Source organism: Hyaena hyaena, unplaced genomic scaffold (assembly GCF_003009895.1).
Source record: "Hyaena hyaena isolate Hyena2069 unplaced genomic scaffold, ASM300989v1 scaffold_1160, whole genome shotgun sequence".
NCBI classification, from domain to species: domain Eukaryota; kingdom Metazoa; phylum Chordata; class Mammalia; order Carnivora; family Hyaenidae; genus Hyaena; species Hyaena hyaena.
In genome coordinates this window covers 193,709-265,797 of record NW_024081793.1, presented here as the reverse complement: position 1 = coordinate 265,797, position 72,089 = coordinate 193,709, and the positions used below count along the sequence as shown (strand labels likewise).

The 72,089-nt window shown below is 40.7% G+C and overlaps 2 long non-coding RNA genes across 3 annotated transcripts; both read left to right on the top strand.

Moving 5' to 3' along the window:
* The first annotated feature begins 29,869 nt into the window (after window positions 1–29,869).
* LOC120224344 lies at window positions 29,870–39,713 on the top strand. The gene is made up of 4 exons (XR_005526544.1): window positions 29,870–29,928; window positions 30,047–30,130; window positions 32,735–32,879; window positions 39,370–39,713. It is a non-coding gene; the product is annotated as an uncharacterized LOC120224344 (long non-coding RNA).
* Window positions 39,714–44,296: 4,583 nt separating this feature from the next.
* Window positions 44,297–58,762, top strand: LOC120224338. Of its 2 annotated transcripts, none has more exons than XR_005526533.1 (4): window positions 44,297–44,470; window positions 46,978–47,141; window positions 55,180–55,303; window positions 58,380–58,762. It is a non-coding gene; the product is annotated as an uncharacterized LOC120224338 (long non-coding RNA). The 2 variants fall into 2 exon arrangements; XR_005526532.1 differs by lacking the exon at window positions 44,297–44,470 and adding an exon at window positions 45,616–45,700.
* Window positions 58,763–72,089: the final 13,327 nt, after the last annotated feature.

The following is a 72,089-nucleotide window of genomic DNA, read 5'->3' as shown; positions in this document are numbered from 1 at the left end:
CCCTGGGCAGCTCTTCCTGCCCATGAGTAGTGTCCCCATGCTTCAATAAAATCACCTTTTTGCACCAAAGACTCCTTCAAGAATTCTTTCTTGGGGCGCCTGGGTGGCTTAGTCGGTTAAGCGTCCGACTTTCGCTTAGGTCATGATCTCACGGTTTGTGGGTTCGAGCCCCACGTCGGGCTCTGTGTTGACTGCCAGCTCAGAGCCTGGGGCCTGTTTCAGTCTGTGACTCCCTCTCTCTCTGACCCTCCCCTGTTCACTCTGTCTCTCTCTCTCTCTCCTAGAAATAAATAAAACATTAAAAAAAAAAAAAAGAATTCTTTCTTGACCATCAGCTCCAGACCCCATGAACCCCACTGTCACCCCCCAAAAACCTCATCAGCAACTATAGAAAGTTCTTACCACCCTCCAGGCCAGTGGGACAGAGAGGGGATGGTGTTACTGGGGCCTCCGTGCTGATGGCAGGTGCCAACACATGTGCATTGGGAAGTTGCAGCTGGCCTCCACGAGTGCTCTTCTAGAACATGATGTGAAGGAAATCAAACTCATCGGTCAACCAAGTAGTATACCACATTTTGTACCCAAATAGTTCAGCTGAGGCAGCTGGAGCTGTAGTAGCCCAGCCTGACGGGAGCTGGGGACTTGCAGGAAGGCAATGACTAGTGGAAACCAAAGCCACCGATGAGACATGAAAGAGACCTTATGAGGCAGAGAGAAATGAGAATACAGTAAAACCTTGGTTTGCAAGCATAATTTGTTCTGGAACCATGTTTGCAATCCAGAGCACTTGTAGATGAGAGTGAATGTCCCCATAAGAGATAACGGAAACTCAGATGATTTGTTCCAGAACCCGAAAATTCTCACATAAAAACGATTACAGTACTGTAATATAAAATAATAAAGAAAATCCAAAACAAAGAAAAATAAACACATTAACCTGCACTTAAACCATCATAGCTGGTGTGAGGGAGACAAGAGAGAAGAGGCTTGTCGTATAGGATGATTTTCACTATCACTAATGCTATCACTTCTATCTGTTGGCTCCGCGGGATCCTTTTCTGCATGGGGGCCATTGTATTCCCTTGCAAGGATGCTGACTATGGTATAGTATTAATAAACTCTTGCCATATATGTATTTAATGTAACTGGCAATAAGGCAGCAGAGAAAGGGTCTATATTTGCAGCCATGGAGTTAGACTGAAGTAAAGCATTCCTAAGCTTCCTCTTTAAAATTTTTTAATGTTTATTTTTGAGAAAGAGAGAGTGAGACGGAGAGCAAAGAGAAAGGGAGACACAGAATCTGAAGTAGGCTCCAGGCTCTAAGGTGTCCACACAGAGCCAGATGTGGGGCTCAAACAGATGAACTTCGAGATCTTGACCTGAGCCAAAGTTGGATGCTTAACCGACTAAGCCACTCAGGCACCCCTCCTAAGCTTACTCTTGTATGGAAAAGCAAAGGGCTATCCATAGATACTTAGAAGTGACCAAAAAAAAAAAAAAGCCAGTGCCCGCTGTGTGCACCTTGCAATGTTCTGAAAAATCACTAGTTTCCACCACACACTGCAGCCTGAGACCAAGCATCTGAGCATGGGAGATGACCACCCATAATCCCACAGAGAGAGAGAGAGAGAGAGAGAATGAGAGAAGAACCACTGGCTCAGTTGTGATCATGTGATGTTCAGCATCACGGACTGCTCATATTGCAAGACATCGCTTGTTTATCAAGCTAATTTATTAGAAATGTTTGCTCATCCTGCAGAACCCCTCACAGAACAAGTTACTTGCAATCCAAGGCTATACTGTATTCTGATATCTCCTCCCTTCTGATCTTAAGACCTCCCATTTGTGCCTTCTGTTTTAGAACCTCCCTCTAAGCAAGTTGGCCCAGAAGTCTGGGAAATGCTGATAAAGTCTGGTTCAGCGCCAGTGGTCCAGGGCATGGAACACAGGTGAGAACAAAGAGGCGGATGGCCAGAGGGCCTCTCCCATCAGAACATGCAATCCCGGGCAAACACTATTGTGAGGTTCTACAAAGAGAATAGGATGCATCAGCAGGAGAAGACAAGCATTAAATTATGGCATTATAGACAATACATCATTTAATTTATCTTGGAGGTCAACCAAAACAATTCCTGAGAGATTGCTTAAAACCTAAAAAAGAGAAAAGAATTTTCATAAAGGAGACCCATTTCACCACTAAGTGGCTAAAACTAGCCATTTGCAATCCCTCATCACGTGAACTTTTCTTGGGCAGGGAGGAGGGTGGGTGGGCAGGAAGATCCACATAGTCCCTCGTGTGAAGTTTACTTGCCAGTATCAACAACGAGTTCATAATTTTCTGAGATGGCCTGAGGACTCCCAGTGGCTTAGCTGGTGTTTCCTGCAGGTGCCAGTGCACCTGCTTTGGGATACTGAAAACCATACCTCCGTTTATAAAACATGATTTCAAAGAAATAAAACTTTTATAAAACAAGTTTGTCAGAATCTATACCCAAATAGTTTTCTCCTTTAATTCCTTTGGCAAATATAAACATTTTAAAAAAACTTTTAACGTTTATTTATTTTTGAGAGACACAGCATGAGCAGGGGAGGGGCAGAGAGAGAGAGGGAGACACAGAATCCAAAGCAGGCTTCAGGCTCTGAGCTGTTAGCACAGAGCCCGACGCGGGGCTTGAACTCACGAGCTGTGAGATCATGACCTGAGCTGAAGTCAGATGCTTCACTGACTGAGCCACCCAGGAGCCCCAACATTTTTTTAAAAAATCAAACTAAAAACCTTCCTAATATTGCACATGAATGATAGAATAGTCTTAGATGTACATAAAATTCTACTTTGGATGAGAATATGAGTTTATTTTTTTAAGAAATGGTTAATCATTGAAGTCAGTGTTGTTTTGCTTTGTGTTGGCCAGGAACTTCTTAACCAGTATTCTTCACCAGGAACAGCCTAATAGACAAGAAAGAGTTTGCGTGACAGACTGCAGCTAATGAGGCACCTGGTAACTTGATGTCAGACTTTTTAAGCCCTTAAAGAAGGGAATTACTGTCTTCACACCCAAATGATTCTTTGAGTTGGTGTTGCCCCAGCTCTGATGGTGGTTTCAAACTGGAAACCTACAATCTCCTAGAAAGTACAAAGTAGTGTTTGAAGGGTAAAAGGGAATAAAAAGTAGAGGTGGGTAAGGGGAGAGGAAGTCTATGCCCTCCACTCCTACCTCAATTACAGCTGCTTCACTAATAGGAGTATGAACATTGCAGTTGAATTCCTAAACCATTCATCCCATTTTATACTAGTCCCTCATTCTGAACTATGAGAAGTCACTAGTTTCTGATTAAAGTCCTCAAGCCAATCACATGGTCTCAAAGTCCCTTGTACTGATTGACTCAGGGACTCAGGCACAAACCAATCACGGATGCTGTTGCCCTGTAGGCATGTGAATCTGGTGGCTCACTGAGACCAAAGAGAAGGAAATTAATTCCATGTTAGGCGAGAAATTCTTTCTCCCACCAGGTGTGAACAAGGAAGAATTGTAGCCTGTAGATTGTAATCATCTCATGACTACTGAGGAATTGCCATTGGGATAAAATAACACTGGAATTGTTAGGGAAGAGAGAATGAAAGAACTTGAGTCCTTGATGAAATTATTAAACAACTGAATCAACCAACCCTAAAACTCATTCTTAACATCGGCAGTCTTCACACATAAGGTGATGATTTCCCTGTCCTTCAAATCTGTCCATTGAGTTGGATTTTCAGTCACCTGCAGCAGAAACCATAACTGATAGTGCTCTACCTTTAAAAAGATTGAAAAATACTGCTCTGGAGAAACTTTAAAAAAAAAACCCATACTTTATTTATTTAATTTTTTTCAGTTTATTTTATTTATTTTTAAGAGAGAGAGCATAAGCAGAGAAGGGGCAGAGGGAGAGGGAGACACAGAATCTGAAGCAGGCTGTGTCCAAGCTGTTAGCATAGAGTGCAACGCGGACCTCGAACTCATGAACCATGAGATCATGACCTGAGCCAAAGTCACACACTTAACCAACTAAGTCACTCAGGTACCCCTATTTAATTTTTTTTTTGATAGAGAGAAAGAGCATGTGCAATAGCAGGGGAGGGGCATAGGGAAAGAGAGAAAGAATCTTAAGCAGGCTCTGCACTCAGTGTGGAGCCCAACGCGGGGCTCCATCCTTTGAGCCTGGGATCATGATATGAGCTGAAATCAAGAGTCAGATGCTTAGCTGACTAAGCCACCCACATATCCCCCAAATCCCATACTTTAGAATGTTTTGTTTTCCATATTCCATCCCCTATGGTCTTTCCTGCCTTGTGACACCTCACCCCTTCCCTTCAGCCTCACATTGCCCTCATTCTGTCCCAAGCTCCCCAGGATCTTGCTGGAGGGCCTTCCCTCTACCTCTGTCTTCAATTGACATTTACTTACCCTGCACTGCACTTGCCAAGTCAGTTGACTGGAATCATTGATGAATTTGTTCGTGGCCAGTGATGGCAATGGAAACTTTACCTTGGGACCAACGAGCCTTGACGTATAACAGAAGATTTATAAATATTTTCAGGCTCAATAAAAGAATTAGTGACATAAATATGTGATAACATCTATAGAGTACTTATGATTGATGAGAGAACTTTTAAAATATTACATCATAACCCCAACAAATGAATCTATAATAGAGTCTCAGACCCAGCGGCCAGCCACTGGCCATTTATGAGAAAAAGGCACCTTCTCAGAGCTATTTCAATCACAGCATTTATTTAACCATGGACTGCACTTAGCACTAAACCAACCTAGGTGGCAAAAGTATTGGTTAAAAAAAAAGGCTTGACTGCCGGGGACAGGTGTTGGGGAACCCACCCTTAATATTAGCATGAACACCATCCAACATTCGAAGAACTGCTCACGCGTCTCTGCTGGGACCTGGCAGCCGGCCCTTCCAACCCCCTTCCTATTCTGTGCTGCCTCATGTTTACACAGCGAAAATGAAACTGTTGCCAGTGTTAATACAGCATAATTTATAAGCTGAGAAGAGAACTCAGCATGCATTCCCTTTTCAAGTGAAACAGACTGTTATTTTCGGAACCAACTGAAGGGTGGAGACATTTCTTGGAAACCAAAGGAACTGCTGATTCCCCAGATCCTTTCTGCTTCTCAGGACCCACCTCTCATGAGGCGGGCAGGACCAACTCAGAGAAAAGACCAAGGCTGGCAAACCTGGCCCCTGGATTATGGAAGGGAGATTCATCTGCTGAGACCATGCCTTCTAGGCTCCCAAAAGTCACTTATATCCCTAGTCCAGGAAGAGGAGCCAGGGATTCGAGATCAGAAACACTGCTTATTAGAGAAGGTCCATTGCACAGAATCTGTTTCTCACCCGTTAGTAGCTATGATTTCAGGGGTACTGCAAAGCCAGTTCTTAGTGAAAGTGAGACATAGGGCATGAAATCCTAATCTCCAAATATATGCATTTGGATCCATAATAGAAGCATGTGGCCATATCATACCTGTCTTCCTTTGCTTCTAACACAGCAACTGAGATCTAACAGTGCCCGTGTGTGCGCGTGCGCGTGTGTGCATACACACACACACACACACACACACACTTCTAAATTCCAGGACCAATCCTAAGGAAAGCAGGAGGTGAGATCACCTGGGGTACCTGCTAATCAGTGTCAAATCTACCTTGCTGGTCCCAAAATTGGGGTTCTAGATTTCCTATAAGTCTCCCTCCCACCCCCGAGTGGTTTTATCCTTTCATCCAGTCTCCTAATTACTGAGCTTATTATACTTCTCAAAGGCATCTGCCCTCCCAGGCCTTCCCTTTCGGCCCTCTGTGACTCTTCTTTTGCCTGATTAATGGCTTCTCTAGACTGTGGACTTCAAGTGGACTTTGTATAGTGATATCTATCTCTCTGCCGTACCTTGAAATTTTAGACTTCCTGCTAAGCTCACATTTCTATTTGCCTATCCTTGCAGTTATGTGCTGCCATGTTTAAGATGCTCAGCTTTGGCCTAGCCCCATGTCATCTATCTGGATGACAACTAAAAACTGGTTATAATAGAGAACTGAGCCCTAGATCCCCTTTGGGACCTGATGCCCAGGATCAGAATGGGTCACATATGCTGATTATCCTGCTAATCCCTACCATTAGGATAAAGAGTCAGGGTATTCAATGTAGTACAGAGAGAATGCTCAGAAATTAAAATGGAGGGTCCCTAATGTCTGGGAACAGCATGGTAATGACCCACATCACATTCCACTGTGATGGCTTCAAACTTCACAGCTGGACACATATCACCTATATGATAAACTTGGCCGTGGACACTAAGAATCAAATCGGGGCTAGAAAAGCATGATCTCAGGACCCCATGGCAGGTTCTCAGTGCTATTTTGAGATCCTTAGTGTCTGGGCAACTGCCTTACCTACTGTTTCTTTGTTTTTGTGTGTGTGTGTTTTTCCTCCAAGCTTCCATTGCTAAACTACACACATCTTTAGAGTAAAATATCTTGTCTCCTATAGTCCTATTAAAGTTTAAAAATCCTGGAGATCCAAGCTGCCAATCCATTGCCAGTCCATCAATACCTTATTGGAAACCACTCATTCAATAATTATTTACTGCTAATGCCTGGATGAGAAAGAATGGACCCTAGAACAGATAAATTTTTATTGAAGAAGGGAAATAGTCATGAAGAAATAAATTTCTCTGACTTTTCTGTTGATGAAGAGGATAAGGCAGAAGGATACATAGAATGAAGATCTGGGGGTGCACCTCTGGGATTCACCCAGTGGTAGCATTGGCAGGGACTAAAATAATCCCAAATAGATAAAGGGAGATTTGGAGGCTGACCTCCCAACATTTGGGGAGCATTTGACCCCCATATTCTCTCTATTTCCCAAATAACCAGCTCTTCCCAACCTTCTTCCTACTACGAGATCTGTCAACCAAACCACCATAAGCATGAACACATCTACTATATTCATCTTAAAATGAACCCGAGAAGCCTACACACGTGGCAGTTAGTTAGAGAAACCTGTGTAAAACTGGTTTGATTTCCCAGGACACCAGGTGGAATTTTGGCACCTTTTCGCCACTATGGGCTTTCCAGGAAGAGACACAGAGACAGAAAGATTGCCAATGTCAGTTTGAAGCACATGGGAATAAAATCACTTTAGGTACCTCATGGCTTGGTGAAGCCAACCTTATTGGACTAAGTAAATTTAAAAAAAAAACAAAACAAAACAGAAAGATATCTAGGTTCCTGATGTTTGCAAATACTCTCTCCATCCTTCCCTGTTTCTCGATCTCCTTCACTGTTTTCCAGAATCTGCCCCTCTGTAAGCAGGGGCTACCTGAGAGCTCATGGGAAGGTAAGGTTCCTTCGTTTGTCTGCCAGCCGCATGGCTTTCATGGTAGCACTGCTTATGTGTCACTGCATGACCTCAGTGTCCCACAGACTCACTCTTTTGTCTGTTTGAAAGCCATGTAGTGGCAATAGTCCACGGGCCCTTGTCTGAAATCCTGGCTACCTAGCCAGGGGTCCTCAGGTAATGTTTCTAGTACATGGCAGGGGATATAAAAATAAAAGGAGCATTTTTAAATTTTAATTTAATATTTATTAAACAATTTTTAATGTTTACTTAATTTTGAGAGAGAGAGAGAGCGTGAGCAGGGGAGAGGCAGAGAGAGAGAGGGAGACACAGAGCCCAACATGGGACTCGAACCCACGAACTGTGAGTTCATGACCTGAGCCGAAGTAAGACGCTCAACTGACCGAGCCACCCAGGCACCCCTTTAATTTTATTTTTTAATGTTCCAGCTGACAGGCTTCAGCAAGACTTTCTCATCAGCTAAGCGAAGCAGATTTGAACAGAACATTTTTTTTTTATTCCCCCCAGAACAACTCAAACATACCTGACAGATAAAACTTTAAAATGCCAGGCTTCATCTTAAAAATATTACAGGTCAATTCTCTTCTATTATTATTAATTAAACTGTGGGGGCAAAGATCAGATAACATTAGGGCGCCTAGGTGGCTCAGTAAGTTGAGCGTCCCACTTTGGCTCTGTCTCCCTTTCTCTCTGCCCCTCCCCTGCTCATGCTCTGTCTCTCTCTTGCAAAATAAATAAACATTTTAAAAAAAAAAAGAAAAAAGATATCAGAGTAACATTGTCCATTACCTTATAATGGGCAAGTCGTGCTTTAGCTGAATGTATATTTTTCCTTCCAAAAAACCAAACTTAATTTTTTATCCTCTTCTTAGATGTTTTTTAAAGATGTTTATTTAGCCTTTATAAACTTAAGTGAGCATTTTAATAGAATGATATTTCTAAATCTTAAAAATCATAAAATATTAAAAAAAACCTTATGTACAAAAACAAAGCATCCTTACATGATAACAGGATTCTGCCATGTCCAGAATCATTACCAATCACAACACTTCAAAACAAGTAACTAGGAACCACCCTGCATTCCTCCTGGGTTGACTTTGACACATTAACTAAGTGCCCTCAAATAGATTATGAGGTCCTGGGAAGTAATCAACAAATCAGAGACGATCTCTGTTTGGGTGTCTTATACTCTAGACACCCAAGTGTTCAGTTCCTTCGCATATAAACAAGAGATGTCCTATCTCTCAAAAGATTTACGAGATTTAATTAGTGGACGTTCAAAAATACATTTAGAATAAGCTAACTGTGTATGTCCGGGCAGGAACAAAGGAATCCATGTCTTTCATTCAGAAAGTCGGAACGGCAGAAAGAAAAGCTTCTCAATGTGTGACTCATTTATTGGAATTAGTAATGTCTTATCATTCTTGCTCTTTGCGAACATCTCAGGAGGTATTTGGTTGTCAAACAGTTCTAGATATTGTCAACTCACCAGTTTTCCGGTTCCACTAACAGCAGTGTAAACATTTAGGAGTCCATAACAGCATCAGACTCAGAAACAGTCATAATCCTCTCTCTCACCATCTCAGAGACAATGAGCCACATATTTGCAAGACCTTCACTCCAACGTCTTTTTGGCGCCCAAAACAAAAAGGGATGGGAGTCTAAGGGAGACTAAAGAGAAATAAGAAAATGTCATGCCTGTTCCCCTAATGGATCTCCTAAAGGGACAATAAAGCTCTAATGGCATCTATTGAGACATTTGGGAACAATTGAATATGGGCTTTTATTAGATAGTCATATTGCGTTGACTTTAAGTTCCCTGATACTGTACTGTGGTTATGTAGGGGAAGGCAGATACTGAGTTCTCAGGTAGATAGTGAGTATTAACAGATAAAGTGTCATGATGAGTGAAAATAATTTCAAATGGTTCAAGAAAAAAAAGTCAAGATTGATGATACATAGATCGATGTAAAGCAAAGGTGGCAAAATGTTAGCAACTGGTGATTCCAGGTGAAGTTCATGATATGGGGCTGCTCTTCTCACTTTCCTTGAAAATTTCTCCGTAGGTCTGAACTTTCTAAAATAAAAAGTTAGGGGCAGAAAACGCATCTGGGATGGGGGCGAAAGCGTGAGGGATGTAGATAACATTGGTCATGTGTCGATGATAGATTCTGCTAGCTGAGCAGTTAGTTCATGGGAAGTTCATCAAATTAGCCTTTCCACTTCTGTGTGTCTTAGAAGTTTCTATAGTAAGTGTCTTTTATTTTTATTTTTTATAGAGCAGGAATATTCCTTCTTGACCCATCTTTTAGTTTTCCGCCATGCTCTGTTTGGATCAAAGCCCCCTCTCACTTTAAATAGCTTGAAAACCAGCTCCAAGTGCAGCCTATGTTTGTGACAGGACAGTACACTTTTAGAGTGAGGCAAGGCTCAAGTTAACAGCAGCTAATTGAGTCACCTGATGAGCCTCTCTCCGTTCCCCTTATTAATGTCTACCAAACAAATAGTATTTGAGGAGCACTGGCCTCGTATGATGCTAGGCACTGGAAGTGGGGGACAGACGTGTGAGAACAGCACAATTTAAGAGAAAAGTCTTTGTGGAAATAACCCAAGTGTCTTGGGCGAATGGATGGATAAAATGGGGTCTATTTGTACAATGGAATATTGTCCAGCCTTCAAAAGGAAACACATTCTGATGCACGTTACAACGTGGATGAGCCCTGAAAACATGCTGAGTGAAATAAACCAGTCACAAAAGGACAAAATACTGTATGGATCTACTTATGCGAGGTCCTCAAAGCCCTTGAATTCACTGAAACAGAAGAATGGCGGTTGCTAAGGTCTGGGGAGAAGGGGTAACAGAGAGTTAGTGTTTAATGGACATAGCGTTTCAGTTTGGGAAGATGAAAAGAGGTCTAGAGACAAATGGTGGTATATGTTGGTGGTGGAGAATGTACTTAATGCCACCTAACTGTATACTTAAAGTTGGTTAAAATGGCAAAAAAAAAAAAAAAAAAAAAAGTTGTGTATGTTTTATCAGAGAGGGAAGGAAGGAAAGAAGGAAAAGGAAGGCAAGCCTCTGTCCTTAAAGATCTTTGAAGCGTTTAAGCGTCTTTGCTTCAATACTTGCAACAGCCAGAGGTAAAAACCTTGTTTCCTATGGCTGTGTAAATTGCACTGGTAGGAATTTCCATGTTAACCCAGCCCCAAACCTGGGTGCCAGAGGGGCAGGAGCTTCCAGATCACAGTAGGCTTTCTGAGTGGCTGCCCTGTGGAGAGACCCTGCTCTGTGGTCCCAGGAAATCCTAGTGGGCCAGAAGTGAGGTGGGGTGAGGGGTGGGGGTGAAGATTTCCTGGTAGTGCTCTTGTAATACCTTGTTAGAGCTTGTAATCAACAAGGATGAAAGAAGTCGGGCTTCAGAACAGAAACATTGTGCTTTAAATTAAATCAGCTCCCTGCTGGGAGCCACTTACTCCCTTCCTCCCCACAGCCAGGGACACAATTCAGAGATTTCTCTGCATGGTTAGCAGCATGAGTGACCTTCAGTCTTTCCACTTAAAATCTATTCAAGATGATCACACTGGTTTCAATAAGAGTCTCCATCCCAGTCTCCCTGCCTCTTTTCTTCCCAGTGGCCCAGCTGTCACACCTCTGTGTGTCTCTGCCTCTGTCTCTCCGCCTGCCCCTCTGTCTCTGTCTCTCTCACACATACACACACAACTTCATTTATTTCTCTTCTGCATCTGTGTGTAAGAATCGCTAAACCCACCTCCAAGTGCATCGCCCTTCTACCTGGCTCAGAACTGACAGTGAGATTTTTCACCTCCTCGCTCTCCTTTCTCCTCTCTGAAGAACAGGGAACCAGATGGCCAGCCCCCAGTCTCCCAGCATGAGTTTGACTGACAGGAGCCTTTGATAAACCTCAGAAGAATGAAGTCATCTCCAGGTCACTGCTGCTGCCTGGCCTTTAACACCCCACACAGACCACCATTATCTGCTGAATAGGAGACAAAGGAAATTAGCCCTGCTTCCCTATCATCCCCATTCTTTCCTGGCTGATTTAAACAAGGAAGCAATGAGATGCCCTTCACTTTCCTCCAAAAGGTACAAATGTCAGCTGTTAAAAAATGCAAACAAGAGGCTTTCCTATGTTAATGGCTGGGCTGCTTTGTTAAGGCTGAGAAGTGGAGAGTGCAGTTTATTCTCTGCCTTTGAGCAAAGACTTAACAAGCTTCTCAACAACTTCCTTAACTACCCATACCTTAGACCAGCTGGTAGGTAATCTGAAGCCTTCAGGTCTCAGCTGAAAAGGAAAGATGGAAGGGAAGCTTCATTTTACAGTCTTTCACAGCAGATAATCACGGAACCTGGAGACATAGGGGAAAACTTTCCTAGCATTTTAACCCTCAAATTGAAAAAGGAGGAAAGAAAAACCCTCCACTTTGCCCAAAACATATTTTCCCTAAAAAAAAAACTAAATGTTTCAGTGTCAGCAGAGCTAAACATGAGGCATGGGTATCATGTGCCCTTCTAGATAGGACATCAGAGGAAATTGTTGCTGATTGTCTTCTGTCACATTGTAAAAGGCAGGTGTGTGTGTGTGTGTGTGTGTGTGTGTGTGTGTGTGTGTGTATTCCTGTTATTTGTTGCTATGGGCCAGGACCCTGGCATTAGCTGGAAAATGGAAAATTATGGCAGAAAGGCCCATTGTTAGGAAGGAATTTGTTTCAGGATTCCATAGGTTCTGAACATTGGGGGTTGGGGTAAACTTTCTTTGGATGACAGCCTACACTTCTAAGAAGGCAGTACTTGCTATTGTCATCATCAGACTATACTGCTGTAAAACAGTGGGCTCTAGGGGCGCCTGGGTGGCTCAGTCAGCTAAGCAATCAACTCTTGATTTCAGCTCAGGTCATGATCTCAGGGTCATAGGATTGAGCCCGTGGAGCCTGCTTATGATTCTGTCTGTCTCTCTCTTCCTCTGGCTCTCTCCCCTGCTCACACGCTCTCGCTCTCTCTCAAAAAAAAAAAATCAGCAAAATAAAATAGTGAGTTCTACAAAACAGCCAGAGGATTGCAATGACAGAGCCCATCTCAGAAAGACCATGATAATCCAGATAAAGTCATGACTCAATCAACAGACACTTGTTAGGCCTCAGAGCCAAATGCTGCAGGAGGTCCCTCAGGAGACACTACTTTGGAGGCATAGTCCCCATAAGGAGCTCACAGTCTAGACAAGGACACAGGAGTGACACTAGACTTCCTCCTAAAAGATAGATAGGACCTAAATAAGTAGAACCATGAGAGGAAGAAACAAAAGCCTGGAGAAGAAAGAACTCATTGTTGAGAGACTTCCTGGAAACGAGAGGCACTTTGATGAGTGAGGTGACAAGAAAGTACGACTCAAATCAGTGGTGTCTGGACGAGGAGCTGACACTTTCTTCCTGCGTTGGTTGGCTGGGGAGGCCATAACAAAACACCACAGACTGGGTGGCGTACACAATACAAATGTATTTCTCACTGTTCTACGGGCTGGAAGTCCAAGATCAAGGTGTTGGCACCTTGTTGGCAGGTTTGGCTTCTCCTGAAGAGTCTTTCTTCGGCCTGCACACTGCCACCTCCATGATGTGTCCTCGCATGGCCTTTCCTCGGTGAGCGAGCACCTCTGTCTCTTCCTTTTCTTGTAAGACCACCACTGATATTAAGTTAGGATGCTAATCTTACGTCCTCATTTAGCTTTAATTGCCTCCTTAAAGGCCCCATCTCCAAACACAGCCACATGGCGGGAGGGGGCTAGGGCTTCAACAGTGACTTCTGAGGGGAAACAACTGTCCCTAACACTTCCTTAGATAATGAGAGGGACCCATAGGATGAAAAGTTGCCTGCGAAGCACAAATGACTAGTGAAGAGAGAGGCCAACTAAGAGACAAATTAGGAGGTTCTAAAATAGGCAACAGGTAAACTGGACAGGGCCTGAACTTGATGTTGACGGTAAGAAGAATGAGCTGCAAAGGGAGAGCATGAAGGGAAAGTGAATAGGACTTGACGACTGGTTAGATACGGCGCACAAGAGAAGAGGAAGTTGTCCACAGATCACTAGTTCTGAGACACTGGGGAAATAGATGAACTATAAAATGGGTGTATCAGAGATTCTGCCACCACAGGATAGAGTCAGACATACTAACACACTATGTTAAAAATTTAAATGGTGTCCCTGTTAGATGTGCAAGTGTAGCAACTTAACCATCCTGGGCTTCAATTTCCTCTCATATCAAGTTGGGATGATAAAACTGTAAGGACACAAGTATAAATGTCTAAACGAAACTGACTCCATGACAGGCTTTAAGTTTCCCCTCTAAACTAGAAGGCCTGAGTTTCAGCTTCCCCGAAACTATCAGGCAGCTACACATTGCCCAAGGCAGGAGAAACCACTTTTGCAACTCTCAATCAGGAAAGGCCAGCGACCACCCTCCACATTACTAAGGGAGAGGCCTGGAGATAGAAACTATAGACAAGACACTGTTACCTAATGTTAAAGTTAACCCGTTAGTCGCCCAACAAGACCCTAGGCTCGCTCTGTAATTGGTTGAATTTAAAGGTACTCTAAATGTTGTAATTGGATCCCACCAAAAGTAACGAATACTCTAGATAATGTGTATGGTTAAACCCGCTGTCAATGATGTTGAATAATTATGATTGGATCACTGTTCCCATGCCACAATTTCTGTAACTCCCCAGTCATAAACCCCATAAAAACCCTACTCTGCCTTTGTTCGGGGCTCACAGCACGGATCCACTGCGTTGGTGAGGTCTGGGAGCCCGAGCTCGAGCCTGTAATAAACGCCCTTTGCTTTTGCATACGTGACTCGGACTCCTTGGTGGTCTTGGGATTTTGGGGAGATCGCGATCTGGGCATAACAAAAACAACCACATTGAGTGGCTTATGTTTTATGGGTGAAAGGCTATTGCCTAATTCAACTATGAGAGAGAATTCAAAATGACCCTGACAGGTTGCAGAAGAGGCTTCAGAACAACATATCTTTTACATTTCACAGAGATTCTTTTGGGTAAAGGAGTATAGAGTGCATAAGGCCTAGAACAGCCATGTAGATGTAGGAATCCCATCAACCATGAGGTCAACATGGGAGGGCTCACACAGAAGCTGTACTTGACAAGAAAACAAGCCTGAGCTTGGGCACACCCAACATGAGTGCAGCCCTTGAGGACCCTGAAGCAGTTCTTTGCACTGGAAGGTAGGACATATAAAAGGAAATGAAAGGAATAAAACAGTGGGCTGAGGAGGAGACAGGATCACACAGACCGATAGAAAGTTACCGTTGGGGACTTGTATTCTATCATGTATTCCCACAGACGATGGGACAAGAGAAAAAAAATGAACTCAAAGCAAATCAGAAGAAAGGTAGATCATCTCTGAGAAGGAAGTGCTGACAGTGATGGAAAGCATATGTTATAGGCTGAATTGTTCCTCTCCCCCTCCCTCAAAAAAATAATCACATGTCTCAGAATAGGACTGCATCCAGAGATAGGGTCTTTAGAGAGAGGATTAAGTTAAATGAAGTCATTAGGCTGGGTCCTAATCCAAAATGACCAGTGAACTTATAAAAAGAGGTATTTAGAACACACAAGGAGACACCAGTGAAGAGCCTAAAATTAAGTCCTCTATTAAGAGCAACCTCAGGCTGCATGTAGTCCCAGTCCCAGGAAAAGCCTCAGATTGTTCAAGGCTAAAGCCGTCCTCGGACCGCCCTCAGATCAGCTAATCAAAAAGTAAAAAGAAACATTCCTATGGTCTGAGTCAAGGCTGGGAACTGCAGATACAAACTAGCCAATTTCTCACCACTTGTCTGAACCTCACGTGGGCCCTTTGAACTCACCTCATAATTGTTCATTTTCAAAGGATTCTCAAAAGTCATGATTGGGTCCCACCAAAAGTAATGAACACCTCACAGATACTGAATGGTCAAAGCTGTTACCATGGGTGCTGTGCAATTGAAATTGGTGCTTATGTGATGATGCTATACGTACTGTAACATCCCCATCCCTTACTCCTTAAAAACACTATTCGCTATTGTTCTTGACTTCCTCTTGCTGCCACTACACCGGTAGGTGGATGAGCCCCTGCTCGAGCTTATAATAAAGACCCTTTTGTATTTGCTTTGGTGCCGGCTCCTTGGAGGTCTCTGGGACTGGCGATTTGGGCACAACATTAGGAATGCACATACAGAGAAAAAGAAGGCCATGTGGACACAGGAAGACGGCCATCTACAAGCCACAGAGAGAAGCTTCAGAAGAAACCAAACCTGTCTACACCTTGATCTCAGACATCTAGCCTCTAGAACTGTGAGGAAGTAAATTTCTGTTGTTTAAACCACCAAGTCTGTGATGTTTTCTTATGGCAGCTGATGGGGTTCTGGACATGCTACTTCCCAAAATATGGCACCTTGGCACATTAAATATTTTAAGCTGAAGGAGTTTGGAGAAAAGAGCAAAAGGAGGAAGATTGTTCTGACCTTCCCTTGATCTTGAAATTTGTCATAAAACCCTCACATGCGAGGTGCCCTCCCTGTATCTGGAGGAAAGGAACATCCTTACCTCTGAAGACAAAGGGACACTGAGCATAATCTTTCTAAGTTTCCCCATTTTACTACACTTACCTCATACTCCTTAACCTGACATACTTGTGTCCACTGTTGATCAAACCAGAACAGTTCTGTTTATTCAAGTCTTCATTTCCTTATGACGGCTCCCATGCCATGCAAAATTTATGTTACATTTGTTTCATTTCTCCTGTTAATTTGTCTTCATCAGTTTAGTTTTCAGACCCAGTCAGAGACCCTAAGAAAATCAAGTAATTTTTTTCCTCCCCTACAGTTTCTGTCACCCAAATGTAAAACACCACCAGTTGAAGACAACCTCCTTCATCCAGAAGCTGAAGTTAAGAGATCCTGGACTTCAGACCACAGCTGGTTGAAGGTAAGAGCTCTTACCATGCCAGTCTCTTCGATCTATATGTACAGGGATTGGTTGAGGAAAGGTGTCTGAGAGTCTTTTCCTTTCTGAATTCAAATTAGAAGAAAAACATTTGTCTAAAAATTAGTTATTTGAATTATGATTCTGGTTAAAATTTTGTTTGGGGGTACCCATTGATTATCAATTCCTTCCCTCCCAGGGACTGTTATTGTTTTCCTGTTTGTCGCTCTTTTCATGTCCTTGGCTGACCTTTCTACCCCTCAGGGCACACAGGAGTTGGCTCGTGTGTGTAGTCGGCCAGTTGTCAGATTGGAAACCCCAAATATATGCCCAGACAGAAGTGTGGGTTGCACCCCATTTGTAGTTAATATCATACCAGCTGTTGCCAGTTCTCAAGAAAGATGTCTGAGTCTTTCTTTCTCTTGGCTATCTTTGAGAGTGGTTCTAGATCTAGGGAGCATGGCATCTTTTGCTCCTTCTTTGGGGATGCCTCTTGCATTCCTTGTTAAATGCTGATTTTGGTTTCTTGTTACTTGATAGATACAGCTTTGGTTTAAATACTTTATTTTTCTTATGACTTCTATAGTCAAAAGCTGGTCAAACTGGAGGCTGACACTCAGAGACTGGCTAAAAACCATTTTTAAATGCCTTCTCTCCTAAGCTAAATGGAACTATGTATTTAGAGGGAAAGAACATTCTGAAATCTATGTGGAATAATTCATTAAAACATTCCAAAGATGCACAGCCTAAATCTAGAACATCTTAGTTGGAAAGGTTCTCTCTGATGTAAAGAAGCAAGTTGAGGGGTGCTTGGGTAGCTGAGTCGGTAAGCGTCTGACTTCAGCTCAGGTCATGATCTCATGGTTCATGGACTGGAGTCCCACATCTGGCTCTGTGCTGACAGTGTGGAGCCTGCTTGGAATTCTCTCTCTCTCTCTCTCTCTCTCTCTCTCTGTCCTCCCCCACTTGTGCTTTTTCTCTCTCTCAAAATAAATCAATAAACTTAAAAAAAAAAAAAAGAAGAAGCTAGTTGAAGGTGATTAAGATAATGGATGGGTGGGCCCAGCCCCTTGTTATCATTCAGGCAATGACCCAATTCTTGAAGAATTATAAACAACTGGCCTTGTCTTATAACTCAAGTCTTTACAAAAGCAGAAATGCAGCCCTTGAAGCAATTCAGAGCCCACCTATCTTTACCAATCTCCAAACCTCCCTTATGTATCTCAAGATGCTTGCAGATATTGTAAAAGATTAGGGCACTGGAAACAGAAATGTCCTGCACTTAAGAAAACAGAACAAATAAACAGTAATAACACTAGATTTCTGATATTAATGTACGTGACACATGGCTAAAATTTTAAAGTAAAAGCTATAAGGTCTTCATTTGTATCTGTCTCTCTCTCTACATATATTAACTTGATGATATTTAAATTTTCTTAAAGAAGTTCTATTCAAGTTGCCTCAGATATAAATGAGCACTCATACAAATTAAGTATTTCTAAAACTCTCAGTAATACAGCAACTAACCCAAATGTTTTTTTAAGTTCACAGGATCTAGGATAATCTTTGGCAAATAAAGCTAGTTTTTAAATTCTTCATAAAAGAAAAACAGGAATGTCTTCAGAGTTGTCAGCATTAAATATAATACATACAATTTTTTTTCTCCTTGGGTTTACTATTCAAACAAGCTTGTGTTATCTCTGCTAGATGTTTCAGATTATAAAACTATAAATCCAACCTAAGAACAAAATGTACAATAAAAATGAATTGCTTGATGCATGTCAAGCATAGCAATTAAAAAAAAAGAGGAAAGAAAATATGTTTAACCTTTAAGGTTCTTTGCTTCAATGATATTTTGATACTTTTGTTGCTTTGTCAATGAAAAAAAGGAACTGAAGAAAATAGATAATTTTGTTTTGTCTCATGAAGTTTTCATAAGCAATTCAAATATTGCTGTTGAAAACAAATCAAATAGATGTATGTGGGATAAAAGTTTATAAATGAACTTTTTGATAAAACTATGTTTTATGATATCTACTTAAAAAGTTTCAAAAATCTTTTTGATACCTTTAAACTTTAAAGCTATACAAAGTTAGGTTAAATGATAAACATTCCTTGATATAGGAATTATTTCCAAATAAAATAAAACATTGAAACATTAATGCCTGAACACAAGTTTAAGCTTATATACCTGTGTCACCTTGTTTTCATATAAAATAGAGAAGCTAAATATATTTGGGTCAGTTAATAAACGTGATAAATTGTACAAAGAAAAAGACATATGCTTCTGGAAATTGTAATGTATTAACAAATTTGCTACAGAATGATGATATATGTCAGTTCACAATTGCTTACCTCCTACTTTATACTGAAAATAAAGATTACTAATTAAAAATTATAATATATATAAATGAAACTAATAAGAATAATGTGGGTTAAAAAAACTGTTTGTATGCAAGGAAATAAGATGTGTTTTCATGACGTCAAGTAGAATGACTAGCTGTTTTAGAACTGGAAAGTGAAAAGTATAGGACAAAACCTGAATGGATTAAAAAAATTGTAGGCAGTTGTGAAAAAGGAATTTTATGTGTGGTTAAGTTGCTAAGATTGAATAGATTTGCTTATATTTTTTTTAATGGATGTAAAGATCTATGTACATTGGTTTAAAACTAGAATTTGGTTTCTCTCTCTATTAAGATGACAAGCTTTTCTTAGATTATTGATCTGCTCTTAATAAGAACTTGCAAAAACCAAAAAGGCCTATTTTTACTTTTTAAGTAATTTTTCTGAGAAACCAAGATGTTGTCTTAAAACCACTTCCCATGCTTCATGTCTTTATCAGGTCTTTGATTACTTAAAAAAAAAAACAAAACATAAATTTTCTCAACATTAAAGAGCTAATGTGTTTTTTCCTTTCTAATGTTCATTCAACCATCTATATTTGTTTTTAAAATATTTTCTTGCTCCTTTGATTAAATAGATAATTGAGGTGTGATCCTATTTCATCAAGTCTGACCCTCAGACATCGTGTACAGCTTCCCCAAATGAACATCCAAATGGAATCTTTTTTTTTTTTTACCTCAAACTAACTTTGAGATTTCTCAGAGGGTCCCTGGAAAACGTCAAAAGGTTCTTCTCTTCCCAATAAAAGAGAGATGGGCCACTAATTGAGTTTATTTCGCATGTTAAACTACATGTGAAGCATTGCCAAATAGGTTATATTTGTAGGGATATTCCAGAAATTATATGAAGTTCATAGAAATTTCTCCATACCGTCATTGCCCAATTACTATGTTAAAAAGTTGTATGTCACAGAAATAACCAAATTTCCTTATCAAATGAACTCTTATCAGATCTTTAACCATGGCCATTTTTAAGTCATTTGTCATTCATGGACAGTTATTGATTTACTCTGACTCTCCTGTAAAAGCTTTTGCAATGAGCTACAGGTGAGAATGCTCCATGAGTGAATCACTCGAATACTTTGAGTCCATCCCGCTGGACTAAACAAGAATTTCTAGAATTAATGAAGAAGTTGATGAATTCATAGAATTGCTAATTTAAGATCAAGCAGAATAAGAATTAATTACAGGGAGCAATGGACTCATGAGGATAATTATAATTTTTATAACTTTTTATTTGAAACATTACTGGTTCTAGAGTGTTTTGTTTGCCAGATTTAAGGAAACGTTTCTCTCTTTTCTCTAATGCTATCTGTAACTTACAGCATTTTGATAAAATATACCTTTGTGAACAAAAATAAAACAATGATTTTTTTCCTTCCTACCTGGTCCTTCCAGAATTCAGAAACTCTTAGAGACTATTCTTATTTTCTTGGCAATGTAGTTATTTGCATAAATTCCATAAGAATGTATTTTTGTAGATTTTGTATCCTTATAACAGGGCATAATTGGAAACATCACTTCTATTATCAAGGTTTTGACAGGAATGTTATATTTGACAATGACATACATAGAATCAAATATCACCGGACACTAGGGTTGACTAACTTGAAGCAACACTAGGAACACTAAGCAACACTAAGGAACTAAAGTTGACTCTATGGAAGTAACAAAAGTTCTTGAAAAAAAAATCACCTGGTGCCTTTTTTTCTCAGGGGTTTCTATCCTTACCAGTTGAGTAAGGACGTTCACTTCCTGGCAGACCCAGGAATGAAAAGATATTTGGGGGACCTCATAAAAGGAAGAATTCTTCTAAATTCATAGGTATTACAGACCATGTCTGATGGAGAATGCTTGGCCTGGCTTCCTCACCTCAAGACGCTTTTAATAGTCCAATCTAATATTGTTTATGAAGAGTTTCAGCAAAACAGACTCAAAAAAGAGCCTATGTGGCCAATTATTATTTTTCCTGCACTTTTGCAAGCAATCAGACCAAGTTAAAGGAGACTAGATTTATTTTTCAAGCAACTTATTCTTACTTTGATCATCTTTGATAGAAATAGAGCTGACTGTAGAGAAAAAATTATATTTCAATATAACACAGTCTTTTGGGTATTAAGTTGTAGTCCTGTCCATTGTCTTGCTGGTTTTCTTACCTATTTGTACACTAGACTGGATCCTGAATTCTTCTACTTGCTTCTCATACCTGGCTACAACTCTCCAAATTAACATTTACAGTTTTTCTGCTTTTGACTTGGAATCATTAAAAGTTAAACGTGCCCATTTTCCTTCAGTGAAACTGTACAGTATGAGGACATTACCAGAGACATTTGAACTGCAAACCAAAAAAATCTGTTGATCGCCACTGCCTGCCTTGACTCCAGAAGTTGCTTTGAATCCAACATCTAGAAATCTTCTTTACTTATTGCCCTCTGGACTTAAAAATGAAGTATAATGGAGTATAGAGTTTGTTCTAACCATTAAGCTTTGTTTCCCTTTGGTTTTCATGGAAATACTCAGGGCTAAGAGAGGAATTTGATGGGTTGTGGGGAAATCTGAACTGTGAAATTTGGGGAGATGTTTCAGATGGGAAAATTATGGGGTTCAGGACTTGATACCCAAAATATGGCACCTCGACACACTAAATATTTTAAGTTGAAGGAGTTTTGAGAAACCAGCAGAAGTAGCAAGGTTACTTCCCACCTTCCTGCTCTTCTCCCCTGAAATAGGTCATAAACCTCTGATGTGAAAGCCTGCCCTCCCTATAGTCAGAGGAAAAGAGCATCCTTATGTCTGGAGACAAAGGGATTCCAGGAAGAATCTGAACAAACACTGTTTGCTAAACTTCCCCCCAGTTTACTATGCTTCCTTTTCCAGGACATACCACATCCCTCCATGGATTCACCCATCTTCAAATCCAGCGTAACAATACATAAATCTGTTTCTTTGCATCTTCATTTTCTCCAGAAGGTACCCCGTCTCATAAAATTTATATTAACTAAATATGTATGCTTTTCTCCTGTTAATCTGTCTTTGTCAATTTAATTTCCAGTCCTATCCAGGGACACCGAAAGGGTAGAGGAAAACTTTTCCTCCCCTACACAGCCCTAGTAATAGAGCACACATTACTGCACACATACACACGTTACTCATCACAATGCAGCTCTCATATACAATGACATACACTATATATATAAATACATACATATGCATAGACATATATACATACAATTATATACACTATATAAATATACATACCCATATATATATACATACAGTTACATATACCATATACACATATACATATTCAGATATGTACATATTCAGATATATCTATATGTATACATACACACACGTATTCATATATATATATCTGAATCCAAGACTAAAGATATGGTTGAACAGGGAAGCAGATTACTTGGTTTGGAGACTATATTCCCACTGGAATATAAAAAATAGTATATATTTCTGTATAATACAGCATATATTACCATAGTGTCTCTCAGCTTCATAATCGCTGAGAGCAGACTGAATAAAGTTTTTGGAGAGATACTGTGAAGTATTCAATTAATATTTTTATTTCCTGACTGTACATCTCACTATGGCCAGCTCAGAAAGCTTTCCTTGCCTCTAGCACTCAAAGTGAGTTTTGAATAATTTGAATTATGCTCAGTGCTGCAGAAACAAATGGTCTCCATTTGCCATGACTGGTTTTATGGAATCACAGAATTGCAGAGCACAAAAGGTCCCTAGAGAATACTGTTTAAATTTATTATGTCCCTTTATTGGGTCAATTCCAATAGTTTTGCAGTAATCCTCATGTCCCTTAGAATTCCATGCAATTTCTAAGGGTGGTGATTATTTCATTTCTTATACTAGGAACTTCGATTCTTTGTCATTAAGTATGCAAAAATTAAAGTAAACTAAAAAGATATTTAGTGTATCAAGGTGCCATATTTTGGGTAGCAAGTCCTGAACCCCATCATTTTCCCAGCTGAAACATCTCCCAAAATTTCACAGTTCAGAAACTGAGCAGATTCCCTATAACCCATCAATCTCATCTCTTAGTCCTAGGTATTTCCATGAAAACCAAAGGAAAGCAAAGCTTAAGGGTTAGAACAAACCCTATATTCATAAGGAAAATTTATGGAAGTAAAGTATCTTGGGATCACATGGAAATTTAAATATTTCCTAGCCAAATTCTTAACTCAAAACATGAACGTGTTGACACATGTCACCCACCTGATAATTAAACACCTCCAGTGATTAGAAACTCATCTTCAGGAGGTTGCCCCTATAATCACATTGAGCTGGAGTCTGTCTCTTTGTGACTTTCACTGGTTGACAGCGGTTTGTAGTGGTTATTATTTCAGTCTGCCCTGCCTGCTTCCCCACACCACCCCTCACCTTGTCCCTGACCCAGACACACTGAGGCAAAGTCCCTTCCAATTTCCAAGTGTTTAGCTGACAGTAAAGAGCCTCCTTTTCTCTCTGGTTGCTAAGCTTGATAAATGGCAGTTTGGAGCCCCTGTAGCAGTAGGAGAATAGGAAGTCAGTTCCAAAGTCAGGGAGCAGAGTAGGGGAGAGAAGGAAAGAGAGAAACACAGAAAGAGCACACCCTGATTCTAGTTCCTCCTAGGGGCAACTCTGCTCTTGCCTTTCCCATGATTTGGTTTTCTGATAAGCTCCCTGTTTGCTTAAGATATTTTGAGTTACATTGCCGTCACATGCAACTAGGAGACTGGTTGAGGAATAAGCCCAACTCATTCTCATTGAAACGGCTCTTAAAATGTTAGAAAGTCAGCATCAGAGAGATCACATTTTTATTGTCCAAATTGGGGCAATTTGAGGAGTGAAGTAGAACATAATTTGTAGTTATGCTGAGACAGTAACCATGATCTTGGGCTGTTCCAGAGAGCTTATTGCTAGCCCTCCTACCCCACTTCGCTTGTCCCTGATTCCTTCCTAATTTGTTACAAGTCACGGTTACTAATCCCCAGGCCACGCTGACTAGTAGTGTTTGAACACTTGGGAATTTGCCAAAGTCTCTCTTGGACTTGTGGTGGCTCGAAGTGAATCCAGTAGTGGTTGACGGGAGGAGAAGATCGCTTGGTTTGGAAAATATATTCCCGTGATTCCACTGATGCAACCTTAATGACATCTCCCTCTAACTCTGGTTCTTCCTCATAAATAGCACTTTAGATTGTGCCTGGCATGTGGTTGGTGCTTAAGAGCCAAGCATAAATGGCTCATTTTGAGCTGGAAGTTAACGCTACTCGAGTTAGATTTTGAGGATTCAGATATGGGATCTCCTATTTGTCTGTATGAAATTTCATCTTCCACAGTTCAATCTATGACATTAGTTTATATTTCAGAATATCATTGTCCCTCCCAACTTCTGTTCTCCAATAAATGTAGTAAGCATATCATCAGTGTGTCACTATTATTGGTGTTGGTATTAGCTAACACCGTTCTTGTGTGTCAGTCTTTACTATGAGCATTTAGGCATTTTTAACTCACTCGATATTCACAATGAAATGATGAAGTGGATATCATGATTATTCTCATCTTACACAAACTGAGGTACAAAGAGGTTAAGTAAGCTGCCTAAGGTCACAGGGAACCAATAAGTGGTAAAGCCAAGATTCAAAACTAGACAATCTGCCTCCAGATTCTGTACTTTTTTGCACCTTTCTGTTCTCCTCAAAGTCATCAATTACTAGGACTGGGAACAAATCAGGGCCAAAGAGAGAGACCATGACATCCTACCACAGTGTGAGTACACAGTGAGCACTCAATGTCGTATTTTGTTCCATCAATCACTACTCCTCCTACCTGCATGATAATAACCATAGAAAAATTAAATTTCCTATGTCTTGCTGAATCCCGGATACACCCTTCTAATTTAAGTGTTTTAAGTACTTACAAAGCATCACTTTCTTTTTTTTTTTTTTAAATGTTTTATTTATTTATTTCTAGGAGAGAGAGAGACAGCGTGAGCAGGGGAGGGTCAGAGAGAGAGGGAGTCACAGACTGAAACAGGCTCCAGGCTCTGAGCTGGCAGTCAGCACAGAGCCCGACGCGGGGCCCGAACCCACGAACCGCGAGATCATGACCTAAGCGAAAGTCGGACGCTTAACCGACTAAGCCACCCAGGCGCCCCAAAGCATCACTTTCTTAACCCAATCTAGAATTCTCTCTTGGACTAATGTCAAACTCACCGGTATTGCTGCGTAGAATCACCCTTCCTCCCTTTTTCTCCTTTCTCTCTTTTCCTTTCTTCCATCCTCCCCATGTCTGTCCTTCTATTTTCACTCCTCTTTCTTCCTCTCTTGTTCCTTCCCCTTCCCAATTTTCTCCCTTAAGAAGAACTGCATTTGCCTGACTTTAATCTACTGTCCCCTGCTCCATAATTTCTTTTTTAAAAAAATTTTAATGTATTTTTAAATTTATATCTGACAAAGAGAGACAGTGAGAGCAGGGAAGGGGCAGAGAGAGAGGGAGACACAGAATCTGAAGCAGGCTCTGACCAGGCTGTCAGCACAGAGCCTGACGTGGGGCTTGAACCCACGAACCATGAGATCATGACCTGAGTGAGACGAAGTTGGCCGCCCAACCGACTGAGCCACCCAGGCACCCCTGCTGCTCCATAATTTCTTAAAGACCATAGATTTTTACCTGGAGGTCCTCTACCTGAACCGAGGCTCTAATATCCTTGGCCAGAGGTGTGAACTGTAGCGTTCTCACCTGAGAAACTGTAGTTATTGGCAAAATCTGCAAACTTTTATAAAATTATAATTATAATCATTAAATTTTTATAATCTCCAAGTTCAACAGAGGCTTGCAAGACCAATCGATGACCTGAAACAATTTTGAAAATCTTCTTTTGATGCACATAATTTTGCTTTGACAAATTTTTATCTCAACCTGACCATGGCGAGAACAAATCAAACTCAATACAGTGATACTGTCCAACATGACCGGCCCATGGGAAACGTACAGTGAATTGCAAGTTTGACGGTTTCAAAGAGAGCAAGATAATTATTTGAGTGACTCCAAATTTAAATGTCAAAAGTGAGAAGTGAAGTGTACAAAAATCAGAGAGATACCTGATGCTATGGTCATCCTAGATCCATATCCTCCTGGAGGCAGAGAAAGGCAGAGCCAAATACGGCGGAGTTGCCATGGAAATTAGTCTACACAAACACAGGGCCTTAAATTAATTTGGATGATCCTGAAAGAAGTAAAGAAAGTTAAGATATAAATAAAAATGAAAAATATTGCTCCTGACTAGCCTGGCTATCGAATGCCCAGCAGCCTGCTGCCAGGAAGGACAGAGCCAGTGACAAATATTGCCAGCTGAGAGATGAGTTTTTTTCACGTCTCTGCAAGGCTGAATAGAAGGAATTTAATTTGCCTGCTTGGCTCTTATGCAATGCCAGGTAACCTTAGAATAAAGAGGGCTTTGAGGGAGAAAGCCAGACTTCCCAAACACACTGCTACAATCATATCCCCCTCTTGTCAGATGCCTGCAGACACAGCGACCACCATGTCCCAGACTGCGTATTGCTATCACTCAGATTCATAAGGCTCCATCTCCCACAGAGAAGGATGGGAGATAGAAAGGCTCCAACTGCTTTCCCTGTGAAAACTCCAGGGTGAAATTCCATCAGACAGAAGCCAGCTCGCTGCCGAGTGAATTGAGCCTTTTATCAGTCAGATTTGTATACATTATAAAAAGAGCCAAAGAAGGGAGTTACTGTATACCCCGTATATTTTTAGTTCCCCGGGATTCGTTGCTATTAGACTTACTGTGAGGGGAAGAGAAGAAAAAAAAATCAACTTCAGTCTTCTGTGAATATTGGTGGTTTTCGAGGTCTCTAAGGTTTGCTGTCCTTGTCTGCTCTCTTTTCAGATATACTACAATGAATTTTGTAGTACAGAGAGCATGCTATCGGTTTCATGATCCAAATTGAACCCCTATTTCATTTATTTTTCAATTAATTTCCTAATGAGAGCCTCTCTCTCTCTCTCTCTCTCTCTCTCTCTGTGTGTGTGTGTGTGTGTGTGTGAATACATCCATGGATACAAACTTTCACTGATCTGATTTTAGCGTCAAGGCTTACCCTGTTCACTAAAAGCAGCACATGGAACATTCCAGTTGGCAGAACAGCAAGGGAAGCTTTGCAGTCCTCTTACTTTCTTCACTGAGTTTAACTCTTGCTGAAGCCATTCCTTATGGGAAAATAAACGCAAAACCGAGCAAACAAGTAAGATGTGTGGATGTGGAGATAGTATCATGATCATTGGTTTACAATAAAGTAACTTAAAATTTTTTAGTTGCTCTCCTGCAGAGTTTTGAGAACAGAAATAATCTTACCGTTTGTTCAGTGCTGTAATAATTTTAAATGTCACTACTTCCCCTCCGGTATCTTTTCACCCATTTGATGTTTCAGTCACCCAACAAGAATTTACTGAGCACCTATTAAGTGACGGGCAAGGGCGAGGTGCTGGGGATATGACGGCGAATAAGACAGGCATGGCTCCTGCCCTTCTAGACCTAACAGAGATGATCCAAGGATACCATCCCTCCTGCTAAGTTGCAGAAACTACAGGGGAGAAATGGCACATATCTGAGACCAGGAGAGGAAGTAACGGGGTACCTATCATCCAAACAAAGTAATTTCTTCAGCAAGATGTTTATAGAAGCACTACCGCATTGATCTCAAAGGCTGTGCATGGAAAAGTCTTTATTCTTCTGAGGGAAAGTGTACAAAGGTGAGCGCCCATCTCTTTAGACCCAAGTGGTTTCCCGGATATATAGTCTGTTCAGTCCACAGAGCCCCAAACCCAGAGTGCCTCTGGGCTTGGTTTAATGCTCTACTCTTGCTGTTTTGAAATTCTTGATACTTTTTGGACAAAAAAAGTGCCCCACATTATAATTTTGCACCAGGCCTTACAAATTATGTCAGTTCTGTCTTGAGAATTGGTGGTTGGGGGCACCTGCGTGGCTTAGTCAGTTGAGCGTGCTACTCTTGGTTTTGGCTCAGGTCATGATCTCACGGTTCGTGGGACTGAGCCCCACATCAGCACAGAGCTTACTTGAGATTCTCTCTCTGCCCCTCCCCACCTCAAAAATAAATAAACTTTAAAATTTGTCCTTAAAAAAGAGAACTGATGGACAACTAGGGGGTTGTGTGGATGTGGGGAGTGGGGTGACTCTGCTAGGGGGCTAATCCTCAGCTCATACCCTCTCAGCTAGGTTTCATAGGGACCCGCGTTTGGGATCTTATGGCACTGGATAGATAGCCATAGATGTTCAAGAAATAATTTATTAAGCAATTACTTTTCTAATATTTATTGAACAAAAATTTACTGAGAATAAAACCTTTAAAGATGAACCAAATAAAGCTTAAAGATGTAAGTCACTAATCACATCTGAGCTATTTGGCAGCAGTATTTTAAAATAGCAATGGAAAAAGCTTCATACATGATAATTACATTATTTCTAACAATTCTTACATAGAAGGACGTATATTGAACGTTGACCTTCACATCAAAAGGCTGGTTTTATATGCAGGGTTTTTGTCATACTACTTACATGATCTTGTCTGCCATACTTAAGCATTTTGGGCCCCTTTTATTTTTTCTATCTACAAAACAAGGATAATAATACCATGTTCTTGAGTTGGCGAAAGGATTAAATTGAATAGTGGAGGTGAAGTGACTCTCAGAGTCTATGCCACACAGTAGGCACTCCATAAATCATTGTGTTGGTCTGAAATAATTATAGGCCTTTACTTAGAGACAGATATAGATGTCCCCTGTGTGAGTCCATTGAGAAAAAAGGAAATTATTATTAATGTATTAGAATTTAAATGATCATGTTTTCTCAAATTAAAAAAGATTATACAAAGGATTACAATTTACTTATTTTTATCTCTACTTTTTCGTCTTCTCAGCACAAGCCAACATTTCTACCCTTGATGCTAGAATTCTTCTCTTTAAGTAAATAGCACTTATACTTTATACACATACATTTTACTCAGATTTCAGGCATCTTGTTTCTGTGAGATACATAGGTGCACAGCCATGCACAGTGACTCAGAATTTTCAGAGTAGAATCAAGTTCACTCACCTCCATTTCCTCAAAGTTACTATTATCCCTCTCTCTAGAGCTTGACCCATCTAGAATCTGGGGTTTCATCTCACCCTCCTTTCAGACCAGTGCAACTCACTCTGATGTCAGAAAACAAGTAATCATTGTTTGCTTTAACCACTGTCCTATTAGCTGAGCCAGAGTTTATACTTTTAAATTTTTATCTATCTATCTATCTATCTATCTATCAATCATCTATCTATCTATCTATCTATCTATCTATCTATCTATTGATAGCACAAGCAGGGAGTGTGCAGGGGCAAAGAGAAAGGGAGAGAGAGAATCCCAAGCAGGCTCCACACTGTCAACGCAGAGCCTGACTTGGGGCTCAATCCCATGACCTGCAAGATCATGATCTGAGCTGAAATCAAGAGTCAGATGCTGACCTGACTGAGGCACCCAGGCAACCCTGTAGTTTTTAAATTTAAAAAGCAATATTTGGGGCACCCAGGTGGCTCAGTCAGTTGAGCATCCGACTTTTGATTTCATTTCAGGTCATGATCCCAGGGTCATAGGATTGAACTCTGGGTAGGGCTCTGTGTTGACAGCATGGAGCCTGATTGGGATTCTCTCTCTCTCCCTCTGCTCCTCTTCTCTTCTCATGTGCAGTCCCTATATATAAAATTTAAAAATGTTTAAAAAATAATAAAGCAAAATTCGAGTGAATTAAATTGAATTTGGAAATGCTATCATTCTATTCCACTCCCTAGTTACTTTCTTTCTGATTCTGAAAGGTATACATTTGTTTAATATTATTTTGTTGAGTAACACAAAATAAGATCTCAGTCAGATACTAAAGATGAGTCCAGGTTAACAGAAAGCCCTAAGGACAGTCTCAGGGCAGAGAACAGTGAGGTGTCTCCATAGCGATAGTCATGGCTATTGTCTACGAGCTTCTATTTGACACCACTGACAACACCTTTGATCACAACTGGAGACCATGGTGACTATTCAACAAGTAAATTCAGTAAGTCGTGAAAGTTGTTTAATATTTATTACAAAATACTCGCAAAGGATTTGTGAAAACCTGCATGGAGTGTTACCTATTTGGCTAAGCACTTTCTGTTTGTAACCCAATTTTACAGAAGATGAAACAGAGGTTGAGGGAATTTGAGAAACGTGCCCAGGACTAAACATTTGGACCTGCAAGAATCAAGACTAAAATGCAAGTATGTCTGACACTGTAAGTGGTGCTCTTATTAGTCTGGCTCCCATTTAGCTATTTATCATCTGGCTTGGTACCTCCGCTGAGTTTCCTCACCTCAAACTGAGGATCTTGGTGAGTGAGCCAGCCTGCGGGGCTTATCACAAGCAGAAGAGTACCTGGACAGAAACCATTACTTAAATACCATATTCTTAAGCTTGACGTTCAGACTCCATGTTTTCTAAATACTCTAATCCTAGAACTTCCCTCAGGCTGTAGTGTGCACCAACCACTAAAATTACATTAATACACAACACAGGCATATGCATGTTCTACTTCCTCCTAATTTTCTCCTTCGAAATCAGAATGAGCATTAGTTTAGGAAATAAATACTTCCAGGACCCAGAAATCTTTTAAACATATAACGTGATCTAGTGATTGAAAGCAGTTAGCAATTTTAGCGTAAAAGTCAAAAATCAGCACGGTACTCTCTTTTAAAATAAATAGGCGTTTTTCACATTCTATAACTAAAGAAGCCATGTGTAGCATGGGTTTGATAAACATTATCGTACTCCATTCCATTCCATGCGGGTGAAAGGTTCTTGGTTTGTATGTTGGTGCTCGCCAAGTTAAAACCCACATTGCTCTCTGAAGTATGGGAAAGTTTTCAAATCTGCTATTGTGGACTTTGCACCTTGCAGGAGGGAAAGACATTTTAATAAATCGTATAGCGCCTGCTAATGGGAAATGCAGTTTGCAGAGAAACTTACTTTTAAGGGTCAGTGAGAAAGCTACAGAAAGACAGAAAACAAAACCATGCACTCACTTGGATTCGGCCTTTTTTTTTTTTCTAGTATCTTGTTTTTCTGACTTCTACCTCCTCTCCTTTATAATTTTCTGCCTGGACTGAAAAGTATAAAATTATTTAGCTTATGCTTCTTGCTAGCAAGTAAAAAGAGGTCAAGCCAGAAAGACAGGAAAACGCACACTGGTTACTATGCCACATGCATCAGAAAATCTCCAAGAAAGTGTTCAGAGCTCTATCCAAATGGCCACTAAAAGTGCCACATGGTGGGAGACAAGGGAGCCATGTCTTACGGCAATTTAAACTGAGCATCTTTGAACCAAAAATAACTTCCTGACCTTTTTAGTAGTTTATTCCTGCCTGCCCCCTTTCAAAATTACAGAAAAATGGTTTTCTGGATTCAACATATAGGTCACTTCATTTAAGCTTCTGCTCAAATGTCACCACCTCAGAGTGGATTTTGCAAAACATACTGTCTAAAATGTCACCCCACACCCTCTGTCCCATTTTCTCCTGCTTTACTTTTCTCCAGAGCGGTGATCGCTACCTGACATTTCACAATATATTTTCTGATCAATTTTTTGTTATTTCTTTCTCCTTGTGGAATACATGTGCCATGGGAGTAGACTTGCTTCATTGACCACTGTACCCCCAGTGCCTAGGATAGTACTCCACACATGATAGGGACTCGGTAAATATTTGCTGAATTAATTAAATACCTGTAAAAGCAAGCTGGGCCATATGGAACTGACAGAAGTGTCCCGATGTGCTAGTTTCTGATGTCATTTGTTCTCACATAATTCCACCAGATGGAAACCTTTCCAGTGAGACAATCTCTAGTCCAAGTTTCTTCCACATCTTTTCTTCTGTTCTCTGTGTATGTAGTCAACCCAAAGGATATTTGAGTTCCATTTGCAGAGAAACTCTATAGATAGAAATGATAATGTCCCCTCCACTTAAAAGGCCTGAGCATGTTTTGAAAGTGTTTTATGAACTGGAAACCTTTCTATGAGGTATTTCACTGCAGCCCCATAAAACCTTATACCCCGCTGCAATCCCATCCTGTTACATTTGGCAGTGATTCCTTCCTCGAGTAATGAGTTCAATTCACGTTCTCATTGAAGTTCAGACCCAGATACAAATCAGTGTCACCGCCACAGGCGACGACTCGCAGAGTTTCCCAGGCACTCAGGGCAGAGCGATGGAGGGCCTCGAAGATAAAGCACCGAATTCTCCTGTTCACATAGAGGCTCAGCGGCATTCAATGTCTCAGGCCTGCCCCAGTGCCAGGTCCCGTGGAGGCAGTTGGCCGAGTGGGCTTCCGGCTTCCATCTGAACGCAAACTCGTCTTCTAAAGCCTCTCTGGATTTCCTGTGGTAATCCCTCTTTGTGTCCCTCTGAGAAAGAAACAATAATCGCTCCTTTCTTTCTTTCTTTTTTTTTCCAAGAGGAAAGTTCAAGAGCACAAGTGGTTTTAGTTAGGGATTCAATAAACACTTTGGCAGGAAAGAGAAAAGCAGGGTAGAAAAAGACCCAGTCATTCTTCCAGTTCTAGTGAAAGGTGGATATTTTGGATATTTTCGTGTGGGGAGAATCCAGCATGGTCAATACTTATGGGAACTTCCCTCTGTCCTTTGCTGATGCACCAAGCAATTCCAATTCACTCCCTACTCAACGGTTATTTTAAAGAGTGCCATTATCAATAAGTGATTGTTCCTGCAGCAAAGCTGGGAACAATGACAGCCAGAGCTCCGGTGTTCTGAAACTCTTTTCTGCCTGTGGGGAATTTGCCCTGATTTGCATTGACTTTATGACTTCCTACAGACAAACACCTGGAGACTCTTTCCTGGAGGTTCTGCTGTGCATCGGGACAAAGCCATCACAGTGAGTCTACATTAAGAGCACCATAGCCAGCTCTTCACTTCCCCAAGCCAAGTTCTCAGACTTCAAAGAGATGGAAAATAAAAGGGTAAAGAAAAAGTTATATGTATTTGTCTTCTTCATGTTCAAGAGAGTAAGCTAATTTACACACACCTACACACACACAAACACACACACAAACACACATATCCCCTATTTTACCAACACTTTTGCGAGGCTGTACTTTTGTGAGTTTCCCTGATGATGGGATTGAAGTCATAGTTCCAGGGACCCAAAATCTTGGTATTGATAGTCTGTCCCATCACCTTTCCTGATGCCAGGAGAGGCAGACAACGGAGGCCACCCTGAGCTGATGGTTGACAGATTCCTCAGGGAGATCTACCTCTGGGACTTTTCCCGTATATAAGTGGCTTACTATATAGCTCAGGCCATATTTTCTCTGTGAGCTACATTTAGATGCCTAGTGATGACTGAGAGGACTTGCTTTATTAAAAAGAGCTAGGGCACCTGGGTGGCTCAGTTGGTTAAGCCTCCAACTGTTGGTCTCGGCTCAAGTCATGATCTCATGGTTCGTGGGTTCGAGCCCCACATCAGGCTCTGTGCTGACAGCGTGAAGCCTGCTTGGGATTCTCTCTCTGCATCTCAGCTGTTCACTTGCTCACTCTCTCAAAATAAATAAATAAACATTTTTTTTAAATTTAAAAACAGAGTTATTTTTCTACTCTTACGACTCTGGTTTGATCCTTCCACTTAGTAAAGCTCAATATGCTATAATTTGGTATCAAATCGCATATTTTCCAAATTGTCCCATAACAGTTAGAAATATATATGCATGTATTGCTTTTAATATGATATCTTTATACTAGTGTGATTCACGTATAATCAGTGGATGTGTTAATTCCACAGTTATTTTACTGAACACCTACAAATTCCAGGCATTGTACTAGAAGTTAGACACGGTGAGAAATCATAAGTAACACAAGTTTTTTTGGCAGTGCATTGGGAAATAATCAGTTGTTAAAATAATCTGGACATAATGATGGAAAAAACGTATGAAAAATCTACTTTACCCCCTAAGGCATTTGGTTTAAGGCATATTCTCTACATTACACCTTCTATTTTGCTTATTCAAAACCTTCCTGGAATTTTGAGTGGTTATATCTTAGGTTATCATATCTCAACCCAACATGCAGGAAGTGGCCTCGTTTAAAAAATAATTGTGTTTTATCGGGTGCTTTGATCCAATGTGACACCACTGTCACAAGAAGCTCTTTCAAGCCCAAGAAAGAAAACTGTTGTTTCCATGATCAATGTCACACCTACAGACTCACTGGGTTGCACCTGGGGGCACTGAAAGGTATAAGTTCACAACTTGAGGCTCCAGTGGGACAAACAGAATGATGGGTTCAGGTCCCTGCAGAAATGGAAAAATAATCATCCTATAAAGAACAGCTACAGAAACCACAGAATTTTCTTCTGCAGCCAAAAGGAAGTGGGGCCTGCCAGACTGTTAAGATATGCACTCAGTGATTTCCAGAAGAAGATGAGAGGCGAGGCTACCATAGGGCTCAACAAGGGAAGGGAGTGGGGGGTGGGGAGGGGGGAATGAACCGCCAAGAAAACGGGCTGATGCCAAGTTGTCAGTAGCAAAGGAGAGTGACGCTCCTACGGAGCTAGGAGAGGTCAATAAATCACCACCCTTATCTTGCAAACAGAGCCTGTGACTTCAAAAATTAGCTCATTTATTCTGCACAATTAAATTTATTGAAGTGTGACAGAAAAGTTTAGCAGGCGGCGAAGCATGAAGCCAGCAACAGCCGAAGTGAACATCTGAGTGAATGACACAATTAGTTGATTTTCATTTTATTTATCAATATAATTATTGAATTGTATTTATCCTTTTTCACAGATTTCTACAATTATTACAGCTCGGGCCTCTAGGGAAAGAATTAGTTCAAATTTTCAGTCTAAGTTAATGTGATTATGGAGCTGGTAATAAAAAGAAAGTTCTTTAAAGTGCTACACAATCTTGTATTCAATGTCACTCCCATCACTGCGGCTTAGCAATCCCGTCCCTTTTCAAGTGAATGTGGTCAATTGAATTCAAATTTGTGAATGTTGCAAATTCCCTGGGTGGGGACTGAGCACGCAGGGGCCAGAGTCCTCCTGCACTCCGGACTTTAAAGCAGCTCCAGGTTTGTCTTGTATTTCATGTTGGGAGATTAGCGCAGTTTTCTTGGTGCGTTTGCTTTGAAAATGCTGAAAAAGAAACTCTGGAAATATTTTCTGGCCTTCGTGAAATCTGGAAAAGGAAAATGACCAGAGGTGATAGAAATGTTTGCTTTTTTTTTTTTTTTGCCTTATCTTAACCCTCTACAGGACCTGGCTTTCCATTGTGCCTCTGTGAGAGCCTGGCCAAAAGACAGAACAAATGAAAGCTGGTAAGATGGTATTCACGTTTCCAGAGGCGACAGGGAGGTGGCCTGCCACACAATTTCTGGGAGCCTCGTTTATCCCCCAGAAGCAGCAGCTTATGAATACGCCAGCTGTCTGGGGCGGAATAGTCTTCTAGAAAGGCTTCTGGGTGCCGAAGCACACACTTCGCACCAGGTCTGAAAAATGACCCATTTCCCACAGGAGAATTCGATTTCATTCACTTCCTGCAGGCTGCAGTTAAATGTGTGTTATCTTCGGCATCTGAGAGATGTTTCTTTGTTAAACAGGTGGAGGAAAGGCAATTCAAGCTCAATGTTTACGAGACCCAACAAAGGACATAATTCCAGAGGAATCTATTAAGGCAGTGATTTTCAAGCTTAGAATTTCTGAGGACTGCAGAAGTTTCTTATAGTGAAGATTCCCAGGTCTTACCTCCAGGAGAGGAAGTTAGTGTGCAATTTTAAATGAATACTCTGAGAGATGCCTTTGTCCACGGCCCTGTAAGCAATGTCAAGAAGCACTGAAGGTGCTAAATAAATCATGTGCTTGTATAGTGGCAGCGTCTCCGCAGATAGGGAGTCCTGAATCCATAAAACCTGGGGAGCTGCTGCCTCACAGGGAAGATCAGAGCACTGAATTCTGACCCTAATCTTGGCACCTGATGCGCAAACTAAAGCCAGATCATCACTGTCACATGTCCCTGGGCTAAGTTTATCCAGTTATTAGTAACGTTTGTCAGTACTCACAGAGTGTCCATTATGACCTAAACTAATTCTTCATTCCTCATTTACTTCAACCCTCACACTTAATGTATCCGCAGGTCCTGTCTATTTCGCATCCAAAATAAGTCTCAGAACCATCTGCTTCTACCAATATCCATAGGTAAAGTCTTCTATTCCTCACCCTAGAGGCCAGAAGCAGAGTGGGAAGGTGGCAGCTACAGGTTCCTATCCATGAGATAGCCACAGTCCAGGCTATACATGGCCTTGTAAACCTTCCACTTTGGATTTATCCTAAATGTAATGGGTCACTAGATTGGTGAGACATATGGCCATCAAGATCTGATGTATCCTTTTAAAAGTCTCAATCTGACAGCTAAATGGAGTATAGGATGTATAGCTAAATGGAGTAAAGGATGTACAATGTATACAAAAGTGAGTCCAGGGGGTACCTGTGGGGCTCAGTTCGTTAAGGGTCTGACTCTTGATATTGACTTAGGTCATGGGATCGAGCCTCTGTGCTGAGTGTGGAGACTTTTTGGGATTCTCTCTCTCCCTCTTTCTCTGCCCCTTTTCTGTTTATATTTTCTCTCTCTCTCTCTCTCTCAAAATAAATGATATACATTTAAATCAATGAGTCTAGTATGAGATTAAAATTCTTAAGTCTCAGGGCAAGAATTCAGAATGATACCTTAGCCCTCTGTTAATGACAAAATAAACAGATATCCAAAGAGGGTGAAGAGGAATTCTCTTCTTTTATGTCTCATTCTTTTGCAAATCATGGACTACTTTTGATGTGATTTTACCCAATCTTCATGCCATTATAACACAATTTTCTGATACCTACTTTGAATCATATTTCTGATGGTCACAAAGATTTAGCTATCATTTTTCCTCCCTGTATAATTTGAGAATGGCTAGCAATGAGCTGCATATTCAGGTAAGATGGATAAAACATAATTTTTTTAATGTTTATATTTGGGAGAGAGAGAGAGAGAAAGAGAGAGACAGAGACAGAGCACGAGCAGGGGAGGGGCAGAGAGAGGGAGACACAGAATCCAAAGCAGGCTCCAGGCTCTCAGCTGTCACACTGAGCCTGATCAGGGCTCAAACTCCAGAACCATGAGATCATGACCTGAGTCAAAGTTGGACACTCAACTGATTGAGCCACCCAGGTGTCCCAGAGAAAACATAATTTGTGGAAGATGTTGAATTGCCTGCACAGTGCATGTGGTCTATCATACTTGTGGTAGCATAGACATCTCATTCATAAAATTCTATCACCATGCAATGCCAAGGTAGAAGATTTTATTAGTGTCAGGACACTCACATTCTGAAGCCATCCACTCTTTTTGAATGGGGGAGCAGGGAAGGGAGAAAAAAGTATAAAATATTCATGGGTCATTGAAGAAAGGGCTGACTCACCTCTGTGATGATTGGACCTCATCATAAGAGCACAGGGGTTAAAATTATGCACAAATGAAATAAATGTGCTTACCCTAAAGTGAAAGAGAGAAGGTCAAATATTTCTCTTTAAGATAAAAGAGTAGGAGATAAGAAGTTTATAAGTCCATCTTGCAGATCCAGTTGTATCCATGACCCAGGGCTAGACAATCCTTAAATAACATGTATTTAAACTGTGCAGGTCCACTTATATGTGGATTTTTTTCAATTATACAGTACAGTAGTATAAGTGTACTGTACTAATGATTCTATTAATAACATTTTCTTTCTGCTAGCTTACATTATTGCAAGAATACAGTATATAATATGTAAAGCATACAAAATATGTGTTAATTGGCTGTTTAGGTTATTGGTAAGGCTTCTAGTCAACAGTAAGTAGGCTATTCATAGTTAAGTTTCGGGGAAGTTGAAAGTTATATGCTGATTTTTAATCTAACCCTTGTGTTGTACAAGTCGGCTGTCTATCAATATAAATGTGTGCACAAATTTCAAACACAGCTTTCACGTTGTACATGAACAAGTTAAATGAACCTGAACAGCCCTATTTTGAATGTAGCACTTCTCTGAATTTTTTCTTGCCTCTGTGGCAGACACCTTAGACCTTGAAATTGTTCTTGGTTAACTTCCAATTCAAACTCTCTTAATAATGCCCAACACCAAATGTATGTGTTTAAATTTCCAAGAAATTGCCATTTTCTTTTGAGTTGGGCTTCCTGGAAATCTCTCATGGATTTTAATGCATGTGCTGTAAATGAACCAGCTTTTGCATTTCATTAGGACAAATTCTTAAGCCAGGGCTGATAACTTTCCCCAAGGGATAGGCTATGAAGGTATATTGGGACACAAATCTTTGTAGCCTTCTTAGACTTTCTCAGATTCCTTCTCTCTCTTCCTCCTTCCCTCATCAGTTTAGGAATGCTCCTTCCTTCATGCTAGATCACCTTTCCAGTATTGGATTTTAATAAAACACCACATTGTGGGGCTCAGGATCTGTTTCTGAAGAAGTGGGGGAGGGATCAGCTGACACAGCCCAGAAGACACAGAGTTAGTTTCTTATGGGATGAAACTTGGCCAATTGGAAATGAGAGATAGGAGAGAGCTGGACAAATAAGTTTCCTTATCCTTTCTGTATCCTGTCGGTTATTTTGGTGTAAAGTGTCTACCTGTAAACCTTCTGTAGAACCCCCCGTGTATGGTATTAACAGGATTGTTAATACCTGTTATTACAGGTATTACTAAGTAGGATTACTTAGTGACCTGTGGCTTATTCTAAAGTGGTGACACACTGCATTCCATCTCACCTTGCTTTCCTTATCTTTTGGTCTCATCTTCACTGCCCTGGACTTATGCCTCCCAGGAAAATATTTGCATCAAATCTTTGTCTCAGGATCTGCTTTCTAGAACACTCAGGCTAAAATACCAAGGTTTTCTTTAGATGTGAAAGAAGGAAGCTCAACCAGCTTAACCCAGCCATTAAGATTCTGAGCCCTGGGTGAGCATCAGAATGATTCATATTTTAGTAACACAGGTCCCCTCACCACTCCTCTGCCCAAGCCAACCTAAGACCTACTAAGCTCCTACTCAGAGATTTAAAAATCTGCTCTGATAATTCTGATGCAATCCTGGGTTGCCTTCAGTCTAGAAAAACAATACTATTCTGACATCTGATAAATTAAGGAGAATAACCATAGGCATCTAGGAAATTACTACATCCTTTCCTCATTAGAACCAGTTAGCTAGACAGGCTTTCAAAGTTTCAGCTTAAATGCAAATGACGTAAATGTTTAACAGAGCAAGGCATCATATCATGTCAAGAATGCAATAAAACATCAACAACACAAATGAATCTAGTTTTTCTTTCTGACTAGAGAAACCCAAACAAGGGGTTACGCTTAAGCGTAATATCACTTACATCGATACAGCACATGTGGAATCAGAATCTGCCTCACTCTTTTTCAGGCTACTTTTCCATGTCACTCCCCACTGTGATGACAAGCCTGGGACAATGAATGGGTGATGAATCACCACCAAGCTTGAGCCTAAGAAGAGGGTAAATCCAGAATGGAAAAAAGCTGGTAGCAAAATGGAAAGTGAGACCTCCTCCAAAGCTTACTTTCCTGACTTCAACCTTGGTCTTGATGGAGTGGCTTGGACTTGGTTGAGCCACCAGGAGCCACACCCTGGGGCCTAACTGGACCTCCGACCCAGATGGGGAGACAAAGACTGAATAACAGCAAACATTTATTCCACTCCTGTCTATTACACTATGTAGGGGACCAAGAAAGAGAAATTTGGGGAACTTTTATGTGCCCGAGTGTCTTCTTTTGTGAGCTGTAGAACATAAACTAGATCTTTGGGATAATAGTTTTCACTAAGAACAAAATCTGGCATTACATAGAGTCATTTGCCTTGGAGATTAAGCGGAAATATTTTCATAGAGTTCATCCTATTAGTGAGACTCCATTAGGATACATAGCTATCTGTTTGAGGGTATTAACAAAAATGAGGGTTAATGAGAATCCAATAAATAGCTTGAGTATCAGAAAACAAAATGGAATTACTATATGTAATGTAATTGTATGACTAATAGCCCATACATATGATGCCATTCCAGTAGTTTAATCACTGACACAATTCTATGAAGAAGGTATTATCTTTGTAATTTTACAGATGAAGGAAATAGGTAGTTGAGTCGTTAAACCAAAGAGCTGGATTTGGAACCCAGCTCCAACTTTCTTCCTTTTATACTGAAAGTACTATGGGGATATTTTACTTATTAGATAAATTTGGACACCTTTAGCTATGCATTAAATTGTACCATTAAATAAATCCCTTAATTCAGAGATCTGGAAAAAGAGGTTCTTTTTTTCTTTGCAGACTACCACCTAGGTAGTAGATCTGTTCCTCATGTTAAAAAAATGTTGGGAGATACATTCAGTCTTCCTGAAGTCATTTTCAATCTCTTTCCCCTGGCCAACCCATAAATGGCTGTCATCCTTGTTCAGCTAAAATTAGCTTTGCTTTAGTCTGGTCATGAGAAAGCTGTTAGACATGAATTAGACTAAGAGAGTAAGATACAGTTCGCCTACAAATGAAAAAACATAGATAAGAATTCCTCCACCAAGAATCTATACAACAGAAGTAACATATTCACAAATGCCAATGCACATAAATCAGGGAGCAGTTATGGAGGGTAGTTCTGAAGCAATATTCCAGTATCAATTTGTCCTTTCTGGGTAAACGGCTTTCTTCATCCTCAGTTCTACTCTCTTAGAGTCAATTATAATGAACTATCACCTCCTCTTAGAAGTCCTTGGTACTGATACTGCAATGTTCTGGCTTTCTTATCCATGGACTATCCCCCAATATCTTTTACTCAAACAAAATACACTAAGAGCTATAAAGGTAAATTGAGTGCTTTGTGCATTCTATTAAAATTTTTACCAATGATATAACAACTAAAACTTGATCACTTAGGTGTGAACAAGAGCACTCTATACATTCCCTTTTTCAAATTGTTTACTAATCCATGCATTAACACAATTTCTCTTTCTCACTTCCTCCTTGCATTCATTTTTCAATCCCTCTTTCTTCTCTTCTTTCCTTCTCTTAAAAATGTTGAAACTGAGCCCCATCAAGTTAACTGATTTGCATATGTACCATAAGGGAACATCTAGAGGGGGCTGGCTAGAATACCTTACTGGCTGTGGTGGTAATTCTATTTTCTCTGTTCCAGAAATAGCTGATCTTACTTCCATTTTCTTGAGGATTTGAGTAAGACAACCAGATTTTCTCTTTTTTCTCACAAAATAAAAACAGAAAAAAATCCAGAAATCAGAAAATTAAAAAATTTTTTTTCTGCAACCAAATGCATTAAGTGACCTAATTAGCTTAGCCAGATCTGTCTTTTTTTTTTAAATTTTTAAAATGTTTTATTTATTTCTAGGAGAGAGAAAGAGACAGCATGAGCAAGGGAGGGTCAGAGAGAGAGGGAGTCACAGACTCAGAAACAGGCTCCAGGCTCTGAGCTGGCTGTCAGCACAGAGCCCGACACAGGGCTCAAACCCACCAACCACGAGATCATGACCTAACCGAAAGTCGGACACTTAACCGACTAAGCCACCCAGGTGCCCCCAGATCTATGTCTTCCACATCATTTCAGACAGTATTTTTAAGGCAACTTTTTTGAAAATTATTAACTATTTATGTGTGGATACTGTTAGATATTTTGTCTTATTGTAGTAAATCCACTTGAAAGAAACCTCCAGGAGCCTGAGCGATTGCATGTGTCTTTCTATACTTTAGAGACTTTGGTGTATACCCTCTCTTGTTACACTTTGCAAGTTGGACCCATTCAGGAAAGGTTAAAAGACTTTACAGAATTTTGAAAGCCTGGGGTGTCATTACCCTCTCTCTGGCTCACACCCCCTGTCTGGCACGTTGAGGTGAATACATATGATGGAAGTCAGCCCTCCACTTTCCATGAAGATAAACAGCTATGTCACTAGAAGTATCTGCTGACTGTTAGAACTCTATGTTCTCCTTTGAAGACACTTTCGGGACTTTTAATACTCACCCAGAGCCCCAGGAGGGAGTAAAACTCAAAAAAAGAGACCTTTTGGGAAGGGCCAAGAATGAGAACTAGCAGACGCTGAAGTATCACTCCGTCAAATTTCAGACCAGGCAGACAAGAAGGGAGAGTGGGAAGAAAGAAGGAAGAAAAGACGGAAAAAGGGATGGAGGGAAGATTTAAAAAAAAAGTTTTTGTTAAGTTTCCTGTAGCTGGGTCTACACAAAGCCAAATGAAATGTTGGCATTAATTAGGTGAGTTAATCAGAGGGTAAGAATTTGTAAGAGATCCAGAGAGTTCTGTGATATCCACTGACCATCATTCTTATCGGATTCAGAATATAAATGTTTTGTCCTAAAAAGCAGTGGGAGGAGGACGGGTAGGATTTGGGGGAACGGCTGAAGGGAGAGCAGGTGCAAATGCTCCGTGGAAGGGGAGGTGGAGAAGGAGAAATTATGGGGAAAAGAAGCAAGGGCTGAGTCAGGGGGAACCTGCATGGAGAGTGAGAAGTATTCAAGCTGAGAGCGTCATTTTTTATAAGCTTAGCAATATTTTAGATGTCCTAAGAAGCTGTAGTGGTTACTTTTAAAAAAAAATGTTTGTTCATTTTTGAGTAAAAGAACGAGAGCAAGGGAAGAGTAGAGAGGGGGACAGAGCATCTGAAGCAGGCTCTGTACTGACAGCAGAGAGCCCAACATGGGGCTCAAACTCACGAACCATGAGATTATGACCCGAGCCAACAGACTGAGCCACTCAGGTGACCCTGTAGTAGTTATTTCTTGGTTATTGTCAATATTATTGATCTTCCTAGTTCATAAACTCTCTATGTTCTGTGGGTCTCATGTAGCGCTTGAAATTTCTATCCAGAAAATATAATTAGGCTATTTACTTAATGAATATCAATATATTATTGTGATCTAAGGATATAACTTGGTATCACAAACTGTTCAACTTAATGCAAATTTCTCTGTGGCATTAATGAGAAAAATACCCCATCAAGTCTATACATTTCTCAATAATAATTGCTACATTGTTTTTATGGGCGCTGGCATTAGAATTATTGACATTCTGAACTGTAACAATAGTCAGTGAAGTTGTCGGGCATTCCTGTCATCCTGGTCTTTCCCCTTATTCCCAGCTAACAAAATCTGCTTCTCTAAATAAAATCACATTAGATATGAACATCAAGAACTGTTATATTTTCTCACTTAAATTTTTTTTTCTTAATGTTTAGTCATTTTTGAGAGAGAGAGAAAGAGAGAGAGAGAGACAGACAGATAGAACATTATTGGGGCAGGGGCAGACACAGAATCAGAAGCAGGCTCCAGGCTCTGAGCTGTCAGCACCAGGCTCTGTTTGTGGAGTTCAAACCCATGAATGGCGAGATCATGACCTGGGCCGAAGTCGGACACTTAACCAACTGATCCACCGAGGCGCCTCTATATTTTCTCACTTCTATACATACAACTCCGGAGACTGAAATGAAGGGTCTTTTGGAAACTCCTGCATCATCACTAGCTCAAAACTCTCCACCTCTACATTTTCCCAGAGGATCCACAATTAACACTGCCCAACAGAACATTCCCTTTGTTTATTTAGAATTGGGGAGGAAACGTTTATTATCCATCATCCCAAAATAACATAGTGATGACTTTTAAACATGAAGCCCCAAATCATCCAAATGCATATTATTTAATTTCTTTTTCCTGGAATAATACATGTTTTGCTTATAAAGAAAGTTCCAGATTAAGCTATTTAACAGATGAGATACAATATGATCATGCTAATAACATTGTGGTTCTGTGTACTTATTACAAGAAACGGGGTTACAAAAGGCACCAAATCTAAAAGTCTACTTAATGACAGGAAAGTACGTTTAGAACTTGACAAGCAGTTTCCATATTATCAGTGACAAAATGAAAATTCTTACTACGTCCTATTCACTGTGTAAATCTGAATTTCTCTTTCTTGTAACTGGTTAAACACCTCCTTTTAACCCAAATGTACAGAGCCTTCGTTTGGTTTTCATACTTAACTAGAAATCTGCCCATTGCTTTATAAGCATCGATAAATGCTACTTACCTCGATTGCGTGATTGATATTTTGAAATGCAAATAACATCTTATACTTGTCTATGCTTTTCTCTTAGCAAAACACTTTCAGAAACATTTTCCTAGCTCTTACACCTCAGTTGCTTAAGGTTAAACCGCTTTGTTTATATTACAGAACAGAAAGCTGTTAGCGTCACAAAAGGAATCACCCAAGGTCACACAGCTAGTAAGTAGCAGACGAAGGTTCTAACCCCTGACAGCATCGCCCCCTCAACACAACAGCTAGCTCTTTTCGGGTATGGAAAATGTAGGTAGATACTGATTCTCACCTTCCAGAACCTCAAATTCCAGCGGGGTCACAGAACAGGTTTAAACTAGGCCAACTCACCTGCTCCCTTTCTTTTCCAATTATCTCTTCTGTACCTGCCTTTCCTCCAAGGTGAGTAATAATACCCAAACTTGGGAAATGATTCACAACCCTTCGAGCAAGTTGGCCTGTTAACAGAGCTGTTCATATGTGCTACTTTAGGAACACAGTAATTGGATTTATGCCTTAGACTTTTTGGCCAACCACGGATTAAAAATGGCTGTGCTTTTTCCAAAGCTTCCAACCTTAAACCAAGGTGTTTTCTTTCACTTTAAAGTCACCTTCAGGTGATTTGCTTTTCCTAACAGATGCATACGAAGTTGAATGTGAGCTTTCGCATGATTTTTAGTTTTTCTTGAAAGGTCATTTTTTTTTTCGTTCTTCACATGTAACATAAACACATGAAGAAACATATCAAAACTTAAAATAGGCACAAGGCGAGTAGATGAAGAGAAACATTTTTACTGAAATATACTTAGCACATTTCTGAGTTAACATATTATTTCCTGGAGATTACAAAATGCTTCCTTGCCTTAGAGATGCCTAAAATAAATCTTTACTTTTTGACTCTTTCCAACGATTCAAAATCCTAGGAACATTTTAATTCCGTTTACCCCACCTCCATTCTTGTATAATATTGTTATTATGTATTTTAATTTTATATATTTTTAAAAATTCTGTAAGACATTACTTTAGGGTCTTATATAGTCAATATTAATCTAGAATTATGTGCATATTTATTCTTTCTGTTGCTCTTTATTCCTTCTTATTTATTTATTCCTTACGATTTGTCTACTGTTTGTTTATTTATACTTACGGGCATGTATTTTATGTCCTTAATTTTTTAAAAATTTTATTGTGATAAGATGCTTACCGCAAGGCCATCCTCTAAACAAATTTTAAGTGTACAATAAATACATTATCTTCACTATAGATACCATGTTGTACAACAGCCTCTAGAGCTTATTTATCTTACTTAACTGAAATGTTGTCTATCAATGAATCACTCCTCATTTCCCTCTCCCCCTTCCCCGCCGGGACCCCAGTAACCACTACTGCAGTCTTTGGTTTTATGAATTGACTATTTTAGCTAGCTCACGTAAGTAGAGTCATGAAGTATTTATCTTTCTGTGTCTGGATTATTCCACTTAACATAATCACCTCAAGATCCATCCATGTTGCTGAACTTCTTTCTTTCTTTTCCTCTTTAGGCTGAACGGCATTCCATTGAATGTTTAACTCACATTTTCTGTACGCATCCCTCTGCCAATGGTCATTGAAGTTGTTTCCACACCTTGGTTGGTATGAATAACACTGCAGGGCACATAGGATATGTACCCAGATGTGGATATATGTAGGAGATATGGTAGTTCTCTTTTTTTTATTTTTTAAGGAACCTCTATACTGCTTTCCATGGTGAGCCCATTCCTTTCCACGGCCCTGAGCTTTTTCTAGGATCATTTTCTTTCTTCCTAAAAAGTGTTCTTTATCATTTCCACTAATTTACATCTTTGAGTGAAAAGTTCTTACCATTTTAAGAAGACTTGAATGAAGCCAGTGTCTTCATTACTACTTCGAGTCCTGAAAGATATTTTCACTGATTATGGAATTTTAGGTTGAAAGTTTTTATCCTCCCCCTTGTTAGTTTAATGCTCTAATTCCATTGTATTCCAGCTTCTGTGAATTATTTAGAGAAGACAACTGGCAGCATAATTCCTGCTTTGGTGAAGACACATTTTTCTCCTCTGTCTGCACTTAAATCTTCCTCTATGATTTGGTTTCTGTCATTTTTGTCATGATGCCCTAGGTGTGGTTTCCTTTATATTACTGAAGTTTATACATCTTTGAAAATACGGGGCTTGATATTTTTACTGGCTTTGGAAAATTCTCAGCAATTGTCCCTTGTAATATTGCGTCTACCACCCCCTCTTCTCCCCTAGTGCTGCAATTCTGTGTATATAAGCCCTTTTCCTGTTTCCCCTTTTTATTACACCCCAACTACATTCCTTTCTCACTTCAATTTGTCTATTTTTGGTCATATTTTCCATTTTTGTCTCTTTCTTTCTTCCTTCAATCTATCTACAGAAAATATATTATTGTTTTCAAAATTGAATTTTCATTCAATTCTTTAGTTTTTTCAAATATTTTCCAGTGTTGTGCTTAAAGCCTCAATCTGAACCTAGAATACGTGAAGTGTAGATATCTTAAAATCCTTGTCTAAACACTCCACTATCTGGATGCCCTCTAGGACTTTTTCTACTTTCTGTTGTTTCTCTTGATATTCAGGCTTCAATCAAGTTTTCTGGCATCCTTTTGCATCCCTGGTTGCTTTAAGTAGAACGCAGCGCACTGTATTTTTATACAATATGCGGGTAATTTGTAACCTAGAATTACATCTTCTTTTACAAGGAATTTACATTTGCTTTTTGTCAGGCAGTCAGGAATATTTGTTTTCAACGATCTGCTTTCCTTGGAGGGACCCAGGCAGTTGGGGACCATGGGTCTAGCCCCAGGTGGAAGACACTGTGCACTTTTGGTGCATTCTCTTGACTGCTACTGTTAAACCTCTCTTCCTACAGAGCAGAACCAGGATGCGGCCAGAACTGGCCCCACGTAGGAGCTGAACTTAAACCAGAGGACTCTGGCTCCAAAAAGCACCAATGGGCTGCCTGAGTGGCCTGCCAATATCCACCAATCAGGACCAGTCCCTTCCAACCAATCAGGATGATGAAACTTTCTCTATGTAAGTAGGACCTCGCGAACGTTTAGGGGAGGCAGCTTAATTCGTCTCTGTTAGTAGTGTTTCCCTGATGAGCTCGAGCTATAGATGCCATAAAGCCTTCCCGGTCTGTACCTTTGATTTTTGGGTCGAGCCTCATTTCTTAACAGGCTTGTGACTTTGTTTTTGTTTTTCCAGACTTGTAAGTCTGTCAAAAATGTAATTAAGCTTCTTAGACTATCTGCCACTAATTTTGAAATAGGTAGATGACTTTAGGGGAAAAGGATCTCTGAAGACAAGGCTTTCTTCCTTGGCATTCATTCTCTTTAATTTTGGCTCTGTAATTCCTCACTTTCTTGTTTGCTTTCTCATGCATCAGTAAGATGTAATTTTTACTTTGTCCAGGTTTTTAAATTGGTTTTAGCAGAAAAGTTGGTCAAAATTTCCTAACCCAGCATTACTGGAAGAACTTTGCATCATTTTAAGACAAAAACAACCCAATACAATCGTGTGTCTGTGGTATAGAAGGCTTCACATTTGCAGCTACAAAGAAATTTAGAAACCATTATTTAACTCTTACAGGTGAACAAAATAAGACCACTGGTTAGTCAAAGCCAGTTGAAGTATATGATACATAGTCTGATAATCTTTGCTCATTATATGGGAAAAAAGCGTAATCAGAAAGAAAAACGATTGGACGCTGTATTCACCCCTTTCCCCAAATAAATAGATATAATATTATATTATATTGTGTGTAATAAAATAAGATATAAGGGAACATAGTGACTTAGAAGCAATACTGCTCCAGCCATTTACTTAAAACAGCGAGCCAGCTATCTGCGTTATTCTTAAGGATCTTTAGGGAAGGAGATTCACCTAGATATTTGGATTTATTATTTGAGAAGGGTCAGGAGACCTTGTCTTAAATTCAATATATACACTACTGCTGTAGCTCTTTCTAATTTTTCCGCTGTCTTTGGAAAAGGTGAAAAATGATTTTTTTCTTCCACTGAGATACACTGGAATACCTCAAACACATGAAAACTATTTTTAGGCCAGCTCTCTGGCACTGTTGCTTTAGAACAATTGATTTTAAATCTTTTAAATAAAAAGGAATTATATCTATCTGTATCTATGTAGATAGTACATTTATGTGGATTCATTCTTATGGAATGTCCAGAAAAAGCAAGTCTATAAAGACAGCAGACTAGTGATTGCCTGGGGCTGAAATGGGAGAAGGGACTGGTGGCAAACTAATACAAAAATCATTTTGGGCAATGAAAGCATTCTAAAATTTATTTTGGTGATTATTGTGTAACTCTGTCAATTTACTAAAAATCATGAATTATACCCTTAACGAGAATTTCAGAGTATGTGAATTATGCCTCGGTAAAGCTGCTGTTGTGGCCACTGTGAAGACAGAAATGAACCCCCATCCAAAATCTAGGTCAGATGTCAAGACTAATGATGCCACACGTACCCAGAAAGTATGGAAAGGTTTGTTATTCATGTGGCGTGGTTTTCTGGAGATAGTAGGCAGGCTTCCCAAGTTGGTCTGAAAGTGCTTGGAGAACACAGAAAGGAGGTTGGGGTTTTTATTGTAGTTAGGTGGAGGGACTGGGGTGAAGGAACTCTTTCATGGGTAAGGCTTTGCATGGTTTGAAACTCCCACAGGTACCAAAGAAGGGAGCATCTGGGATTTCTTATCAGCTTTCCCAGATGTGAGGCAGAAGGGGATGAAAGAGAGGTTTGGCTTAAAGGCTGTCAGAAGTCACACATCAAAAAACATGGACTCAGACTCTTTATTAGGGCTGTTAAAAATTATTATTTTCCCCTAGCAATTCTGTACCAGTTCTTCAAGTCATCTTCTATACTCCCTGAGCATATCACGGTGAACTCTACCTATAGCACTTGTCAATCCTTATTGTCCATTTATTGTCCCCTTCACTTAGATGGTGAGCGGCCTGAGTGACCTTTAAAGCCCCAATACTTTCATAATATTTGGAACATGGTACACACCACCGTTTTTTGTTGAAAATAGGTGACAGACAGCATGGAGTGAATAAAGTAGCGAAGAGAAAGATCAGGCTTGTAAGGAAAACCTTCCCCTTCAAAGGGTGCTCTCCTCACCATTCCCTCAAAGCCCTACATTTTGCGCCATCTTGGATGCTTTAATTTCTTATTGCAAAGAAAATAGAAAAGTAGTAGTTTAGTAAAAGTGAAGCTCATATGTTCTTTGCTGTCAGAGAGGCATTTCATAGGAATATTAATATTTTCTTGTTTGGCTATGAAGTATTTAATATCAATACTGTGTTTTAATATTCCTAATTCTTACCCTTTTATTTAAGCTTCTCTTTGTGCTCAGAAAAAAATTAATCTGATGACTCTGAGTATACGCAGTACCTTTTCACTCCAGTCTCTTCTTTCCTAATAAATTCCAAGCTCTATCACACCCCAATCACCCATTACCCGGGTGACTAGCAGTTACTTTTTCCCAAGGCGCCTGGGTGGCTCAGTTGGTTACACATCTGACTCTTGATCTCAGCTCAGGTCTTGATCTCAGGGTTGGAAAATCAAGCCTCACATTGGGCTTGGCACTGGGCATGGAGCTTACTTACAAATAAATAAATAAGCACATAAAGATAAAAAATAAGATTATCTCAAAAAAAGAGAAAGAAGTTATTTTTTTGTCAAAGAAAGTTCCAGTTCACTCTATTATTCTTCAGAAATTATTAACTCATTCTTAAAAGTGACAAAGTTTGGATAATAACTTACACAGTTATGATACACATTATCCACAGATTACAGGAACTTTTTAGATAAGACTACTACTATTTGATTTCTAATTTTATGCAACAGCATTGTAAGTGTATTTAGCTTTACTAGGTCTGTGTGAATACATACATACATATCTATATAAATATATATCATTTATAACATAGAATTGTTGAGGAAGCACTGGTTTAACAATCAAAATGCATGAGTTCTAGTCTTGAATAAATCATGCTCAACTCGGTAAATCACATAATCTCTTTGAATCTCAAATTCTCCATAAAACAGAACTAAAAATCTGTGCCCTGCAGAAGACCAAAAAATGGCTTGTGGCTAGAAGCTCTTGGGAAATTTTGCGATTTTATGCAATGTTAAGATATTTGAAAACCTATTGCCTGCTCCTGAAGAGATGTCCCAGATATATAATCACAAAAGAACCATATACAAATACAGCCAACAAACCGAGACCTTATCCATACGGACCGTAAGCAGTATGTGAGTTCCGATGAAGGACAGTGTACTTAAACAACTGTGGGATCAGAGAAACTCTTCGAGATGAGTGGCAGATGGTGCTCACTCACTGACTCAACACTCAGTCCAAATGCATTCTTAACCTCTCTTATTGATGTTGAAGATTTTAAGTATAAATTCATCATGCCTCTTTGCCTGAAATATGGCAGGCAATACATTTCTCAGTCCATCAGCTGTATGAGACTATCTCTAGGGACTCCTGGGAACAATTTGCTGACTTAATAAGAGTACAGATATGACAACAGATAGGCACTGCTTCCTGGATACGTGTCCATCACATGAAGATGTCATGAAGATCCAGCACACTGAACATGGTATAGTGGAGTGCCTACCTCCAGACTGCTTATTCTGTGTGAAAATTAATGTCTGTATTGAGCCACTTCTAGTTGGATTTCATTTGTTGTGGGCAACTTTTAGGGATACTAGGTAAGGCATGAGAAGTGGATGATTTCTGCAATTGAGCACTGGCTCACAGGAAAACACTGATGGCACTGGCCACACCTGAAGCAAACTGAACTTAAAGATGAGGGAGACAAATATGGTATAAGAATTGTGTTTCCCTGAATTTGCTACCACTGACCAAGGCTAACCTGACCAGTGTTGCAGATAGGATTACTCACCTGTGTTAAGCATTTCTATTGATCTTGGCCTCTGTTGTTGAGCGAGTTTTTTCAGAGAGACGCTAAGTAGATGGATAACATTTATATGGAGATAAATATTTTGTTCAACACAGGGAAGTACTTCATAATAACTAGCACTACCTAACCTGATTTGTATGACCCCAAGTACCCATTTGGGGCTCTGCCCCTGACAACATGGGCTTGTAGGTGTTTACTGTTGTCTGGCTGAGAAAATATTATTCAGGATGAAAGTTGCTGAAATGAAGATTATTGCAGGCCAAGCAACTGGTCTTTCCTCTTAAATGTTAAAGAGACTAAAACCACTGGGAGCAATTCTGCCTCCACCACTTCTCCAAGCTGAATAGTCCTGGCATTCAGATGATTCTAGTGCTGAGCGTCCTTGGTTAGCCTCTGAACGTTTACTAACAGCTACTTTATGTTTGGCACCTACCATGCGTTATCTGATTTAATCCTTACATTTATCATTATCCCCATTTTACAGCTGAGTCAACTGGGGCAGATGATGAAGTGATTTGACTAAGTATCAATAATTAATAAGGAACAGAGTAGATTCAAACCTAGGGTTTTCTTCCCCCCTGATTCTGAAACTTACACTCTAAAGACATCATATTGTCTTTATTTGCTTTATGGTACATGGTGAATCTACTCACCACTTTCATTTTTCTGGACTGTAATTGCAGGAGAGCTGGTCAGTAGAGCCTTTAGAGTGTCCCTATATATGGTTAAGATACAGGATGAGGGAGGGGCTCCTGGGTGGCTCAGTCGGTTAAACATCTGACTTTGGCTCAGGTCATGATCTCACGGTTCATGGGTTAGAGCCCCGTGTCGGGCTCTGTGCTGACAGCTCAGAGTCTGGAGCCTGCTTCAGATTCTGTGTCTCCCTCTCTCTCTGACCCTCCCCTGCTCACACTGTCTCTCCCTCTCTCTCAGAAATAAATAAAACATTAAAAAATTAAAAAAAAAGATGTAGCATGAAGGAATGGGCAAGTGTCATCAGGTGTCTTATATCACAATAAGACAAATTAGATGTACATCGATGATGTCCACATCATATATACTTTTAATGTTATATTTCATGGACTCCAGCCCTTTCATTTTACAGAAGAAAAATGAGGTTAGTTGACAAGGAACATTTTGTAAAAGCCAAGTTCAGAGAATAACGGTATCTCCTCTCCTCCAGTCTCTTTCTCCAGTGCCTCCCCAACTGCTATCCAATCTGTGACAGTTGCCTGTGTTAATTTCAGAAGAAAATGATGCACTCAGGCACTTTAGGTAATAAGGCTCAGAGACTACATCTGTTCTGTGAAGCGAAGAGTGCTTGATTTGAAACTTGTGCCACATACTGTATTTTAGATTATGATGACTTAAGGGTACACGGGAGCATTTCTGAATGTGGAAGCATTTGAAATTCAAAGACATCCCATGGGTTAATCTTTGTCCACAGCTGAAAATTACGCAGACCAGCATACCAACATCGGCACACGTAGGAAGGAGAGCACGTGCTTTCCCTTCATAAATCTTTGCTATGTTTTCTGGCTTTTGCTGCCTAAAACTTTTCTCTTAGGACTAACTAAGAAGCTTCTTACCACAATGTACTCATGTCTTCCATGCTATATTCTCTGAAATTAGACAGCAGGTGGAGATTTTAGAAACAGTGTTTTAGGACATAATGGGGGAGAGGCTGAGATTTGTATATGCACAAGTGTGTGCCATGCATGCATGCGTGTGTGTGTGTGTGTGTGTGTGTGTGTATACCAGAGGAAAGCCACCTGCTGTAGAGGAAAGGTCACTTGACTGAACTGCAAATCAGAAAGCGAAGTTTAGTCCCTGTACATACATGGGTCTGCTCCTTCCTCCTTTTATGAGAACAAGAGCTGGACTTGATCTCTATTCCTGACTCCAACATCCTATAACATTATAAAAATGCGTGCAGTTTGATATATGGCCAGTTGTCAGTGCCCATTTTATTTCTCTCCAGAGCAGGATCAGAAGACTAGTGTTTTTTACATTTGATACTTCCACTACACTATTATTTGTTCTAGTTGAAATAGATCAGTAACAGGGATTATAAAGGCTTAGATGATCATGTGGTTAATAATGATTAAGTAGAAGAAAGATGATACAGTCTATAGCATTCTTTATTTCTTCTTATTTGAAGAGAGTGGTGTCGATATGCCCTCGATCTTCATCAGTAAGAAAGGGGCACCTCACGGGGCACTGCAAGGGAGCTAAGTGAACCACACAGCAGGTCAAATGTGGTGCCATGTTGTGGCATGCACGCCAACAGACACAGCATCCTCTCCATTGGAACAGCTCACCTTCTTGCACTCAGTGCCCCAAACTCAACTCTGTTATGCCCATCTCTCTCATGTTGGAAACCAGACAGTCTTTGTATGAACAAGCACATATCTTATGCGTGTAAATCCACAAAGCCAAAGAGACAATGTCCACTTCTCTACTCCTCTATAAAAGAATACCATGTTTTTGGTCCTAGTCCATTCTACACTTCTATTTGGAATTAATGAGTAGCAGGTACAAGTTTTGAGACTAGCACACAGAGGGACTTTTGGAATATGCTAAGGCTAATAACAAAACAAAGTGGAAACTACATTAGCAATTTACCTGTATATAATATATATAGTATATATTTGAAATATACGTATTTCAAAAAAAACCCTCTTTGTTACTTTAATTTCAGGACGGCAGTAAAGACGACAGAGCCCAGGATTTCAAGCACTTCCCTGCTGGGCTAGTGACTTAATTTATTTCTTTAATTTGTTATAAGCTCACAAAAAATGATATTCTTTGGAGACCTCAGTAGCCTGAGTTCTGCATGTATTATTTGCCGTAAAAGATTAATGAGGGAGCAGAGGCAATTTCTAATGGAATCCCTTGGTTTTCATCTCGGCCTTCTCCACCCCCGCCTTCAAACTTGCTTGCCAGTTCAGCACTATGAATCTACTAAGTGTGCTTGGCAGGTTTGATGGAGGCAGACACAAAAGGTAAAACCCTAGGTTAAAACCATAAAAACCCTTGCTTTCCTACCCTTGCCTCCATCTGTTAGGCACAGCGCAATAGTTTACCATCTCATTTTCCATAAGATAATGTATGTTTACAGTCAGCCTAAAATCTTCAATGTTTCATGACTTCCAGTCTATGGAAATTTCCAGGGTCTGGTCTGTGCTCCATCTCTCCAGAGAATACCTAAACCACCAGATTATGAGAAGTCATCACCAGTTTCCTTTCTCAATAATGTTAACTTCTGTATATGTTAGTATTGTTGGTATTAAGACATACGTCTTAATCATGACATCAGAGAGAAAAGTACAAGGTAATTCCAAGTGTGGATATAAGGGTTGTTTGTGTTCTGTGTGAGCATTGGAGGTAAAATTAAAGATCAGTCTCCTACTGATAATGAACTACAGCACTCCCCATGTCCACTCCAGTAAATACTCATGAAGGTAAGTGCCAGGGAATGGCATGGATTGCCCACCCGCTAACAGCTCTGCTAACCATAAAATAAGTGAAGGCCAGGTGATAAGAACCGAGAGAATTTGGACCCAAACAGTAATTCTCACAAAAGCTGCTGAAGAGTTTCCACAAAAGAAAGCTTAAGAACTCAAAATTTTCTCTTGACTCTAAGCCCCAAACTAAATGACTACTGCACCATCACAGTAGAAATGTAAATTGGCCCGATAAATGACTCTTGGGTACAAAAATGTTCACTCTATTAGATGTTCAACCAAAAAAGAAAAATATGAAACTGAATAGTATGAACTCAAATTTGGAAAATAACAGAAGCAAAGACAAAAAACAAGCAAACAAACCAAACAAGGGTCTACATTTGCACACGTTCGAGCCTGCATATGTTTGAAAAGAGAATAGAAGTAATTAGATCAAAATATTAACAATGAGTGGTGAGGTGAACCATGGTTATAGTTTAATAGCAATATTTTTAAGAAAACTATGTAATTACTATAAAATATGGAATATGTATTTTAAACATGTTTTAAGGAAAATAAGCTTTTAGGGAATTGAATTATGGCCTTATTGGGTTCATGTATTAACTTTTAAATTTGTGTCATCTTTTAACGAATTATTTCCCTCCCCACTCAAAGTGTTATCTAGGTGTTTGGAGGCTGGAAGAAGAAGGCTCTCATAAGCCAGAGGAGCTATCGGTTACCACAAAGGTGTACCAGATGTAAGATGAATGAAAACCTGTGAATGCTTATCATGGACAAGGTATCAGAGCTGGAAATGAACTTTACTGGAATAGTAAAGGACTGGATATACCATTGTGCAAAAACAAACTAGAAAGGAGCCCGGGCTGGTAAAAACAGAGAGACCATAATCTGGGAGAAAACAAGCAGGGTCAGTTAAATGTCCACGTTTCTCCTACTTGGGCTGAGATCTCTGAGGAGCAGATGTCTGTTCCTCTTGGAACATTATATATATATATTTGGGTCCAAATATATATATATATATATATATATATATATATATATATATATAATTTTTAACATTTATTTATTTTTGAGAGAGAGAATGCACGAGCAGGGGAGGGGCAAAAAGAGGGAGACACAAAATCCAAAGCAGGCTCCAGGCTCTAAGCTGTCAGCACAGAACCCAACATGGGGCTTGAACCCACAAACTGTGAGATCATGACCTGAGCTAAAGTCAGAGGCTTAACCAATTGAGCCACCCAGGCACCCTATCCACCATATATATTTTTTTAGCCATGGGAAAGCTTAAAACAAGCACTCCATGAGCAATAATAACTATTACTAATATTTATTGACTGTACACCATGTGCCAGATATATTCAGGAAACCTGTGATATAAAATTGAACACCATTATCATATTTACTTCTCCCCAAATACCCCACTTTTGTGATAATGGAATTGTGGCTCAGAGATTAGTCTACTTATCCAATGTCACACAGCTAAATGTATGTAATCTGCACTTGACCCCAAAAGTCTGCCTCCTCTCAGGGACTGTACTTTTTGCAGCATTCTCTACCATCTTACATAGTGTAATGGAAAAGCAACCTAATACCCAAAAAGCTCTTTGGGCTAAGGTAAAGATAGAACTTCTGTTAGCAAGAGAATTTACCTTCAGTTAGGGAGCCTCTTTAATGAGTATGTTTGGTTAGGAAGAGTTAACTAGGTAAGATAAGGCAAGAGTCAGTGATTTCAGAAATAAATCAAAAGGTCTATTAAAAGTCTATTAATAAATAAAAAGTCTATTTCTCGCTTACATGATGATCCGGCGGGGTATCAGTTCACAGCATGGCCTCCTCCACTCAATTATTCATGAATCCACGCTGAGGCCATGTCTTCATCCTCAAGAGGTGCCTTCCAATGTGGTCCTTACTGTGGCCATTCCAGCCCCTGGCAAGGAGGAAAGGGATAGGGACGACACATATGAGAACCAACTAGTCAAGCCTGGAAAGAGGCACCTGTCAAATCCACTCACCAAACCCATTGGTGAGGCTTGGTTACCGTCCAAACCTACAGAAAGAAGACTTTGAGTTGAAGAGACCCAATGCAAAGTAGAGATTCAAAAGGCAGTAGAAACAAGAAATTGAAGTTTTGGGGGGGGGATAAAGAAAAAAAAACAACATTGCAGTGAGAACCCCAAGGGAAAGCACCAATCACAATCAATTTTGGGGATATTTAGGTATGCTGAGGTGGCCAGAGTAGGAGATGTGGGGCATCCAGTCATTTTACTGGAATATTCACTGAAGGTAGTCTCAGAAAGCTTGAGAATTTGAGGATATTCTGGTTACAACAGCTATGGTAGCAGAGAAGGATCATGGGATTTAGAAGTATAAAACCAGGATCTTTATCCAGACCTTGCTCCTAACTAGTTATTTGATTTAAGGAAAATCTTTTCATCATCCCTAAGCTCAACTTTCTATGAAGTTGAATAGAGAAATAATACTGACTATGCAGGGTGGTTGGCTAGTGAAATAAGATAATGTATGTGAAAAGCATTTGAACCTGTAACATGTTAAACAAATGTCTGGTAAAACTGTGTCATTGGCCTAGAAAATACCAAGTATGGCCACTTCACATGGTCTGGAATATGTAGTCACTTTGTCAGTGGTATAGAGGAGAAAGAACTGAAAACTACTGTGAGGATTAAAATAGGGGTAAAGAGAAGAGCTCCCCAGGGTAAAGAGAAGATTGGCTGCAAAAAATCAGGTATCAGAATTAGTTGTATGTTTCAAAGGAGTTTTGCCAAAAGTCTTATCAGTCTCTTCAATAATGTTGAGCCAATGAAAAGTCCAAGATGTTTCAAAATGTGATATGCAGGAAAAGTGAAATGTATTTCAGATTTAAAACCAGCCAACTATTCATTTTGCTTGTGTGTGTATGTGGTGTGTGCAGGCAAGCACGCAGGCATGTGTGTGTGCGTTTGAACGATGCTAATAGCTGTGATTGTTGCTTTTCCTTTAGAGATGGATTTTACTTGCCTTATGTTCTGTAGAGTTAATTAAATACCAGAGAAATATGTTTACTGTCTCAGTTTCCACATACTTGTGAGGATTTTGTCACTGACTTTGGTCCAAACCGGACACCTTTGGAAACATAGCAACACTTAGTTACTCTTGGGAAAAGCTAATGAGTCATTAACATGTCAATATTGCTATTTTCTGCTTTAATATCTCATATCCCTGCTTCACCCAGTCTCTTGTATTCATATATACATACGTGTGTGTGTGTGTGTGTGTGTGTGTGTTCTTTAGCAATAGGGAATTAATTCCTAGATAATTTTAAAATATATTTCCTTATGAAGGGTTCACTGGGACTCCCTGTACATTTCCTTTGCAACTCCTATGAATCTGTAATTGCTTCAGAAACAAATATCTTTCCTCAAATATTTCTAATACACAGAAAAGCACAAATAAGTTTGGAGCTTTGCTTAAAGCAGTTCTATTGCCTACTAAATGCAGTACTAAAAGTACTACCCATAGATTGGGGGCAAAGGAGGATTTTCCATTTAGATGCTCTCTGAATTATGATGTAAAAGGGATTTTTTGGTAGAAGGCATTCTTTAATTCAGAGAAACCACTATAGGAAAAAATTGCAGGCATTAGAAGTGGTTCTTATTTTTGACAAACTCCCTTAAGAGAAAAAGGGACAATCTGTGGGATCATAAAAGTCTATTGGAAGGGAATTTTCAAAGTATTATGAGCCCACCAAAGCACTGTTAATTGGCATATATTTCAACCCTTCAAAACGTATTTACTGAACATTTTTTTATGTGAACGTATTTACTGAACATTTTTTATGTGGGGGTGACCGTGCCCAGCTTACAGAGCAAGTTCAAAGACGAAGAAGCTGTCAGATTCACCCAGTCATGGAAGCCACCATCCCATCCCTTCACCATTCTCTGCACCTGAACATTGGCCCCATGTGACGGATTCTATGCCTCGATGCCTGCCACCCCATTCTCTCCTCTCACTCCTCCCCAGTCTCAGTGTGACTTTTGAGAGTCATAGGACCAGCTCTTCCCTGGATAACAATAACGGTACTTCAGACTCAACTCTCTCTTTTTCTAACTTCACCATCAAGATGATTGTGGGTTTTTCAAATATATCATCATGCGGCTCTTAAATCCTTTGTCAGCTCACCATTACCAATGCTTGAGATTTTCAACTCATATTTTATGTGTGTGGGGCACTATTTGGAAACAAAGCAATATCTCAAAGTATGTTCAGTTGGTAGAGCATGCAACTATTGATCTCAGGGTCCTGAGTTCAAGCCCATATTGGGGACAGAGTTTACATAAAGAAATACATAAACGAACAAACAAATAAATAAGTACCTCAAAGTATTAAATAGTTGGATCTAGTATTTTATACTACAATAACTTATTTTATGAATCCTAACCAGTTGATATTAATGTCAAGCCAGTCAATGAAAGCATGAAGATCATTACTAAAATTTGAAATTGGATTTTTGTATAAAATATTAGCCTTATGTCAGCTTCATGTTCAGTTTTATTTCTGTATTTGGCTTAGACTTTAGAGAAATTAAAATAAACCCCAGCTTACACCAATAAATACTTGGAATTAGGAACATGTTTTTACTGGCTACTTCTGCAATCTCAGATCGTTTTTTGGTTGAATAGAAACGACAGGAGAAGTTAATTGGCCATGCCCAGTGTGTAATTTCTTGCATATTTGAAAGACCTTCCTTATTTTATTAAAGTTATTAAAACAGTTTAAAATATAGCAATATAAAATTCAAATCAACCTCATGAAGGAGAATCAAGTCCCAAGTTCTCAACATGACCTATGAGACCTCTGTGTCTTTTGTTTTTCCTTCAGTTTTATATCTGTACATCTTTATCCCCAGGCTTTAGCCTGGCCAACTGTTTCTGGTTCTCAGAATGTACTCCAGTAATAATAAACTCTCCCCCAGAGAATTTCACGTTCTAACCCTGTGATCTAGCACCTTCAGGATTCTGTTCCAGAGTACTCTCCTAGCGGTTGCCAGTATATGAGGGTTAGGGCCTATGATTCTTTCAAAGGATAGTTTGTTTCTTCCTTACGAGGCCCAGCACTTTCCAGCATGTTATATAAAGACTTAGCCCTAATTTATGGTGCAGTGACCAAGAAAAGAGAGGAGGGTAGATGCTAACCCGGCCAAATGCCATCCCGCAGGGCATTCGGAAGTGTCCTCATTGTCTTCAGCAAAGAAGGTAGCTGTGGTGTTTAATAAGGATCGGTGGGCCACTTCTGCAGGCCCCAAGATTTCATAAGCATCTGGAATTTCAATATATTTGAGTGTGTTCATTTAGATACTTATGGTTTACTCTTCCCCCAACAAGGGTGCTGACCTTGGGAAAACAGCTTTACCGGAGTTGAGAATTTATCCATTTCTGGAGCTTTGTTATCCTTCTAATTAAGTCCTGGGTCTGATCTTTGGCCTGTTCTGCCCTCTGGCTCCAGGAGATAAGAGCCTCTTTATGTGCTGCCTTGGAGAGTTCCACTGACTTTCACACTTTACCTTTAATTGGTGATTAATCATTCTCAACCTTTCATTGTCTTTCTCCCTGCAAAACTGTGTCGACAACAGTCCTCGGATTCCTTTGTCTCTATAATACTACTGCTCCATCCTCTCAAATGCCTGAGATATGGCACCTGCCATTGCATTCCCTTTCATCGGTGTCCCAGAATCTCCACTCCACCTTTAGCCATCAGACAACTTTTAACCATCAGGGAACTATTAACAGTGGCATAGCGACCACATGACAGGTCGGGAGCTCTCTACCTGCCCCAGTGATGGGGTCTTCATGAGCAGCCAGCCCACATATAACCCAGCGTCACAACCCCATTTCAGGATCCGCTTCTTCAGAACACTCCAAATACCAACTGCCTTATGTCAGTCTCCACCCCCCCTCCCCCCCGCCCAGAACTGGAGTTGTAGATTTTCACTGCAGGAAGGTAGGTAATCAAGGACATTTGGTAGCCATGGGGATGTGCCACTCAGATCTGGCCACAAAACAACCTATCAGAAGAAAATGGTGGACTGAGAGACTCTAGATGCCACACCTTCAGTTTTTAGTTTTTTCCAGCATTCACCCGTGACCATGGTCTCCTTGGGCTTCTCCATGGCAAGGGTCCTAGAGACAGGATGTTTATGGCCAGCTCAGGACTCTTCTAATGGGCAGTCATTGTTTGGGGCCCCTTATCAACCAGGGTAAGGCTTTTTCAGAGACTTTTCTTTCTTTATTTTTCCCCTTTTTAAATAGTTTATTGTCAAGTCGGTTTCCATATAACACCCAGTGCTCATCCCCACAAGTGCCCTCCTCCATGCCCATCTCCCCCCTTCCCCTCCCCCCCACCCCCATCTGCCCTCAGACACTTTTCTTAACAGTCCCATCTGCTTTCCTTACCCACTTCTGTGGTACGGTCTGAATTCTCCACTGCTTATTCCTCCTTACCCTGGTGTCTTTCAGTAGCATTTTCCCAAAACATATATTTGGATGTCAAATCCTGGTTCCGCTTCTGCTTCTTAGAGAACCCTAAGTGACACTGGAGTGTTCTCGGGAGCAACTCCTACCGGGGATTCCAAAGGATGAGAGGAGGAGGAGAAATTCGACTGTAATGCAGGTCCGGTAAGAGGGTCATCTGATTTCCCGGGACTTCAGGACCTGGGATGGCCCTTCTGAGTCGTCACTAACTGAGGCAAGAGGGCCAACTGTTTGCATTTGCATCTGTGGCTCACTGGATAAAGGCTGTCACGAGGAAGGGACAGAAACCTGGGTGAGCTAGTGCCCATTGGCTGAAAGAAATTCCCAGGGAAAGACTCGGCTGAGAGCCACTAGTGGCAGACACTCCTGGAAACTGCAAAGCTGTGGTCACCAAGGAGATAATCTGGGTTGCCCACAACTTCTACTTCAAAGAGGACATGGAAGACAATTCTTATAGTGAAAGGGCAATGGTAATAACTTCTGTGCTCTTTATAAAGGGAGGATATCACATTTTGTTAGTCTGTGGATGAGCAGAGCACATCTCTGAGATGAGTGTAGGGTCAGGGGAAGAGAATCCCCTAAACACTGCAAGAGATACATCACGTATTGATGGAGTGTACTTTGTATGGGTGAGATTTCTTCCTGACATTCAGGGCTTCTGCTTCAAATTGGGAAGATGCTTCTTCCTCTTCTCTTTATAAAAGGGACAGGGGGTGCCTGGGTGGTTCAGTTGGTTGAACGTCTGACTCTTGATTTTGGCTCAGGTCATGATCTCACAGTTCGTGGGATTGAGCCCTGCATTGGGCTCTGTGCTCAAAGTGTGGAGCCTGCTTGGGATTCTCTGTCTCCCTCTCTCTCTCCTCCTTCTCCCAACTCAAAATAAATAAATGAACTTTAAAAATAAAGCAAGGACAGAGGATATCACCAACTATTCAGTCATGCTAAAGTCAGCCCCAAGGTCAGGCCAAAGGGAATCTTCATTCTTTTTAATTCCTATAAAGTGCTTTATTCGCAACAAATAGAAATAGCAATAACTACGGCTACAACTAACTGTCTACTAAGGGACAGGTATGATTCTCCATGTTATTTGTCACATCAAGTTATTTAATCCCCAGAAAACTCCATGAAGGAGAGATTATTATCTCTAATTAATGGCTGAGCCAGCTGATGGTTCGAAGGTTGACAGTTTTCCCTGATGTCACACAGCCAAGAATCAACAAACCCGGGATCAAACCCAGTTCTCCTCAGATCCAAGAGCAATTCTCTTTACACTCTCCTGTGCTTTCACACCCACTTGGAAATGGGAGTTCCAATGGCAAATGCTTTTGTTCTCCATCACACCTTTCACATTAAAGGAAAGGCAAAAGTCAAAGCCGCGGAGCCCCTGGACTGCAGCGATCAAATCCATTGATCACTATGATCAGGAGACAATCGCACAGGTGTTTGGTAGCCTCAGCGGCAGATTTCATCTAAAGACTGGGAAGTTATTCTGTGAAATGCATGCTCTTTGCCAGTGTGCATTCACTTAACTGCTTTTGTCCCACAGTATCTGTATTCTCCCACCTGATTATTTTCTGTCCGTTTGGCAGTCCTCAATGTAGGGGCTGCTGTGGCCATGTACACACACATACACACACAAAGCTTCTCCCGCTCTCCAATTACCAGGATGCGGCAGGCTACGAGGGTCTTTCATTCTCTTTTCGTATTCAACCTTTTGATGTGTTGCCTGTACCATTCTTTCCCCATGTGCTAACAAGGCCGTCTGTGAGGAAGGTTTCGTGGGCAGCCAATTACAGAGAGGATGTGAGCTTGATCAGAGGAGTGGAGCCCTGCTGGAGGACTGTCATTTACAGCATGAAAGGCAATGCAATCATTGCTAAAAGGTTTCGTTTGGACGGGAGCGGTAACCTTCCAGCCACACTTCCCGGCCTCTGAATTTGATGGGTTGTTTTTGTGTGTCTTAGGTTGTTTAATTTTTGCTGTTTTGTAAGTCATCATTGCTCATATTTTAAAATGCCTAATAGTAATGGTAATCTCTCTGCAATAAAACATGAACGAAGATGGCCCGCTCATAAAATGCAATGCTGTGAAGAGAATCCAAGGACCGCTTGAATATATACATGTAAATGGCTGGTGGTTGCGAATAGAATTTCAATATGCAAATGAGGAAAATGGAAGAAAATTGTACCACGCTCTGTGTGTGAAAGCCAGCAGTGATGCCATCTTACAGCTGTAAATGGAGGTGCTCCCAAATCAGAATATGTAACACGTAAGCTATGTCTCCACACTCAAGTGTATGTAACCACAGCAGCCATGTTAGCTTGTGGACCGGTGGCAAAATAGCAGAAGAGAGTGGAAAAGGGTCTTTTTCCTTTCATGCCTCCATTTCTCCACAATGAGAAATCATCCTGATTTTTCTTAATGTACTTGAGTCTTGAAAGGAAAACTGATCTGAAATTTCTTAAGGAATAAAAAGGGATAGAAAGAGAAATGAAGGTGGATGGGGTGGGGGTAGGGGCATGAGAAAGGATTACTCTGCCTGCCACCCACACCCTTACAAGGGCTGGCCTCTTCCACCTGACCCTTCCCAGTTCACTCCAGCCAGAGTTCCTAAATGACCTAACTAACTGATGCTGTCTTGTGCCTGCAACAATTTCCATCGATTATTAAGGAGTGCACAGGCTCTGACACATTCAAGTGTGTTTTCTGACCATGTTGAAGAGACAAGCAGCAGAGTTGTGTGTTTAACCAACAGAAGCAGATGTCAAGGAGTGCAAAAATATGCCTCTTTTAAAGTCAGTATGTCTGTATTTGTGGCGGCATATGCCCAGAACATGTGTATTTTGAGTGCTAAGCATGAAGAGTAATGAGTCAAGGAACAACACTCTTTCCTTAGAAAATAATAAATAAAAAGCCTGTTGTAATTTTGGTAAGTTTAAAGCATTCTAACATCCTGACACTGTGCATCGATTTGGGGGGGCAAGGGGGTGGAAGACAGGCAGGCTGATGTGGGTACTGCCATGAGCGATCAGAGAGAATTTGGCAGAGCTGGTGACCTAAATCATATGGGTTCACTCTTCCACGGGAAGGTAATAGCAACTCTCTCTAATACAACGATGAGCTGCACACAAGAAATATCCTTCATGGATAGAACAGATATGTGGAAATAGGTTAAATGTAGAAAGCAACTTGTAAATAGGAAAAGACAGAATTTAATTAGGAATCTTGAAGGGAGCTAATGTAAAGCCAATAATTCTAGGAATTGCCTTTGGAAGTTGGATGAGGAAGCTTCCTCACAAAAAGGTGGGGTTAGATTGAACAATGGATCAGAGGGGACGCCTGGGTGGCTCCATTGGTTAAGAGGCTGTCAGCACAGAGCACGATGTGGGGCTCAAACCCACAAACCCATGAGATTATGACCTGAGCCGAAGTCGGATGCTTAACCAACAAAGCCACCCAGGCCCCCAAGTGCCTGTCTCTTGATTTTAGCTCTGGTCCTGATCTCACAGGGTCATGAAATTGAGCCCCAAGTCCGGCTCTGTGCAGATGGTATGGAGACTGCCTGGGATTCTATCTATCCAACTTTCTCTCTCTCTTAAAATAAAGAAGTAAGTATGAAAAATTTTTTAAATTTTTTCATGTTTATTTTTGAGAGAGAGAGAGCGTGCATGCAGGAGAGGGGTAGACACACACACACACACACACACACACAGAATCCAAAGCAGTCTCCAGGTTCTGAGCTCTCTGCACAGAGCCTGACCTGGGGCTCAAACTCAGCAGGAATGGCGAGATGATAACCTGAGCCAAAGTCGGATGCTTAACCAACTGAGCCACCCAGGTGCCCCATGAAAAAAATTTTCAAAATTAAAAACAACAAGAACAACAACGGTGGACCAGAAGAATATTTTCAGGCAAGCTGAGTGAGGAGGGTACTGGAAACCAACATTTAAAAGGGTGCTATATGCCAGGCACTGGGGTAGGCTTACAAATGTCATATTATTTAATCTGCATAATGGCTCTCTGGGGTAGGGATGATAGCACACATATTTCCAATGGAAAATCTGTGGTGACACAGGTTCTGTATTTTTCTGAGGCTTACCTCACACAACTAGCATGCAAGCCAAGCTCTGTCTGACTTCTAGAAGTGAGCACCTAGGAAAGCTTCAGGCACGGTCAACACACCTGTACCAGGCTGGCAGTGGATAACCAGGAGGAGCCTTTGGGGGTTGAGGATAGGATGTCCTCATTAGTAAAAAAGATTAGGAAGCAGATTCTTGAAGGCACTTGGAATTCTCCAGGCCTTACAGTAGTGTCAACTTCAATCGAATGTAGACAGTCCAAGGGGCTTGGATTTTTATCAAGGAAGACTAGATGGGGTGGCCTCAAGTAACTCTGAGAAACTTCTGCAGGTCTTTGGCTGCCATGCAGGTGAACCACTCAGAACCTCCTTGCAATACAAACTTGCTGTGGGTAGAGCTAACTGATAACCTCCAGCGTCACACCTTTGGGAACTACTGCAGGATTCATGTGGAGGTCACATTCTTCCAAGTATTACAGCAAATACTTGACACCCAGGAAGAGACAAGCAACAAGCACCCAGGGAATCAGAAAAGACGATTGATTTTGCACCAGCGCCAGCCAGGAGAGTCACCTCCAAAGGCTGAACATCCGGCTCAGGTTTTACTGATCTTTTATCCACATGTGCTTCCGAGTTGGGTGGGACTAGTAGAGTGAAGGTTCTGGTTCCTGGCTGCTGGCTGATGCAAGAGGCAAGCACGAGTGCAGAAGCCAAAAGCATGCACGGGGAGTATCCAGCCTTGGACATCTGGCTGGCCCTTTTTGTTTGCATTTACTGGCTTTCCTCCTCACACACATATGTGAGCCCATGTCTCAGTAGGTCAAGAATATTCGAGTCAGGCCACTTCTGCCAATGTAGAACTGTTCTAATAGGCAATCATTGCCCGCGAGCCCCTGCATCAGCTTGGCCCAGACTTCCTCAGAGCTGCATTCCAGTTTAAGTTCTTCCAATTCAATCTTCCATCATTCCCTGGCTCTCTCAAGAGGTGTGGGCATTCTGGTCTGAAGACCTGCCTACCTCTTTTACCCTGTCATTATACGTCGCAAGTGATCCTCCTTCAAAATTCCTTGCATTTTTAATTCAGCCTTGGCAACTTCTTCCCAAAAGGCTCCAAATGACTCAGTTAGCCCTGGAAGTGATTCAGGAAGGCTAGTGATAAGGTACGATTGGGGTGTGGATCACTTAGTAGCTAGCTGATAAGAAGGGCCTCATTTCACGTGTCAGGGGGAGCACAGATAGTCTCATGAGCCCAAGATGGTGTCTCGGTTGGTGAGGCTACACCAGGGTAACCTGGGAAAATGACTCAGGTATGTGAAGGGTGTGGAAGAAATAGTTCATATATTCATAAAGACAGTGGAATTGGCTGGTCATTACAAAGTTGCACTGAATTGCAATGTGGAGATAATGAGATTATGAAGTCCATTAGAAAACAGTTAGAGATGAAGTATGAGAGCTGGAGGACTTTGTAATTAGCCAGCAAAGAGGTCCTTATCTCGTGCACTAGGAAAACAGACACAACTGAGTTGCAATGTTTAATAGTTAGAGACTTGAGCAAGGCTGGTATGCTAAGGTCAGAGTCCTGGTTGGGAAACCAGGGCCCCTGAAACATGAAATAGGGTTGAGTGGTGATGATTATGACTCTGTAGACTTACCTGTACTCTCAGGTTCTAAAAGGGGCTACTCCCTTTCAACAGTTAGCCTTTTCCATGTGGGGGAGGATACTGATATTCTGGAGAAAAACATAGGTCTCTCTTCCTTTGAAGCAACAGGTGTCCACCTAGGACTTCCTGTTCTGGCTTCCATGACTGATCATTAAGGATAAACCCCAGCATAATCCTGCTGGAAGATGGCTTAAATTTTTAAGAAAAGAAAGAGACTGCATCTCAGATAAGCTAAGTAGTAGGAGCCATGGTTGAATTTTACAGGTACTTGGCCAAAGGAACCAGAATATAAAACTGGAGAAGCAAGAATTCATTGGTTTGGGAGCACTTTTTTGGGACACTGGATACAATATTCTGGCAAGGATGCCAGGGATTTATGGCTCTTAGAAACCTGGAGAAAATACTATCGCCCATGTTGAGTATGGATGAAATGTCTGAGCTCCCACAGCAGGCAGCACAGGAAGGAATAAAAAGCCCGAGGGTGTGGGCACCTGGAGTGGATATATCATGACCTCCCAGAACCGAATGTCCCCCAGGAGGGCCCAGAGGACACACCAGTCCCCAAGGCCATCAGAAGGTGCCCCAACATCACTAAGAAGTCCAGTGGTAAGTGTTCTCATAGGTCAGGGCTGAGGGTAGAAGCAATCCCAGATCCTGGCCTGTTAATAGCAATGGGAAAGGCAGAGGCTCATGACACCAGCAGAGGAGTGGCTCCCAGGATGCGTGGTGGATCTGGGTGGGGCCAGGATGGGCTCTTCTAACCAGTGAGGGAGGGGGAGGGGGAGCTGCTCCCTTCTCCTGGTAAGAGAAAACCTGCTGTGCCGAGGGCAGCCAGTGGATGGTTCTGTGGCTGAACCTTCAGGATCAGCTCCCGCCAGGCAGCTTGCAGCCGGTGAATGAGCAAGGTGGGGTGGGTGGGAACAGAAACGTTTCCGTCTGTTGCAGGGCTCCTCCAGTGTGCCTGTTGTGCTGCAGGGATGGTGGCGGCCTGGCCGAGACATTCGTGGAGCTGATGGCTGTGGGAGGCTCTTTCTGTGCAATCTTCCCTCCTCCACAGATGCTGCACCTGCATGGTCAGAAAGCTTGCCCTTAATCCTGTTCCCTCTGCCCTTTATACTTCCCAATCATTTCTTTCCAGAAATCTTGTAAATTTCGAATCCTATCTTAGTGTCTTTTCTTCAGAGGACCCAAAGTAGCATAAGAATCTTACAGGGGCACCTGGATGGTGCAGTCCATTAAACATCCCACTCTTGACCTCAGCTCAGGTCATGATCTCACAGTTCCGGAGTTCGAGCCTATGTTGAGCTATGCGCTGATGGCTCTGAGCCTGCTTAGGATTCTGGTTCTCCTCTCTGCTCCTCCTCTACTTGTGCTGGCTCTCTCTATAACTGAACAATAAAACTTAAAAAATTTTAAAGAAATTATGGAAAAGGAGATGAGAGGCTGTGGTGGGGAAAGATAAGCTTGCAACCAGGGTAAGCTTGCAACTTAGTAAAGATGAAGGACTTATTCACAGTTTCTGTGCTGAGACCTCTGAGACGTTTGTAATTGGTTTGGTGCTTGTTATTTTTTGTTTATTGCTGCTTGATTTTGTTGTATTTACCTACAGTACAAGTTTCTAAAAATGAAAAGCAGGGGCAGTCCCAGTTTCAAAGAGAGAGGGGAAGCTAGATGCCATGTTCAAATCTCTTCATGGCAGAGAAAGTGATAATCATGATCCTCAGTCACAGGTTAGAGGGGGGGAATAAAATACTCATTAAGAACAAGCTGAGGGGGTGCCTGGGTGACTCAGTAGGTTAAGCATCTGACTCTTGGTTTAAATTCAGGTCATGATCTCATGGTTTGTGAGTTTGAGCCTACATGGGGCTCTGCGCGGATAGCACAGAACCTACTTGGGATTCTCTCTCTCTCTCTCTCTCTGTCCTTCCCTGCTCACACTCTCTCTGTATCTCAAAATAAAGAAAAAAAAAAAAAAAAAGAACCAGCTGGGGCCAGGCTGCATACCTGCCCACTGAGTTAGGTTTCAGGTTCCAAACATGCACATTTTCAAACCAATCTTTGGTTTTCTCTGCACAAAGTGATCTTGAATGTAAGGCTCCTGGCTTGGCATTTTGAAAGTTTATGAATATAACCTGTTCTCCTCCAGGAGCACCAGCATGAAAAACAGAAGCCCTTTGCTCCCCACACTCTTCTGTCTCGCTTCTGACAGTAAGGCAGTGATGTCTGGCCCCATCAGTGGTCCCTGACAGCCTAGCCTGCTGCACTCCCACCTGGCTGTTTTCTCCCACGTGTGCCACACACACAGTCTTATTTCTCTGCCCTCTACCAGGCTTCCCCAGTCCTCTCCCTGAAAGGGAGAAATGCCCTTTCCCTCCACTCTTCTGGGGCTCCCCAATTTCCTAATATCTTGGTAGAGACTTGTGAAATTCTTTGTTTCTTTTTACATTTTCTCTGTGTTTCCTTTTATTTTCAGAGGCTTCTCTATCTAAAGTTCTAGAACAAATTTGTTGGAGAAAGAGCAGAGTTTGAAAACAATCTGAAAGCTGTCTTTGAGATGCTCCTTCATTTCACTCGCTCTACATTGATTATGTTCTTGGGGAAATTCCTGAGATCATTGTTTTCCTTTAGGCTCTGTACTCTTAGCCTGTCTCTGGGCTTTCTGAGATGTTTCGAGTTGCAGTATCTAGAGTCTGGGATCCCCTTGATAGCCACTAAAGTCATCCCCATATATGAGCACCAAAGAGAAGTGACTTTTCTTCATTAGATATTCTTCTCTAACAGGAATTTTCAACATTGGCTAATTAATGGTCCTCACAACAACATTATTTGATCCTATCCTACAAATTAAATCAGCACATGACCAATTGCAAAGAACATAAGAGAAATTTAGAGAAGCCTAAAAAAACATCTAAAGAAGCCTAAAAGAAAAGTAAAGATAAGCTTGGAATAAGAGCCTTCACTTCCTCTTTCAAATATTATTGCTTGTTGTGGTTCAGTGGGGAGACACAGTGGAGAACATAAGTGGATGAATCCATAGGGATACATGAGGACAGGCTGTGGTCATGTTCTCTGTTCTCTGTAGCATCAGAAGTGGCAAGAGAAAATATGTGTAACTGGGGCCAAAAGAAGCCTTCTTCCTTTAATCCTTATTTGACCCTGAATTACTTATTATTCTCAGAAGAACAATACAGACAGATGTGATTGACATGCAAAGGACCAAAGAGTTTACTTTCGTGGCAACTTTTCAAAAAGTCGCAGTGGACGAGCTAATCCGCTGGGGACACAGTACAATGTTTCTTCTCTCTCTATGATCTTTTGACAAGGCAGACAGCTGAATGGCTCCGCAGGTAAGAGACCATTGTGATGAGATACAAGGTGATGACTTGCCTTGCTAGTGAAGATGGAATTGACATGCTATCACCTTGGAGAGAGGCAAGTGTCAAAAGCATAGTTGGAATTGTGATGGGTAATAATTATTAAATCTGAATAATTAAACATATCTAAGGGATTATTTGACCCAATAATTATTACCCAGAAAAATTAAGCGTGTGTTTGAAATCCACATTTGATCACCAATGATGAGCCTGTCAATTCTATCCTATTAGTCAGTTTTTCTTATAGTGTGATATGCATATAAGGAGAGTATTTGGAAATCACAGTTTATAACAACACAATACTTACATGATTGGTGGATTACAAACTATTAAAATAATTTGCTATTTTATATCTACAACATCTAACAACCTGATTCATTTAAAAACAAAAACAGCTGGACCAGATCACATTTCACACTTCTCAGCTCACTATAGAAAAGGAAGAAGGGGGTCACCTGCCTGGGTGGCTCAGTCGGTTGAGCGTCTGACTCTTGGTTTTGGCTCAGGTCATGATCTCACGGTTCATGAGTTCAAACCTCCCACTGGGCTCTGCACTGACAGTGTGGAACCTGCTTATGATTTTCTCTGTTTCTCCCTCTCTCTGCCCCTCCCTTGCTTGTAATATCTATTTTTCAAAATAAATAAACTTAGAAAAGAAAGAAAAGGAAGGAGGAAAAAGATCAACATTCATTTATTGGCTACATTGAAAATACTGCACACTTGACATTCATCATCCCCCTCAATCCTCACAACACTTTATTGTAAGCCTTGGTTATGAGGAAACTGAAGATCTGAGACGTTAAGCTCATTGCTCAGTTTGCAGAGCTGGTCAATAACACAGGTGGGATTTGAACCCAGATCTTTGTGAGTCCACAGCCCAGGCTCTTCCCTCACTTCTCAATGTGAGGTGTCTGACTAGAACTTGCAAGACTGCCGGGAACAAGGGCACCCACAGCATAACCCAGTAAGAGAAAAGAAAATGAGACCAAAAGAAAATTAAGCCATTTGAGTAATAATCTCAAGCCATATGTAGAGTAGAACCCAGCAGTCACATGGATTTTTAAAAATAAACTGATGTTTCGGTGATACTTCTTGCTTCTGACAGCTACTTAACGCTGTGTTTCCCGATTCACTGGGGCTAAAAATTTTGTTATTGCCATGAGGCAACTTTCAAAGGAAAGCTGAGAAGAACACCAGGCTGGGGCAGAAACAGACAAGTCTCTGGGTGGAGACAGAAGCTCAGAAATTACCAGAAGCTGGCATGATGTTGGCCACAGCTGCAGCAGCATTCATTTCATTCAATTCATCTTATTTCAACCAGCAGACCAGGGGGTTACAGGAACAATGAAAGCGTGAAGTCATTTTCAGGATTTTGCCAAATGTTCTATCAAGAGAACATAATTCAGACCTGTTATATGCTTGTATTATTCACAAGTCAGGGGATACTGTAGCCTTGGTGACATGTCAGAGACCAAGGACTAATGTGGAGGTCCTGGACTGACGGCATGAACAACTTTTACGAAAGTGTCTTATGTGTGTTCTGTTGGGCCTCATGAATTTTGCCAATCAGCGCATGATAAAGAACACATAGATTTAAACTCGGAACCCCTTCAGGGACAATATTTATGTATAAGCAGTAAAAGTGAGACATAGAGATTTTACTTAAGGAGACCACTTTAGAAATATGAGATAGAAAAAGGAAAACTCTAGATTTCCATTTCTAGGTCTTCCATCTGGGTCTGTTGGTGTAGCTCATGGTTTTCAAATCACCACCACGCAGTCAGTTTAGTGGCACTGACAAACATTATGTTAAAGTGAGATAGAATAGAACACATGAGCTTTATTGTCCATAGTAAAAGGAAGTATATAGTTTCATTTGAGTTATGTACATATATAACTTGTGCGCCTAAGTTTGCGAGTACTTCTG